This window comes from Narcine bancroftii (genome assembly GCF_036971445.1).
Source record: "Narcine bancroftii isolate sNarBan1 chromosome 5 unlocalized genomic scaffold, sNarBan1.hap1 SUPER_5_unloc_1, whole genome shotgun sequence".
NCBI lineage: Eukaryota > Metazoa > Chordata > Chondrichthyes > Torpediniformes > Narcinidae > Narcine > Narcine bancroftii.
The window spans coordinates 317,825-389,913 of NW_027211801.1; the positions used below are offsets into that span (position 1 = coordinate 317,825).

Below are 72,089 nucleotides of genomic sequence, written 5' to 3' on the forward strand. Positions count from 1 at the left end.
TGTGTGTGTGTGTGTGTGTGTGTGTGTGTGTGTGTGTGTGTGTGTGTGTGTGTGTTTGTGTGTGTGTGTGTGTGGGGGGGGGAGGTCAGTGTGGGAGGTGTCTGAGTGTGTGGATGTGTGTGTGGTGTGGTTCTGGATGGGTGTGTGTGAGGTGTGTGTTGGGTGTGTGTGTGTGTGTGTGGTGTGTGAGTGTGTGTTCGGTTGTTTGTGTGTGTAGGGTTTGTGTCTGGGGTTTGTGTGTGGGGATGTAAGAGTGGGGTTTGTGTGTGTAGGGTTAGTGTGTGTGGGGGGTTTGTGTGTGAGGTGTGGGTGTGTGGGGTGTAGGTTGTGGTGTGCTAGTGTGGGGTGTGTGTAAGTGTGTGTGTGGGAGTGAGTGTGTTTGTGGGAGGTTGTGTCAGGGCTTGTATGTGTGGAGTGTGTGTCTGGGGGTGTGTGGGTTTGGGGCATGTGTGTGTGGGAGGTGTGTTTGGGGTGTGGGATGTGTATGATTGTGGGGGGATTTGTTGGGGGATGTGTCTGGAGTGTGTATGTGTGTTGCAGTTTTTTGGGGTTAAGTCTTTTTTGTTTTTTTTGTTGGTTAAGGGTTTTTTACGTTCATTGTGAAAGACTGGGTGTCATTGTGTAAGTTGTAATGAATAGTTTACATTTTGCAACTTTGAATGTTAACCATCCAATAAAAAGGAAATGTGTTATCAATTATATTAAGAAGATAAATATTGTATTTTTGAAGTAACTCTTTTGACTGAAAAAGAACATTTGAAGTTGAAAAGAGATTGGGTTGGACATGTAATTTAATCTTCATTGAACTCTCAAGCTAGAGGGTTGACGATATGAGTTTCAAAAATACCTGTCGCTGTGAATTCTTTTTTTGCTAATGCTGGAAGAGTGCTGATTGTTAACTGGCAGATTTTTTCTGAAAGTTGGACTTTAATGAATGTTTATGCACCAAAGGAAGATGATCAGATATTTACTTCAGAGGCATTTTTCAATTTGTATCAGTCAAATGGGAATGTTTTGGTAGGAGGAAATTTTCACTCTTGTTTGGATCCCTTGTTGGACAAATCTCCAAGAATAGTTCAAAGAACTAAAATGGCAAAAAGATGTTGGAGATGATGAAGGATTTAAATTTATTGGAAAACTGGAGGAAACTAAACCCAACTGAGAAAGATTCTTCATTTTATTCAACTCGGCATAATTCCTCTCTCAAATAGATTTAGTTTTGATTTCTGCTCATTCACAAGGTCAATTTAATATTGCAGAATATAAAAGTAGATTCTTGTCATATCATTAGTTATTATTGGTTAAATGTGTAGGTACTGAATTAACTGAGACAACTTCTCCATGGAGATTTCATGAAATGTCATTGAAGAGACCAGATTTCATGAAGTATATGAGAGATCAAATTATTTTTTTTATTTACAAATGAATGAAAAATCAGTTCAAAGTAAATTTATTTTCTGGGATGCTTTAAAAGCAAATTTGAGGGGACAAATTATTAGCTTTACAATAATGATTAAAAAAAAACAGTATTTATTAGAAAGTTTAAATTTGGTAAAGGAAATTAAATGCTTGGAGAAAATAAATTACAAAAAAATTGTACAGAGGATAATAAGATAAAATTATCTAAAGTGAAATTATGTGATAATAATTTACAAACATAAATATGAGAAAATGATTTTGTGGTCTAAAGAATGTTATTATGAATTGGGAGAAAGAGTGCATAAGCTTTTGGCATGGCAACTTAAAACTGAGCAAGTATCAAGGACAATTAATGGAGAAATTACTTATAAATGAGAAGATATTAATGATGAATTTTTTACATTTTATGAAAATTTATATACACCAGAGGGTGATCAAGAAACAGATCAAATTAATTTATTTTTTATCTAGTTTCAATTTGCCAGTGTTGAATGAAGTTGAAGTAGAGATATTTTATTTACTGAATTAGAATTGAAAGACGCTTTGCAATTAATCCCTAATGGGAAATCTCCTAGATAGGATGGATTTATGGTGGAGTGTTATAAAGAATTTAATGATTTATTATTTCCATTATATAACAAGCAACTGAAATGGATGTATTTCCAAAATCTTTCTCAAAAGCATTGATTACAGTTACACCTAAATATTATAGGGACCCTTTAAAAGTGTTGCCTTACAGACCAATATCATTATTAAATGTTGATTATAAATTGGTGGTGAAAATTTTAGCTAATAGGTTAACAAATTATTTGCCAAAATTGGTATATATCAATCAGGTAGGTTTTGTTAAAGGTAGATATTCAGCAGGAAAGGGCTTTGGCAAATACTAGAGCGCATCGGATGTCCCCCAAAGTTCCTCAACATGATTATCCAACTGCACGAAAACCAACAAGGTCGGGTCAGATACAGCAATGAGCTCTCTGAACCCTTCTCCATTAACAATGGCGTGAAGCAAGGCTGTGTTCTCGCACCAACCCTCTTTTCAATCTTCTTCAGCATGATGCTGAACCAAGCCATGAAAGACCCCAACAATGAAGACGCTGTTTACATCCAGTACCGCACGGATGGCAGTCTCTTCAATCTGAGGCGCCTGCAAGCTCACACTAAGACACAAGAGAAACTTGTCCGTGAACTACTCTTTGCAGATGATGCCGCTTTAGTTGCCCATTCAGAGCCAGCTCTTCAGCGCTTGACGTCCTGCTTTGCGGAAACTGCCAAAATGTTTGGCCTGGAAGTCAGCCTGAAGAAAACTGAGGTCCTCCATCAGCCAGCTCCCCACCATGACTACCAGCCCCCCCACATCTCCATCGGGCACACAAAACTCAAAACGGTCAACCAGTTTACCTATCTCGGCTGCACCATTTCATCAGATGCAAGGATCAACAAAGAGATAGACAACAGACTCGCCAAGGCAAATAGCGCCTTTGGAAGACTACACAAAAGAGTCTGGAAAAACAACCAACTGAAAAACCTCACAAAGATAAGCGTATACAGAGCCGTTGTCATACCCACACTCCTGTTCGGCTCCGAATCATGGGTCCTCTACCGGCACCACCTACGGCTCCTAGAACGCTTCCACCAGCGTTGTCTCCGCTCCATCCTCAACATCCATTGGAGCGCTTACACCCCTAACGTCGAAGTACTCGAGATGGCAGAGGTCGACAGCATCGAATCCACGCTGCTGAAGATCCAGCTGCGCTGGATGGGTCACGTCTCCAGAATGGAGGACCATCGCCTTCCCAAGATCGTGTTATATGGCGAGCTCTCCACTGGCCACCGTGACAGAGGTGCACCAAAGAAAAGGTACAAGGACTGCCTAAAGAAATCTCTTGGTGCCTGCCACATTGACCACCGCCAGTGGGCTGATAACGCCTCAAACCGTGCATCTTGGCGCCTCACAGTTTGGCGGGCAGCAACCTCCTTTGAAGAAGACCGCAGAGCCCACCTCACTGACAAAAGGCAAAGGAGGAAAAACCCAACACCCAACCCCAACCAACCAATTTTCCCTTGCAACCGCTGCAATCGTGTCTGCCTGTCCTGCATCGGACTTGTCAGCCACAAACGAGCCTGCAGCTGACGTGGACTTTTTACCCCCTCCATAAATCTTCGTCCGCGAAGCCAAGCCAAAAAAAGAGATATTCAGCAGATGATATAGTTACATTGATTTCATTAATTAATGCTGCAAAACAACAAGATAATCAACCAATTGTTGTATCTTTTGGTGCTGAGAAGGCATTTGATCAAGTTGAGTGGAAGTTTTTGATTAAAGTATTGGAAAAAATTAATTTTGGTCCTTTTTTAGGCATTGGGTTAGGACTTTATATGCAGGACCTACGGCAAGGGTGGTGACAAGTGATCAGCTTTCAAAATTTTTTTAATTTATTTTGTTGTACAACAGGGTGGTCCTCTTTCACCTGCTTTGTTTGCTTTGGTGAAAGAGCCTTTAGTTTCGACAACATTATAGTATTAGGGGAAATCACTTGAGAGAAAATGAATATAAAATTAGCTTATTTGCGGATGTCATTTTGGTGTATTTAACTAATCCAAAAACTTCACTAAAATCATTACAGGAGTTGTTGAATAAGTATGGTAAATTATCAGGATTTAAAATTATTTGGGAAAAGAGTGAGATTTTATCAATAGCGGAAGAAAATTATATGGATTGTAGACAAATTACTAAATTTAGATGGTCAAATAAAATTAAATATTTAGGAGTAGTTGTAAATAAAAAAGATCACAAATTATTTAATTTGAATTATGTACCTTCATTAAATAAGGTTAAAATTGATTTAGATGAGTGGAAAGATTTACCATTGACATTAATGGGAAGAGTGAACTTGTAGAGCTCGTCGAAAGAACCAAAGACTTGTTGATCCAAACCAAGGCTTTTATTAGCAAAAGACCGGAGCTCTTCACAGGTGGCCGACCAGTCCGGAATGATCCGACCTGGCTAGGGACACAACCCTTTAAGGCCCAGACAATAGGTGTGGCTTAGCTCTCAGCCAATCGCTGTAAGCACAGTCTAGATACAGTAACTATATACACTATGTACATTGGTGATAGATCTGTACTATCACATTCACCCCTTCTTGGAGAATTGACCCTGGGAAAAAAAACAAAAACGAGGGAGAGAATGAAAGGAAGGGGTAGGTCAAGGACTGTAGCGGTCAGGGGGTCTGACCATCCGGCGTGACCGCTGTGGTGCCGGGATTGGGGTCGCTGGAGTGGTGTCGCCAGCGGGCTCGTCGGATGCGACTGCTCCGTCGCTCAATTCCCCAGTCGTTTTGTCAGCAGGGTGGCCCGGGTCATTGGGGTGCTGTTGGTCCTTCTGTTGCGGCACGGGGCCTGGAGAATAAGGAGTTGGGGGGTTTGCTGGGTCTACCGCATCCTGAGCTAGGTCCCGCACCGAAACAGTGTCCTCCCGCCCGTCTGGGAACTCCACGTATGCGTAATGTGGGTTCGCGTGGAGTAGAGTCAATCGGTCGACCAAGGGGTCGTTCTTTGAGTGCCGGACGTGGCGTCGCAAAAGGACGGGGCCAGGGACGGTGAGCCATGCCGGTACAGTGGTTTCCGATTCGGATTTCCTCGGGAAAAGGAACATCCTTTCGTGGGGGGTGGCATTTGTTACAGTACATAGGAGGGAGCAGATGGAGTGTAAGGCACTAGTGAGAACCTCCTGCCAGTGAGAGGTGGGGAGACCTTTAGACTGGAGAGCCAGTGTAACCGCTCTCCATATGGTGGCATTCTCCCTCTCGACCTGGCCATTACCGCGTGGGTTATAGCTCGTGGTCCTGCTTGAAGCAATATCACACTCCAGAAGGTACTGTTGCAGCTCTGCACTCATGAATGAGGACCCCCTATCACTGTGGATGGAATTGGGGTACCCGAAGATGGTGAAAATACTGTGAAGGGCCTGTATCACTGAGGTGGCAGTGGTGTCTGGGCAGGCCACAGCGAATGGGAAGCGGGAGTACTCGTCGATGGCCGTAAGGATGTAGGTATTACGGTTGGTCGACGGTAGGGGCCCCTTAAAGTCTACGCTAAGACGCTCGAAGGGGCGGGTGGCTTTGATAACGTGGGAGTTATCCGGACGGAAGAAGTGCGGCTTGCATTCAGCGCACACCGAACAGGCTCGGGTCATGGAGCAGATCTCCTCGACTGTGTAGGGTAAGTTGCGCGCCTTGACAAAGTGAGCAAACCTAGTGACCCCTGGATGACAGAGCGCCTCATGGAGTTTCCGTAGTCTGTCCATCTGTATGCTGGCGCACGTCCCCCTGGAGAGCGCATCAGGCGGGTCGTTGAGCTTACCAGGCCGGTACAGGATGTCATAATTAAAGATGGAGAGTTCGATTCTCCATCTGGCGATTTTGTCGTTTTTTATCTTACCACGCTGGGTGTTGCTCAACATGAAGGAGACCGCGCGTTGATCAGTCAACAGTGTAAAGCGCCTCCCAGCGAGGTAATGTCTCCAACGACGCACCGCTTCAACTATGGCCTGGACCTCCTTCTCGATCGAGGAGTGTCTACTCTCCGGACCCTGGAGGGTTCTGGAGAAGAAGGCTACAGGCCGACTGGCCTGGTTCAAGGTGGCTGCCAGGGCGAAGTCGGATGCATCGCTCTCGACTTGAAACGGGACAGACTCATCGATCGCGTGCAGCGTCGCAGCAGCGATGTCAGATTTGATTCGATCGAAAGCCGCTGTGGCTTCGGTCGAGAGGGGAAAAGAGGTGGTCTTGATAAGAGGACGCGCCTTGTCGGCGTAGTTTGGAACCCATTTGGCGTAATACGAGAAAAGGCCCAGGCAACGTTTGAGAGCTTTCTGGGTATGTGGGGGGGGGGGGTAAGTCCATTAGGGGACGCATGCGGTCAGGATCTGGCATGACTATCCCGTTCTCCACCACACAACCTAGAATAGCGAGTCGTGTGGTCCGGAAGACACACTTGTCCAAATTGTAAGTCAGGTTTAGCTGACGGGCAGTTTGAAGAAATTTGTCTAGGTTGGCGTCGTGGTCCTGCACGTCGTGGCCGCAGATGGTGATATTGTCCAGATACGGGAAGGTCGCGGTTAGCCCGTTCTGGTCCACCATCCTGTCCATTTCCAACTGGAAGACCGCGACACCATTCGTGACCCCGAATGGTACCCTGAGAAATTGATATAGCCGCCCATTCGCTTCAAAGGCCGTGAATGGTCGGTCCTCGCAGCGGATCGGGAGCTGGTGGTAGGCCGAACGTAGGTCAATAATGGAGAAAATGCGGTACTGGGCGATCTGGTTCACCACATCCGTGATGCGTGGCAGGGGGTACGCATCCAGGAGCGTGAAGCGGTTAATGGTCTGGCTATAGTCGACCGCCATCCGTAGTTTTTCCCCATTCTTGACAACCACCAACTGGGCTCTCCAGGGGCTTGAACTGGGTTCGATGATGCCCTCACCCAGCAATCTACGCACCTCACTCCTAATGAATTGCCTGTTTTCGTAACTATATTGCCGACTTTTGGTGGCCACAGGCTTCCAGCCAGGAGTGAGGTTTGCGAAGAGAGCTGGCGGGGCAATCCGGAGTGTGGAAAGGCCGCAGGATTGGTCCCGGGGCACGGGGGCGGGTTGCTCGGGTGCTTCAGGAGTGGGGCGATGGCAGACCGAGAGGGGGGTGTGGGGTCCCCCAAAGTGTAGGGACACCGTTTGGAACTGACACTGGAAGTCTAATCCCAGCAACACTGGGGCGCACAATTGGGGAAGGACGAATAATTTGAAGTGGGTGTCCGTCACGCCCTGTACTTCCAGCGTGGCGATGCAATACCCCTTTATCCCAGTCGAGTGCGACCTCGTCGCTAATGAGATCCTCTGGGTAGTGGGGATAATGTCAAGTCCCCAATGGAGGGCCAGATCTGGCTGGATAAAACTGTCAGTTGACCCAGAGTCAAATAAGCAATTGGTGTAGTGTCCATGCACTTTAATCAGTTCCATTGCTCTGGTGAGGGGATGAGAGCATTGCTGGTTTAATGTTATTGAAGCAGTTGACAGGGGAGTTTTGCGCGATGACGTCACGCAATGGGATGACGTCACGCAACGGGATGACGTAGTCAACGCTCGAGGAGCAGGTTGGAGGACCTCCCGGAAGTGCTGTTGTGGCGGCGTTGGCGGGTGAATGGTAAGTAGTGGGGTTTGTAGTTGCTCGTGATTGGCGGTGGGTAGGTCGTTGGTCGTGGAGGTCGGGCCCTGGCGGTCGTCAGCGATGGACGCTAGGGTGAGCACCTGGTTGGCCGCGGGGGTGGCTGTGGCGGCGGCAGCAGCGGCGGTAGCGTCGGCCCCTGGGGTGTCTGTGGCGGCGGCAGCAGCGGCGGTAATGTCGAGTGTTCCGCACGGGGGTGAGAGGCGGGCCATCACCATGGTTGCGAGGGTGGGTTGCCCCTTCCGGGTTCGGTGTCTCCGTGACGTCAGGCGTTGCCGTGCAGGGGAGCCCTCGCTCTCATTGGACGAGAGCTCTGGGGAAGAAGAGTTTGAATGGGATAGCAGCAATTGGGCTTCACACGAGGCACTGTGTTTGCTGGCGGCCATTTTAGACCTACAGACTGCAGCAAAGTGGTCCTTTTTAAGGCACTTCTGGCACCTGGCTTTTCTTGCTGGGCACTGGGACCTGCTGTGCTTGTCCCTCCCGCAGAAATAACATTTCGGGTTCGCACGGGGCAGTGTAGCAGCAGCCGACAGGCCATCAGTTTCTCTTGGGGTGGTAGGGTAGAAGGGCACTCTACTCACATCAGAACGAGGGGTCCAGTCCCTAGAGAGCTCGGTGGACTTTAAGGCTGCATCCTCCATTGTGATTGCAATCCGGGCCATGTCCTCTAGTTTTTCTACCCCTTGTTCGAGCAAGCGCAGCCTCACTTCATTTGATCTGAGCCCAGCCACATAGGCATCCCGGACGAGGTCATTTGTGATCTCGGCAGCAGTTTTGTCCACACAGTTACAGTCCTTGCCCAATGCCTTTAATACTTGTAAATATGCCCTGCTGGACTCACCGGGCTGTTGCTTCCTCGACGCAAGCACAAGCCGGGCATGAACTCTGTTCACCGGTTGATCATACAGTCCTTTCAGTACCTTTATGGCTGCGGTGTAAGTGGTCTCGTCCTGGATGTTCTCGTAGACTCTCAAGGACACCATAGACAGCAATGCTGTTAGACGCTGGTTATCCTCCTCCACCTCAATGAGTCTCAGGAAGTTTTCAAAGTTCAGCAGCCAGAAGTTAAAGGCTTTGAAGGCTGTAGCTGACTATGGGTCGATATCAAGTTTTTCTGGCCGAGTTAAACGCTCCATCCCTTTAAAAAAATTCTTTTTGCTAATAAAATTGTAGAGCTCGTCGAAAGAACCAAAGACTTGTTGATCCAATCCAAGGCTTTTATTAGCAAAAGACCGGAGCTCTTCACAGGTGGCCGACCAGTCCGGAATGATCCGACCTGGCTAGGGACACAACACTTTAAGGCCCAGACAATAGGTGTGGCTTAGCTCTCAGCCAATCGCTGTAAGCACAGTCTAGATACAGTAACTATATACACTATGTACATTGGTGATAGATCTGTACTATCACAGAACTGTATAAAGATGAACATTTATCCTCGAGTACAATTCCTTTTACAATATATTCCTTGCGTAGCTCCAAAATATTGGAAATAAATAAGATGTCAAGTTATTCTTATGGAAAGGTAAATTATCAACAGTTTCTTTACAAAAATTGACTTGGTGTTATGAATTGGGTGGTTTGCAATTTCCTTGTTTTTATAATTATTATGAGGTGCCACAGATGAAGTTTATTCATTGGTTATTTGATATTGAACTATCTCCTAGGTGGGCAAAGATAGCGATGGATCAAATTTTGGAAAACAATATTAATCATTTTATTTATAAATGGAATCGGTTAATGTTACAAGAATTTAAATTATATATTTTATGACATATAATGAACATTTGATGCAATCACAATTTAATTCCTGGTTCGAAAGGGATAGTTTTGATAAGATCTCCATTATATCAGAATAAATTAATTCCCTTTTCATTATATAATCCTTACTTAAAAGATTGGAAATTAAAGGAATACTTAATATTATAGATCGTTTTGAAGCATGAAGTTTTGTTCATTTAAAAGATTATAGGAAAGATATGAGGGATGGTATTTACAAATATTTGGAGGTACAGGGATTGATAGGGAGTAATCAGCATGGTTTTGTCACGGGTAGATCATGCTTGACAAACCTGATTGAGTTTTTTGAGGGGGGTTACAAAAAAGGTTGATGAAGGGAAAGCTGTGGATGTTGTCTATTTAGACTTTAGTAAAGCTTTTGACAAAGTTCCCCACAGGAGGTGAGGAAAAAAGGTGGAGGCACTAGGTTTAAATAAGGAGGTAGTGAAATGGATTTAGCAATGGTTGGATGGGAGGTGTCAGAGAGAAGTGGTAGAAAATTGTTTGTCCAATTGGAGGCCGGTGACTAGTGGAGTTCCTCATGGATCGGTCCTGGGTCCACTATTGTTTATTATATATATTAACGATCTGGAAGTAGGGGTGGAGAATTGGATAAGCAAGTTTGCGGATGATACCAAGATTGGTGGTGTTGTGGACAGTGAGGAAAATTACCGTAGATTAAAAGGTGATTTAGGAAGGCTGGAAGTGTGGGCTGAGAAATGGCTGATGGAATTTAATACAGATAAGTGTGAGGTGTTACATTTTGGAAAGGCAAATCTAAATAGGTCACATGCATTAAATGATAGGCTATTAAGATGTGCAGAGCAACAAAGGGATTTAGGAGTTGTGGTAAATAGTACCCTCAAGGCTGATTCTCAGGTAGATGGTGTGGTGAAGAAGGCATTTGGAATGTTGGCCTTCATAAATCGGAGTATTGAATTCAAGAGTAGGGAGGTTATGATGAAATTGTACAAGGCATTGGTGAGGCCAAATTTGGAGTACTGTGTACAGTTTTGGTCACCAAATTATAGGAAAGATATAAACAAAATAGAGAGAGTGCAAAGAAGGTTCACAAGAATGTTGACAGGATTTCAAGGTTTGAGTTGCAGGGAAAGGTTGTGCAGACTGGGGCTTTTTTCTCTGGAGCGTAGAAGATTGAGGGGGGAACTTGATAGAGGTGTTTAAGATTTTAAAAGGGACAGACAGAGTAAATGTGGATAGGCTTTTTCAATTAAGAGTGGGGGAGATTCAAACTAGACGGCATGGTTTAAGATTGAAGAGGGAAAATTATAAGGGGAACATGAGGGGAAATTTCTTTACACAAAGGGTGGTAAGGATGTGGAATGAGCTTCTGGCAGACGTGGTCGAGGCGGGATCATTGGTTACATTTAAGGAAAGACTGGATAGTGACATGGAGAGGAGAGGACTGGAGGGGTATGGACCGGGTGCTGGTCAGTGGGACTAGGAGGGTGGGGATTTGTTACAGCATGGACTAGTAGGGCCGAACAGGCCTGTTCTGTGTTGTAAGTGGTTATATGGTTTATGTGGTTATATGATGTCAACGCATTGTGGAGTGTTCAGAAGAGGTTACCAGGAAGTTGCCTTGATTGAAGAGGTTTGGATTGAATTTTTTTTGCTGAGGGAAGTATATTAGACTGCAAACAATATCTTTGGATGACTGTTGACTTGCATGCTCGAGAGGTGGCTTCAGATAGTGGTTTTATGGATGAAAGGATGGGAAATACTGTATTCCTCGAGGAATCAGTGTTGGACTCATTGATTTTTTTTTAAATCGAGATTTGAAAGTAGATGCAACAATGTCTAAATTTGCATTAAATAGTGTGGGTTTTGCCAAAATGGATGAGAGCCTGTTCGTGCTGGCAGAGGGTTCAGTAAGTCTTGAGTCACAAAGGGGAAAATGCCCATGTTGGATGGAAGGGGATTAGATTACTGTATATTACCCTGATGTTGGTGGCAGGTAGGTGATTGAGGTGTTAGAACATACATAGACCATAGAACACTACAGCACAGTTCAGAGCCCGACAGCCCTCGATGTTGTGCAGACCCAAACATTCCTTCCTAAAAAAAAGTACGAAACCCTCCCTACCCCATAACCCTCTGTTTAAATGTTCCCAATGTTTCAGCTTCCACCACCATCCCTGGCAAGTCATTCTCATAATCTTCTTGACCTCTATCACGTCTCCTCTCATCCTTCTGCACTGCAAAGAGAAAAGTCCCAGCTCTATGAACCTTGGCTCATAAGACTTGTTTCCCAATCCAGGCAGCATCCTGGTCAAACTCCTCCGCCCCCTCTCCATAGCTTCCACATCCTTCCTAGAATGAGGTGACAAGAACTGAACCTCATACTCCAAGTGAGTCATACCAAAGATATGTAGAGTTGCAACATGACCTGTCAACTCCAGAATTCAAACCCCCTAATAAGGAATCTCAGCACACCATAGGCCTTCTTAACTCTCCTATCAAACTGTGTGGAAACCTTGAGAGATGTGTAGATTTGCAAAATCAAGGTTTCTCTGTTCATCCACACTCTGAAGTAACCGACCATTAACTAGACTCACCATTCTGGTTTGTCCTTCCAAAATGTATCCACTGATCTGGATTGAAATCCACCTGCCACTTTTCTGCCTAACTCTGCATCCCATCTTCATCATTTTATAACTTTCAACAGCCTTCATCTCCATCCACAACTCCTCCAATCCAACCTCCGTATCATCCGCAAACTTACTGACCTATCCATCCACCTCTTCATGCAGGTCATTTATGAAAATCGCAAAGAGCAGAGGTCCCAGAACAGATCCCTGCAGCCCCTCCACTGGTCCCCAACCTCCAGGCAGAATCTTTTCCTTCCACTACTACTCTCTGCTTTCTTCCTACATGACAGCTTTTATATCATGAGGTAATTTTTCACCTATCCCATGACTCATGACTTTCTGCAGGCGTTTCTCATGGCCGACCTTCTCAAATGCCTTGCTAAATGCCACCACATCTAGCACCCTACCCTCATTAATTTATTTTCTAACCTCCTCAAAAGACTCCATTAGATTTGTGAGGCCCAAGCTTACCTTCACAAAGACATGCTGACTATCCTTGAGTAGACTGTATTTCTCCAGATGTTCATAGATCCCAACCTTAAGAATCCCTTCCATTAGTTTACACGCTAATAAGGTAAGACTCACCAGTCTAAAATTCTGAGGATTCTCCCTACTACCTTTTTTAAGAAAGGGGACTACATTTACCATTCTCCAATCTACCCGAGTCATGCTGCCATCTCCCCCCAGCCCATCCAAGTTATGCTGCCGTCTCTCTCTCTCTCCTCACCCACCCGTCACACTGACATCTCTCTCCCCCCTTCCCACACAAGTCACGCTGCCATCTCTTTCTCTCCCACTCTCTCCACTGTACCAGCACCAGAAAAAAATTGCCAGATTTTGGAGCTTTCTGGATTTTGGATGTCTGAAGAAAGGATTCTGTACCTGTATTCCCTCCTGTGGATCTCATCACTACTCCCATCGATGTCATTGGTCCCCATGTGGACCATAACATCCAGCTGCTTGCCCTCCCCCTTCAGAACACTATGAACTTGATCTGAATCATCCCTGACCATGGCACCTAGGAGATGACATTCCATCTAGGAGACTCCATCTTATTTACAGAACCTCCTATCCACTTCTCTAACCAACAAGTCCCCAATCACCATCTATCTCTTCCGCTCCCCACTCCTCCCTTCTGAGCCAATGGTGGGGGGGGGGGGACCCACTGTGCCAGCGTAATGGCCACCTCGATTTATACCTGGCAGTTTGTTACCACACTCCCCCCAGCACCCTCCCCCAGTATCTAAAACAGAATACTTGTTGAGGAATACAGCCACAGGGTGCTCTGAGAGAGTAGGGTTAAGGGGGCTAGTTGGGGAATGTGGCTGAAGGAAGTATTTTGACAGCAGGCATAGATTTGATGGGCCACTATGCCACAAACAGATTTCTCTGTTTCCCCTTTCCCCTCACCACCAGACGTCTGTCCGCCATTCATCATCACAAGATCAAAATAACCAACAGGGAGACAGAACAGGGCATGGGCCAACCAATAGAAAGTACAATCGTTCAGCACAGACACAGGGTCCCATGGGGACATTACAAAACCGACACAGGTGCATGATTTTACAGATGAAGTATTTTGTTAAAGAGTCAAACTTGATATGCAGTGGCCAATGAGCCATTAGGCTGAGTAGGCTTAATCCCAGGGGCCCAGAAGAAGGGGGGGGCTGGCAGGAACCGGGTCATCGAGCACCCAGGCAGGAGTGGAAACTTCAGGCTCCCGGCAGAAGCAGGGGCAGGGACCTCAAAATTCTTTCAAACCCAAAACTGAATACACACCTCAAAGTTTATTGATGCCTTTTTGACCCCCTAGGATTTTTCACCCCCTTGGATCATCCCATTGACCACCCCCCACCTCCACCAGGGGTCAATATCGACCAATTTGGAGACCCCTAATATTTTATTTAACATGACTTAATGTCACTTTATTCGATTCAGCAAAGAGTGGGGCAGGGAGGCAAGGTTAGGGGACTTTACTAAAACTCAGCCTGGGGTGGTCGTTAATCTACCACAGTTGACATGGCATTGCTGTCGTGCTCCAATCTTCGATTATGCCTGGATGCAGCAAACATGGATAATTGCCATTGATTTGGCACAACCCATTTTTTATACACTTGTGGATGCATAAAACTATGGAGCAGCTTTGATCTTTTTCAAACTTCTAACATGAGAGGAAGGAGCTTGAATAATAATAACCCATTTGCTTGTTTCAGATGGTGAAGAGAATCACCATCCACAAGATTCTGTGCTTTTCTAAATGGCACCTTGGGGAAGTAGTAAAATCAAATTGCATGAGTGGTTTGTTAAAGAACATACAAGATTCTATCGTACAATAAATTCTGTTCTTTACTGGGCCTCGGGCCGAGTCGGTTCAAGCAGCAAGTCGGAGGAGGCGGTGACCAGAGTTCGGGCAGTGTTCAGAGGAGGAGCGAGGTGAGAGTGATTGGTCAAGGGCCAATAAAAGGAGGGTAATGAAAAGGAGCAGCCAGCAAGGAGCGCGCGAGTGTCTTGGTGAAAGAGTGGGGCTTCAAGGCTTTGGCTCGAGAGGCTTCGGCGAGCAGAGGCCAAGGTCGAGCATCTCTGGATTAAGCTAAGACTGTATATTTGCCACATATTATCTTTTTGTTATTTTCTTTTTCTAAGGTGAGGGGGAGAGAGAAGGGATGTGTGTGAAAGCAGTTTGCTCTTCTCAGTGTCAGATGTGGGAGGTCCTGGAGTCTTCTAGCCTCCCGGACATCCACGTCTGCACTAAGTATACTGAGCTGCAGGGTCTAAGGGACCATGTTAGGGAACTGGAGCTGCAGCTCGATGACTTCACTCTGGTCAGCGAGCATGAGGCCGTTATAGATAGGAGCTATAGCCTGGTGGTCTCAGCAGGGCCACAGGAGGAGGATTAGTGGGTCACAGTTAGGAGAGGGAAAAGGGAAGAGACAGATACAGGAGGGGACACCTGTGACTGAAGCCCTCAACAATTGGTACTCCTCCTTGAGTACTGTTGGGGGGGGGGGGCATTCAGGCTGGGGAAGGAATCAGTGGCTGTATCTCTGACACAAGGTCAGCCTCTCTTGCCCAAAAGGGTAGGGAAAGGAAGAGGAGCGCGATAGCTATAGGGGATTCGATGGTCAGGAGGACAGATCGGGGATTCTGTGGATACGATTAAGGAAACAGGATGGTGGTTTGCCTCCCTGGTGCCAGAGTCCAGGATGTAACTTCTCGAGTCATTTAAGAACAAGTTGGATAGGTGCATGGATGTGAAGGGATTGGAGGGTTATGGACAGGGAGCGGGAAAGTGGGACTAGAGGAGCTCACTTAAATCGGTGTGGACTAGAGGGGCTGAGATGGACTTTATTCGGACTGTAATTGTCCCGGCCTATATTTATCTTGCAATCAACATCATCTGGTCATTCTTGCATTGTTATAAGGGACCTGTGATATGTGCAAAAGAGCCATGTTTCTCAACAACATCAATGACCCTGCTTCTTCAATCCAGAAATAAAACATTTCCAAAATCGCAGATGTGAGAAGTGCCAGGTAAAAGTAAACCTTCGAGGTCTTCCTCTTGGACATTTGTCCATTCCAACTTCCTCTTCTGCTCTGATGCTCCCTGACGCAAATGCTGGAATCTCTGTTCAATGGTAGCTAAAAGGAACACAAGGTTCTATTACACATACATTTAAAAGTGTCTAAAGATTTACCACAAGGTTCCGGTGTTTTCATCAAAACAAACACATTTTTTGTTTTGGAGAAAGGCGAACTGTGGGTTTAGTTATATTTAAAGCAAGGCAGAACAGAAGATGACGAGGGAAAAGTAGGAGAAAAAGGGTGAGCAAGGAATGAAAAAATTTGGAGGGAATCAACATGAAATAGCGGATGAGTGAAATGAGGAACAGTGGAAAGGAAGGGACATTTGCACAAGGAAATGGAGAGAGAAAGAGAGGGACAGTTGTGCAACTCTTTGTTGAAAACATGTTGACTTCAAGGCCTTTTCCTCATCGAGAGGAGCAGGTGAAGTGGGTGAGCTGGGGCCGGGGAGGAGCAGGCACAACAAAGAACAGAGAAGAGAGATGAACAGAGAGGTTCTCACCAGAACTGTCTCCAACCCTTCGGGTGCTCAGATGCATGGATCTTCAGTGCCCTCCCAGCACAGCATGAGAAATCCCCTCTCAATGGGAGACTTTGAGCCATCACAGGTCTAAACACTTCCTTGGCTGCATGTTTGCCCGATGTTCACACTTGGCAAATGCCTGATGCTTACCCTCTACCATTTCTACATACCCTCTATTTCTATTAATAACTGATCAACAGGACAAACGCACCCTTCAAAAGAAATAGAAATTCTGAAATTTAGGAAAGAAAACAGAAATGTAGAAACTAAATGAGCTGATAGAGCATCTGCATTATTAACATTTCGATGCAGCTCGTGACTTCACTGTACTGCTGGCATATTTTAACATTTGGTTCCCATTTCCAGTCTTGTTTCTATGATTGGAAGTTGTCTGGTTTCCAATCGATCTCCTCTTCATTTGATGAGCAATGGACAAGTCTGGCACGACTGGAGCCTGGCTGCTTGATTAAATTAATGGCAGTACATCACTTTCAAAGAATTCATTCCAAGAATTCCCATTTGCCGCCATTTTCATTTCCATCGCTCCAAATATGGTTCTTAATTCAGTGCCTCATGTGCAACAATTTTCTAAGGCCCAACACTTCTAAGATGCACCACTCTAGCAGACATTTCATTCAATAAACACACATTTTGCAAAACTATTGCGATTCTGGCATACAAGTCTGAATCACTCACCACAATTCAGTGGAGAAAGTTCTATTGAACTTTCTTAAATGCTGCATTTTTTTCAAACATTTATTTGAGTGTACACAGTTCTTTAGTCAATGATCATTCCATTTATTTTAGAGTTTTCAGAGCAGTTTATGAAATGATAGCCTATTTATGACGTGCTAGGTAAAGATGATTCAACATTTGAAATCCAATCAACTGCAAGAAATATTTTAGAATGGTTCAAAGAGGTTGGTGGATCCCCACTGGTAATTTGCATATATTGAAAATGTCTAATTTACCAGCAGGAAGCATCACTTTGATTTGTTGTAATTAGAGAAGCACCTTTCAATGTAAGCAGCAAATGTTGAAATGGTACCTGTGGTCTTCCGAAGCTGAAGTACATTTGGAACAAGGTCATTGCTCAAGGACAGCAGGCATTTTGCTGATTCTTGTAACTTTTTGACAGCATCTTCATGTTCAGAAATTTCTTCTTGAAGAACCTGTGATTTCAAAATGACACAATGACTCATCCACAATAAAATTAAGATTTATTTCTCTAGATCTTGGTTTCGCCAATGCCTTGGTTAATTTTGATATTGTCTTGGTGTCAAGGAGATAAACAGATTGTGAAGAAGATTCTCTAAAATTATCATAAATACCGACAACTCTCTGGCCTGCTTTGGGGAGAGGAGGCGAACATTTTCAAGCACCACAGGATATTGGGATTTTCTCAAACAACCAGATCAAACTTTATATTGATCATTACTCATTACGTATTTAATATGCCTGATCTTTGTACATTTTCTGATGCTGTTGAGCTCATCATCTTTATCTTGTCTACATCTCTTGGCCGGCCCTGAAGTCCCCTTGCAAACCATCAAGATCACAAGAATATGTTTAAAAATGTTATGATAGCTGGCATACTTGAAGCTTAGATTCACATCAGCATTGGTAAAATAATGCTGAAGAACTCATTTGGCTTTTCACCACTAATGGACATAGATTTGGATGCAGAAGGTTATTCTGCATTATCGTTTTTCTACCCATCTACTTTTACTCCAGGTGTCCCCTCTCTCCATCATTGATCGGTAAATATATATTCTCCCTCAGCAATCTTACCCATTCGCAACTCCTATTCCCACTTGAGCACTTAATGGCCCACAGCTTTTCTCCATGACCATCAATCCCAAGCCATTTACTGCAATAAATTGTCTGCCTTTTCTCTGACTGCATGAGCAGAAATGCTCTCCAAATATATAAAGCAAAACGGGAAAGAATGATTTGTCTTTCTAATGTAAATTTCAATTCCTAAAACATCAACTACAGTGATCATGATGCCATTTGTTTCGTTAATGATGGAGAAGGATAGGTCTGAGCCTCGGGTTGAGATTCTAAATTGGAGAAAGGCCAATTTTGAGGAAATGAGGAAGGATCGAGAAGGTGTGGACTGGGAAAAGTATGTGTGAGGTCAGTGGAAGAGCTACAAGGGTGAAATTGGAGAGTAGCGACTTTGCATTTTCCTTTCAAGATGAAAGCCAAGATTAGCAGGCTTAGGAATCTGGTTTGGAAGAAGAGGGGTGGGCAACAGGTACAGACATCAGAGAGCAAATGAGAAGTTTATGAAATGATAGCCTATTTATGACGTGCTAGGTAAAAATGATTCAACATTTGAAATCCAATCAACTGCAAGAAATATTTTAGAAGATGGAAAATGCAAGAAAAATCCTCAAGCAAGAAACCAGGAAGGCTATCTGGATGATAATGGGGTAAATTGGGTCAGCAAGTTTGCAGATGACACTAAGATGGGAGGTGTTGGGGACAGCAAAGAAGGTTTTCAAAGCTTGCAGAGGGATCTGGACCAGCTCGAAAAATGGGCTGAAAAATGGAAGATAGAATTTAATGCAGATAAGTGTGAGGTGTTGCATTTTGGAAGGACAAGCCAAGAAAGGACATACATGGTAAACAGTAGGACACTGAGGATTACAATAGAGCAGAGGGGATAAATTTAGGGGGAACATGAGGGAGAACTTCTTTACACAGAGAGTGGAGGGAATGTGGAACAAGCTGTCAGCTGAAGTGGTGACTGTGGGCTCAATTTTAAATTTGAAAAGAATTTGAACCGGTACATGGATGGGAGAGGTATGGAGGGCTATGGACTGGGTGCGTCAGTGGGGCTAGGCAGAAAAAGGGTTCAGAACAGACTAGAAGGGCCAAAGGGGCCTATTTCTGTTCTGTAATATTGTAAGGTTTTCGGGTTCGAATACTTCTTTGAATAAATCAATCTCTGCAACCTTGCAAACAAATCTTACCTCCAAATGAGCTCCAAATCCCAACTCCCTTCTCCTGTTCCTGAACCCTCCATCTATGGTGTTATCGTCTCTGAACCTGGTGATTCCATTAATCATTTCCTTGCTTTGATTTGATAATCCTGGAGGTAATCCAAAATTCTGCCACAATATCCTTCATCACCTGGTCCCCATTAAACGGATACAGGCAACATGAGAAAACCCAGACTGAAAATATACACCCAATGAGAACAGAACTGTTTGGCTTTTTGGCTGCAGTTTCCAATATTGCCCCCACCATCTGGAAGCAAATTGATTGTTGGTTCTTCATCAGGCTCCCATGAAAAGGTGATCAAGGTGGAATGAAGGGAGCTCAATTTCCGATTTCAGGTGTCAAACTTACAAACCTCTCATGTGCCCTTATCCACTGTTATTGGATGTGCACATTAACATTATTTCAAAGCCTTCATGCTTCTACTCGTAAATTAGAATGAGCAACATTACACAGTGATTTATGAAATAACAATTTTAATTTACTGTGATATTTTTAAGTTCTTGCTGCAAGATTTCTGGATTAGAGATGGCTTCCAGCTGAACCATTCTTCTCTCTTTTTCTACGCTCTCTAGCCACAAACACAGCTCATCGGCCTTCTCTTGCCATTTTTTTTTTAATTTTTTTTATTTTTCACACTATGAACCATTTTAACCAAAAAACACACAAACATTTCCCTCTCAAATATACACAGTGTCATTTTTCTCCCATTTTTCCACCCTCCCTTCCCTCCCTCCTTCTCAACCCCTTTCCAACCCACTAAACATTCAATAAATACAATACAATAAACCCATGAAACAATGTCATCACACCATAAAAATAGACAAGAAAATTGTGTCATCCACATTTACATGCTGGGTCAGTTAATTTTGTCTTCTTCTCATTCTATCATTTTAGTTCCATCGGGATTTTGTACCAGAATATAAGGACAACTCCAATCTGAGTGTGAAGGTCTAATAAAGTCATCCATCATCATATATTCCCCCTCCTGATCCATGATTTACTCTTCTGAATGTTTATTCTATATGGGGGCTGTTTGATGGGATTTGCTTCTCCTACATCTACATCATGGTGAATCACTGATGTCTTTTTTGAAACATTAGGGAACAAATTTGTGTCATACAAAAGTCATTCTTTCAACTGCATCTGCTCTTGGAACTTAAGATGGCCTAACTTGTCTTGCAAATTTTCCAAAATGGCTGAGTTAGACAGCTGCAGAGGAACCATGGTTTCTTTAAGGTCATCCCCACCAGATCCTGTTTCCATAATCTTATGATCTACCACTTCCTCCACTCTGTCAACAGCCAAGACCTCTGATACAGATTGTTCTCCACAACCCGTATTCTCGTAATAAGGTTTCAACATATTGATGTGACAAACCTGAGTTTTATTCCTTCTGCCTGGAGTGTTAACAACATTGTGAACATCATTCAGTTTTGATTTAATTTTGCCCTGAGCCATTTCTAAATTCTCTTGAGCCAAAGTCCACACTTTTGTTACCTATCCTTTAATTTAGAAACATAATCTCACAAATTCAACTGTACATCCTCATTAACCCACTGTCCTTCTATCAAGATTAAAGGACCAAACACAATTTCAAAAGGGCTGAATCCTAATGACTCCTGCACGGCCTCCCTTGCTGCAAACAACAATAAATGAATACCTCCATCCCAGTCTTTGCCATTCTCCGTACAGTAAACTCTCATCATATATTTAAATGAAATCTTTCCAAAGCTCCCTGAGTTTCAGGATGATCCACAGATGAAGTGATCTGTTTTATTACCAACTCATCAACTAACTGTTGAAACAACCCAGACATAAAGTCCTTGATCACTCTGGATCTCTTTCGGTCGTCCAAACACTGTGAAAAATCTTTCCAGAGCCTTTACCACCATTTTGCCTTTAATATTTCTCAGTGGTATAGCCTCTGGAAATCTCAACGCTACAAACATAATTGTTATTAAGTACTGATTTCAACAGAGAACCTACAAAATCCACAATAACATTGGTGAAAGGTTCTCCAACAACCGGAATAGGTTGTAATGGAGCCACTGGAGGACCCTGGTTAGGTTTCCCCACAACTTGACAAACATGACATGTCCAGCACCAATTTACAACATCCTTCCACAAACCAGGCCAGGAAAATTGTTTCAATTTTATTCATGTGTTTTTTACACCAAGATTACCACCCAAAGTTGTACTGTGGGCTAGATCTAATATTTCCTTCCGGTAATTTCTAGGAACAATCACCTGATGAATCACTCCCCACTCCTCATTAGCAGGAATATCAAGAGGTCTTCATTTTCTCATCAACGCTTCACCATTTAAGTAATATCCACAAGCCATTTCTTTAATCTCCTGTTCAGTTACTGCTTTCTCCCTTAAGCTAACAAGATCTGCAACTATTTTCTGTTTCTTGAATTAACTCTTTCCTTGACAGGGAGAAATCCTTACTCTCACAATGACCATGCTCTTTTAAAAATACTTCAGAAGCACTGGGCAAATCTCTATAACTGGATCTTCTTCAGCTGTCATCATTTTCTTAGTCACAGACCTGGTTACTGCACATGCAGGATATATCTCACCATCCTCTCTAACCACATCCTTTCTAGGTCAATTTGTCAATCTTAAAACTGACTCAACTTTCTCCTCTGCCAAATCACACCCCACCAAAACCAAACACCTTCCATGGGTAACTTGAGAATGACTCCAACTACCACACGTCCTTTGACTAATTCTGAATTTAGCACATCCTTGTGAAGTGATATTGGCTCTACCTCACCTCCAACTCATTTAATCAAAGTTGTCTCCCCTGTGACTGTCCTTTGATCCATAGTTAAAACACTTTCTAACAACAATGACTGAGCTGCCCCAGTCTCTCAAAGAATTTTAACTGGAACCTGTGGTTCTCCCTCCTTTATTGAGACAAAGCGCTCTGACACAAAAGGCTTGAAAACATCTATGACCTCCTTACCATATTTGGCACCTCAGTTCTCCTTAAATTCCACTGTTTGAATACATCCTTCTGCTAAAACCTGTTTTTCTGTTTTCTTTTTCAAGACTAGACAATTCGCAATCACATGACCACCTTTCTTTCAAAAATGGCATACAAATGCAGAAGTTCTGTCCTTTCCAACCTTTCCTACATCTTTTTTCTTAACATTTTCTCCAGACTTTATTCCAGGCCGACTATCCTGCTCCATACTAACCTTATGAACAGGTTTTTTTAATCTGTTCCACATTAGCTCTCTGAAAATGCCTATTATTCTGGAATGTATTTTTGTGAATCAGAGCAAATTCGCCTGCGAATCTAGCCACCTGTTGCCACGTACCCACCTCTCTCTCAACCAGGTGTAATTTTATCACCTCTGGGACACACATTTTAATTTCCTCTATTAATATTAATTCTCCCAATCTGGCAAAATCATTGTTTATTTCTTTTGAGGTGCACCAACGGTCAAAACATACAGATTTCTTCAGAGCAAATTCCAGATAAAGTTGATTCCATGTTTTCATCAAACTCCTAAACTTTTGTCCATAAGCTTCCGGGACCAACTCATAAGCTTTCAGAACTGCTTGTTTAACAGTATCATAATCTGCCACTTGCTCTGCAGTCCAGCTACAGGATGCCATTTGTGCTTTTCCCTTCAATTCACCTTGACGCATTAGAGGCCACTTTTCTTTCAGCCATCTTCAGCTCTCAGCGACCTTTTCCAAAAGCTGAAAATATGTATCTATATCTCCCTCATCTAAAGGAGGCACTAGATTTACCTCTCTACTCGCCAAAACCCTCTCCCCAGGAGTTACAGCCTCAATCCCCTTACTTCCCTCCATCCCCATTTTTAACTTCTCTAATTGAAACTGTCGGTCCCTTTCAATTTCCTCATATTTCCTCTGTTTTTCAGCCTCTTCTCTTTGCTTTTTAGCCTCTTCTCTTTGTTTTTCAGCTTGGACTGCCTCATATTGTTGTCTCTGCAGCTCAAAATTAGGGTTCTCCCATTTATAAAACTGCAATGTTCAAATCCTCAAGGATGAGCCCCCATAAAATGTTACAAAGTCCAGAGGACCCCAAAAACCAGCTGCAATAGATATGCACCTCAGTACAGGGTTATTTCAACATAAGTAGTTTAGAATTATATTTGAACAAGCAAACAGAATTAGACTTTAACTTATTATTTCACCTACCTAACCCACTTAATCCCCCCTCTATTGTCTATTGTCTATTATTATTGTCTATTACTATGAGCAGGTGTGTGTAATGTGTATTTAAGATGAGAAAAGTTCTTTGGATCACAATCCAATCCCACTGGTTGCAGGCAATTCTGTGCGCAGAAGTTAGCATTAACAAAGTTCACCAGGCTTTGGAGTTTAACAGGCAAATGGTTACCACTCAGGAGGGTTCTTGCTGGTTTTCAGAGAGAGATTCCTTTTCCAGGACATTCACAACTGATTCCTTCTCAATCAGTCTTGCTGACAAAACTTTCCCCCTTCAGGGTTCTCCAAGTGATCCTCTTTCATTCAGGACACCTTTCAGACTGCCAATCTTCTCCTTTAATCAGGCAGCCTTCCAAAGTTTGGCAGCTTGTCCCGCTGGAACTCATTTCTATGATTCCTTCTCTCTCACTCCCTCCCTTTCTGAGAGGAAAGCTGTTCTGACTCTGCCTGCAAAAGTCACATGATCTCCTGGGCAAGCTGGATATCGCTCCTCTGCAAAAAGCACGATGCAAAAGTCCTGCTAAAATTCTGGGTTTTAAAATATGTGTGTGCAAGCTGCTGTAGTAATTCCTCCCAAGCCACCTTGAAAACTCTGTAAACACTGCACATTTATATATCTGAGAACAACCCTTGGCCAAGCCTACTTTCAAATATCTGCTTGAAAGTAAACAACAATCACAAGCATTTTGTGGTCATCTCAGCCTTAAGACTCCACCTTATGAATTGGTGCATTGGATCAGGTTGTGCCAGAAATATACAGAGAAGCCGCTGCGTGGAGATTTCACAGAAATACATTTTTGAAGCAGGAAAGAATCAGTTATTATTGAACGACAATGACAACAACTATTAGCACATGATCTACAAAGTAACCTTTGTTTTTATACTTTATTTAAAATCCAAATACACAATAAAATACATGATATAAACATACAAAATTTTTGCCCGAAAATATCCCCTCCCTTAGCTCCCTTCCATCCCCTACCACCCCAAACAAAAAAAAAACAAACCACCATGGCCGTATTCGATGTCACCAATCAACCATTGCATATTTAGACCCATACATTTCATATAGGGTCCCTGCACATTAACATAAAATTTATACCGATGATGTAAATTGTAAGTTACCTTTTCCAATGGAATACATGATTGCATTTCCATGTGCTATGTCTGAATACTTAGTTCAATTTCGTCCTTCCAGGTTATAGCTATACATTTTATCGCGACTGCCGATGCCAACCGAATAAATGCAATTTGAAATTTATTTTCAAACTCCATTTTTTTAATATGTCCCAATAAAATACTAACAGGTCTAATGAAAGCTTAAATTTAAACAACTGCTGCAAAAAATCCCTAGTCCCATTCCAAAAGTGTTTCACCTTCTCACATAACCATACTGAATGTATAACAGACCCTATCTCTTTCCCACATTGAAAAGACATATCCAAAGAGATAAATCCATATCTCCTCAACTTCTCAGGAGATAAGTAAAGTTGAATAATAAAATTATAATCAATGAATCTATATCTTATGTTTACTAGTTTAGTCACACTGTCCTCACATATTGTCATCCAACCATCCTGAGGAATTGAAACAGACAAATCCTCCTCCCTCTTACTTCTCGCTTTATAAATATCTGATTGAGGCATCTTATTTTGTAATAAAGCATACATTTCTGTAATCAATCCCTTTTCCCCTCCTTCAATAATTAAACATTCATATCTAGTCCTTCTAGGTAGTCTCAAACTGTGTCCAAAATTATCCAGTAACAAAGCATGGACCTGATAGTAAGTAAACAATATATTTGAAGGAATTCCATATTTGTCCTTCAGTCTTTGAAATGAAACAAAATATAACAACTCACCATAACAACCTCTGACCAATATAATTCCTTTCTTTTCCCAAATTTTCAGGAATACATTATTTATTGAAAAAGAAAGAGAGCTTATTATAATTTAGCCGAAATTCAACCTTCAGTACCAACAGCAACATTTGTCCTTTACCATAATTCCATCAAATGTTTTAACACCAGTAAATTATAATTTTGGAAAAGTTGAGGATTCTATTGATAAATAAACTGATTCATTCTGTGTTCATGAATCTAAGCCCTTTGAATTTTAGCCCAACTTCAAGATTGTTGGGATTCAACCATTCAATTAATAAACTTTAATTGTGCCGCCTCATTATAATTCTGAAAATGTGGGAATTATAAAACTCCAAGTCAATTTTTGTGGAGACACTCTCGCCAATTTACCTTTCCATAAAAAAGATCTTACCAGCGCATGTAAATCCTTAAATAACTTTCTAAAATTCCTACATGGAATCGATTGAATAAAATACTGAATACGGGGGGGAAACATTCATTTTAAAACACTGTTGTGCTGGATACAACTAAGAAAGACAAAGGACACCCCTGTCTAGCTGATCTAGATAAGATAAACGAAGAAGATACTTGTACATTCGTCCCAACTCTAGCCAATGGATTTTTATATAAGGCCTTCACCCAACCAATAAAGAGTGGCCCAAATTTAAATTTTTCCAAAAACTTAAACAAAAATCCCCATCCTACTCTGTCTCCAAGGTAACCTTGATTAGAGAGAAGGGTTAGATTAGATGTCTTTTTTAGATTTAATTTTTCGAGTTTTGTGCTTTTTCTCTTTTTTTATGTTTTGTACAATTTATTTCAATAAATGGGTTTACTATATAGATTATTTCTTATTACAATACAACTCTGATTATCTGAAAGGGCTGTGACCGGCTGCTGCCGAGAGGCCGCTTTCCTGGATGACGGCAGTTTGATGGGACAATTGGAGAGAAAAGTTAATAGGGGAAGGTAAAGAAGAAATGTAAAAAGGGAGGGGAGGGATTTACCTGAAACGAGAACAAATGATGTTCTAATTTCATATGGAATTAATTTTTTTTTCAACCTGTGAGGTCAGTTTGGCTCTGAAAAATATTTCAGATAAATGAAGATTCATGATTTGCTTCAGTTATCCTCATTTATCTGAATTTTCTTTAAATTTTGGATAAATGAGGATTTCAGAGAATCTATTTTGGATGATTGGAGTTGGAGTGTAATTGTTTTGGAGATTAACAAGTCATCTTCAATGTAGTTTCATTTACTTTGTTTTCTTTTCACGTGTCCTTACTCGTAAGTGAATGAATTGTTACGTGGTTTTCAGATTTCTGTATGCATGCTTATATATTTAACTCAATAAAAATATTTTACAAAGAACGAGCATGTGGTCTTGCAGGTAAAAATCACAGTTAACACTTAATGACTAATTTCAAATCCACTGCAAAGCATTATCTTCATCATGTGAACCACGGCAGTTAACAGAACAAAAGTATCTGGAAAAAGCAAGGCACAACACCTTACAGGATTGGCCCAATGAACATTGGTTTGAGGGTTGCTGATGGCATTGCAACTGAACACAAGGAACAGGGTCAATCCCCAGAGACATTCAGATCTCACACCTATAGACAATACACTCAAGGCTGAGGCTTTTGACTTGTATTTGATGAAAGGCAAACCACAGATTCTTGGTGCATCTTTACGAAGAACACTATTGATTTGGATTCAGCCACAAAACCAGGACTCCCATCTTTCATCTCATGTTGATGAGAAAGATCCCAGGGCATTAACCAAAGTAAAGGGCACGTTCTTCTGGGGGTCCTTGGTTAATATTTACTCTTAAATCACAGCAGAAACATAGAACACTCCACCAAAGTACAGGCCCTTCAGCCCTCAATGTTGTGCCAACCCTTAAATTCCTTCTGAAAAAAAGCATTAAACTCTTCCTATCCCGAAACAATAAAGAGAATTTAATTCCTGCTTTTGACAAACAATTGTTCGCAGAACAAATATTAAAAATAATAACAACAGAAAATGTTGGAAATAGTCAGCAGGTTGGACACATACTGACTTGTTGGGAGTTTACAGACTTTCCTGTTTTTATTGAAATATCCAGTAATTCCAGTTTTATCATTTACACTTTAAACCTTGGGGTTTTTCATTTTAACTTACAATAATAAGAGTATCTGGATCCATTTATCAAGTAGGAATGTATAATTTCTGAAGTGTCAGTTAATGAAGTAGACAAAGACGATGTGGTCAAACATTAATCATGGCTTTTATAAGCAGAAAGTCATGGTACAATAATGAAAGACAATACATGCATTTTCAGTAATATCCAAGGGGAGTGTCCTTAACAGTAGAGATAATGCACAGCCAATGTTAGTACAGCAAGGCTCGCCAGAGAGGAGACAGGTAGCTTGGCAGACATTCATCACAGACTACCTCCAGCAGAAGAAGGGTTAAAATCAAAATGACAGCTGCTAGGAAAGACTGAAGCAAGCGATACATGGATACCAGGTTTGGTATTTAGATACCCTAAGAGCCAAAATACACCAGTATCTAGCAAGCAATCAAAATATAATGGGATGTTTTATGAATATGTCAGCCTATCAGGTTGTTTACGAATTCTGTTGCTTCGTCTCAAAACAGGTGGCTCCTTTGCAACGTTGGGAACCGATACAGGTCCTGGGTCTGTCGTGTGGGATGGACTGGCTTCTGGACCCGCTCCAGAATCGACAACGTGAGGAAGTGGAGCCTCAGCATGGCCATCTGAAAGCTTACTAGGGGTCACAGGCTGGGGTGGGGGGGGGGGACGGGTTGAGTCCAAATTCTCAGGCTCCCTCTGAGTAGCGGTGCGAGGAAGGGGAAAACCAGCTGAGGCCAGATCTCTTAGGGTTACAGTGCCAGTACTCCCATCTGGGAATTTAACATGAGTGTAGTTGGGGTTAGTATGCAGTAGCTGAACTGGTTGGACTAGGGGGTCTGCTTTACGCGCCCGAACATGGCTCTTCAGCAGCACGGTTCCAGGCTCAGATTAACAGGCTGGCCAGTCCATCACAGTTCCTGATTTCCTAGGAAAGGCAAACATACGTTCATGAGGTGTTTGATTTGTTGCAGTACACAATAAAGACCGAATTGAATGTAGCGCCTCAGGCAGCTCCTCCTGCCACCAGGTTACAGGATAACTACGTGTGTTTAAAGTAAGATTAACAGTCTTCCGGACTGGAGCACTAGCCCTTTCAACCTACCCATTACCCTGTGGGTTGTAGCTCATGGTACGGCTGGTGGCAATCCCCTTTTGTAGCAGGGCTCGCCACAGTTCAGCGCTCATGAATGCAGAGCCCCTATCGGTATGAATGTAATTGGGAAAACCAAAAATGCTAAAAATTCTGTCAAGTGACTTAATGACAGATGCTGAAGAGACGTCAGGGCAGGATATTGCAAAGGGAAACTTGGAATATTGGTAAATTACATTCAGAAAATATACATTTTTGTTGTTGGAAGGTAACGGTCCTTTAAAATCTAAGCTAATCCTCTCAAAAGGTTGGGTTGCCTTGATGAGAGATGCCTCTGGAGCTTTGAAGTATTGTGGTTTGCATTCTGCGCAAACAGGACAGCTTTTAGTCAGTTTCCTGACTTGTTCCAGAGAGTAAGGAAGGTTGTTAGCCTTTATGTAGTGGAAGAATCTCATGACTCCTGGGTGGCACAGACTGCTATGGATCTCTTTTACCCCCTCCAGCTGAGCACCAGCAGCAGATCATGACAATGTTTCAGAGGGATCACTTAACCTGCCCGGTCTGTACTGGATCTCATACTTAAAAGTAGAGAGTTCTATTCGCCAGCGTGACATCTTATTGCTCTTGTCTATACTTTTGTGTTTAGTACTGAACATGTAGGCTACAGATTTCTGATCAGTAACAAGAGTAAATTTTCTGCCGGCTAGAAAGTGTCTGCAGTAGCAAACAGCTTCAATAATAGTCTGGGCTTCTTTCTCAATGGCAGGATGTTCAAGTTCAGGTCCGCGTAAAGTGCGGGAGAAACACGCCACAGGTCTGCCCTTTTAAGGGTTCCTGTCAAGGCACAATCTGAGGCATGAGTTTCCACCTGGAAGGGACATCCTCGTCAATGGATGAGAGGGCAGCTTTGGCAATATCAGATTTAATTCTCTCGAAAGCCTTCAAGGCCATTGGAGTGGGAAGAAATGATTTTTAAGGACTTTTGCTGAGTTTGGGGGTGGTAACTTCTTAAGGGGGCCATTCTTACCAGGTTGGGGCAGATTACGCCCTTGCGGACAATGTAGCCCAGAATGGGTAGTTCTGTCGCGTTCACACACATTTGCCCTCGATAAATGTAAGGTTGAGTTCTTTAGCTGTTGCTAAAAATTTCTTTTCCTTGTTGTCATTCTCAACTTGTGTTTTCCCACAGATCATGACATTATCCAGATAGGGAAACGTACCCTGTAACTCATACGTCCTAATAATGTTTTCTATTCCCTCTGAAACATGGAAACACCATTAGAGAACCTAAAATGTACCCTTTTAAACTGGCATAACCACCCCACCACCCCCCCTCCCCCCATCATCAGCTTCAAAAGCCATTTAAGGCTGTTTCCTTTTCCTAATGGGGATTTGGTTATAAGCTGCCTTGAGGTCGATAATGGAGTACACTTTGTATTGTGCTATCTGACTAATCGTTTCATTGATGCGTGGCAGTGGGTAGGCATCCAAGTTAGTGTAATGGTTGATTGTCTGGCTGTTGTCAATAGCCAATCGTCTCTTAGTGTGATTTTTCACGACGACCACTTGGGCCTCTTACTAGGTTCAATTACTCCCTCTTTAAGTAGTCCCTGGGTCTCAGCTTTGATAAACTCACAATCCTCTTTGCTGTAAAAACGGCTCTTTGTGGCAATCAGCTGGCACTCAGGGGATAAATCACTGAAAAGGGAAGAAGATTTGATCTTTAATGCAGACAGACCGCAGTTACTAGCACGGGTAAGTGGTAAGTGTAAGTAGTGGCCCACCAACATTTAACACTACACTGTTCATCTGAGATTGAATATCTAACCCCAGCAACACAGGGGCGCAGAGCTCTGGCATAATAAAGAGCCACCCATCAGCCAGGCAATCTCACTGTAAATTTAAAGTAACTTTACACTTGTCCCGTACAGTTTTTGTAAGTTCACTGCAAACCATCGATATCTTTTGGTTTGCTGGATGTCTCCACAAACTTAAGGCTCTGGCAACTCTCTCATAGATGGAGCTGTCAGTACTCCCTGAGTCTATTAGACAATCAAGTGTCTCACCATTCACCTCCCACTTCATAGTTGACTTCCAGTTCATAACATCCCCCAAGCTTTGTAGTCAATTGAGCTACCACAGGGGGCCTCTCCTTGCCATCACTTGAAGTCGATTTAGCCTGCTGCTCTGAAGATTCCCCCTTTTCACAGTTGTCTTCTATTCCTGCAGCTCCAGGACACATTATCTTCTTCTTCTTATCAGTGAGAGTACTTTTTGACTTACACGCTTTAGCAAAGTGGTTGTCTTTTCCACAATAGCTGCAGATAGCAAATCAAGCCGGGCATTTCTGACTGGGGTGCCAGCTCCTATCACAGAAGCAGCATTTTTCAGGAGTTCATCCTTTTCATTCCTTCGGGTTTCCTGCACTCCTGGATGTTTCCTTTTCGGTTTCTAGCATTTCACTGGAGCGCATGACACTTCTCAGTGTTTTGGTTACATTGACTGCCTAGTCGTAGGTTAAGGGCTCCGTATCCAGAAACCTCTGTCAGATGTAACTGGAGTCAATCCCGTTGACAAAAGCATCCATCTTCAAGGCATTGCGGTGTTGACTGCCCTGACATCACATTCATTTGCCAGTGAGCCGAGGGCCAGTGAATAGGTAGCATCACTTTCCCCGGGTTTCAAGTCAGCAACTGGTGTCCAGCAAGCACCACATTCCGTGGCGCTGCATAGGAAGCAGTTAGACGTTCCCGGGCTATAGCCAGAGTGGTAGCTCCTTGTGTTAGGGTGAAAGGGACTTCACCCAGCAAAGAGTTCAGGTGCCCCCACTGAATCGCCTCATCGATCATGTTGTATCGAGCCATGTAGTAATCGAAACAAGCAATCCCGTGGTTGAAAGTTTCTCTGGCCCTCGGGGCAGACTGGTCGATTATCAGCCACTCTGGCTTGAGTGCTGCCTCCATTTCTGCTCATAATTTTGAAGTGCCATTTGATGAAGTAGACAAAGACGATGTGGTCAAACAATAATCATGGCTTTTATTAGCAGAAACTCATGGTACAATAATGAAAGACAATGGGTGCATATACAGTTATATCCAAGGGGAGTGTACTTAACAGTAGAGATAATGCACAGTCAATGTTAGTACAGCAAGGCTTGCCGTGGGGGGATGGGAGTGACAGGCAGCTTGGCAGACATTCACCACACTGGCCTTCTTTGAAACAGTCCTGAACTATCTTAATACCCTTAGAATTCCATCTCTTCAAATAATTATTAAACATTGATAATTATATAAGCTGATTATTATATAACATGGTTTGGATTGGTAATTTACCCTTTGATCCTAAAACCCTATTTCTTTTAACCCAAATACTTAACAAATGTTTTAATTACATTGCATAATTGCATATTACATTCCTGCAATAAATCCACATTCCTTTTAAATATAAACTGATGTATCTCAACTTCAGATATACAAGCTATTTCCACCTTTGCCCAACTCAGAGGTTGATCCACATCCATCAATCTACTAACAAATTTCAACTGAGCTGTATCATAATAATTTTGAAAGTGAGATAACTGCAATAAACCTAAAGCATATTTCCATGCAAGTTTATCTAAAGCTACTTGGGCTAATTTTCCTTTCCATAAAAACTCCCACACTACCTTATTCAAGTCCTGAAAAAAATCCTTTGAAAGTAAACATGGTATAGTCTGAAACAAATATTGAATTTGAGGAAAAATATACATTTTAACACAATTTACTTGACCAATAAATGTTAACACCAAATCTTTCCATTTAATCAAATCCTTTTTAATCCTTTTTTAATAAAGGGACATAATTCAATTTATATAAAGATTGGTAGTCTGCACTTACTACCACTCCCAGATATTTAATTCAATCTGACCACTTCAATTTTATAATACTTTTATATTCTGAATACTCTCCATCCCCAACTGGCAATATTTCACTCTTAACCCAATTTATTTTATATCCAGGTAACTCCCCTAATTTTAACAATCTTTTAAATATTTCAAAAACTGTTCCGGTTCTGTCAAATAATTAAGCACATCATCTGTAAATAAATGAATCTTATATTCATCCTCCACAACTTTCATTCCTTTAATCTTATCATTCTGTCATATTGTCTGAGCCAATGGTTCAATAGCCAATGCAAATAAGGCTGGTAACAATGGAAAACCTTGTTGAGTCAAACGCGTTAATTAAATGGTAAGGAAATTTGACCATTTGTCACCACCCTAGCAGTTGAGTTTGTATATAAAGTCTTAACCCAGCCTATAAAATAAGGGCCAAAATGAAGCTTCTCTAACACCTTAAACAAAAAATTCCACTCGACCCTATCAAAAGCTTTTCTGCATCCAGTGCAATCATGGTTTGGTTGCTGTCTAAACACTTTGACTAATGTTATCAATCTACAAACATTATCAGATGCATTTCTATTTTTAATAAAACCTGTTTGATCTATATATATCAACTGAGGTAAATATTTGGCAAGTCTATTCGCTAAAATCTGTGCTATCATTTTATAATCTATATTTAATAAAGATATAGGTCTATACAAAGATACCTTCAATGGATCCCTATCTTTCTTAGGAATCACAGTAATTATAGCACTTAAACAAGATTCTGGAAACAACTGCTCCTCTGTTACTTGTTGCAGCACATCTCCAAATATAAAATATAAATCTTCATAAAATACTTTATAAAATTCAACAGAAAATCCATCATCTCCTGGCAACTTTACATTTGGCATTTCTTGTAGAGCCTCTTTAATCTCAAAGTCCATAAATGGCACATCCATTTCTTTAAACTCATCCTCCCCTAAAACATGTAAATTTAATTTATATAAAAAGAATTTGATAGAACCAGCATCCTGCTTTCCCTCAGAATATATAATTTTTGATATTTTTGCCCCGGTCCGGGCAGGGAGTGGGAGGCGGCGGCCCCAGTCCAGGCGCAGGGAGAGCAGCAGCGGCCCCGGCCCCGGTCCGGGCGAAGGGTAGACGGCGGCGGCCCCGATACGGGCAGGAGCAAGGGGGAGACGGCGGCCCCGGCCTTGGTCGTGTGAGGCAGGCGGAGGCCCCGGTCCGGGCAGGGAGTGGGAGGCGGCGGCCCCGATACGGGCAGGAGCAAGGGGGAGACGGCGGCCCCGGCCTCGGTCGAGTGAGGCAGGCGGAGGCCCCGGTACGGACAGGGAGTGGGAGGCGGCGGCCCCAGTCCGGGCACAGGGAGAGCAGCAGCGGCCCCGGCCCCGGTCCGGGCGAAGGGTAGACGGCGGCGGCCCCGATCCGGGCAGGAGCAAGGGGGAGACGGCGGCCCCGGCCTCGGTCGAGTTGGGCAGGCGAAGGCCCCGATCCGGGCAGAGAGTGGGAGGCGGCGGCCCCAATCCAGGCACAGGGTGAACTGCAGCGGCCTCGGCCCCGGTCCAGGCAGTATGGACCGACCTAGGAGGGGAGGCAGGCCCCTCCAGCCCGGGTAAGAAACCTGCATAGGAGAAGGCCACTCCGATATAAAACCTACGACCCAAGGACCTCGCTGCCACGTCCCAGCTTGCTTGGCCACGGCACACGAACCATGGGTGTAAAGGGTGGGGCCAGTACTGCGCGCACTGCACTCCACCTAAAAGCTCCTTTGCGCAGGCCCGAGGACAGGTCCACGTCCTCCCCCTCCACGTCCTCCCCCTCCACATCCTCCCCCTCCACGTCCTCCCCCTCAAAAGATGCTCACAAACTCAAGCTAGCATGCTGGAACATCAGAACCATGCTAGACAAGGCTGACAGCCACCGACCTGAACGTCGGTCTGCCCTCATTGCACATGAACTCCTCAGACTTGACATCGACATAGCCGCTCTCAGTGAAGTCTGCCTGGCAGATGTAGGCAGCCTCCAAGAACGCGGCGCGGGCTACACACTCTACTGGTCTGGCAAGCCTTCGGATGAACGACGCCTATCTGGTGTAGGCTTCATGGTCAAGAGCTTCATTGCCTCCAAACTCGAAAACCTTCCGACAGGCCTCTCGGACCGAATCATGTCCATGCGACTCCCACTTCAAAACAAGCGTCACATCACCCTCATCAGTGTCTATGCTCCAACCCTCCAGGCGGAACCAGCAGAAAAGAACAAGTTCTACACCGACCTGCGCAACCTCATCCAACGTACCCCTACAGCCGACAAGGTTGTCATCCTGGGCGACTTCAACGCTCGTGTTGGCAAAGACTCAGAAACCTGGCCAGGAATCCTGGGCAAGCATGGCGTCGGCAAGTGCAACGACAATGGGCGCCTCCTGTTGGAGCTCTGCGCAGAACAGCGGCTTGTCATTACAAACACCCTTTTTCAGCAGAGGGACAGCCTTAAGACCACCTGGATGCATCCCCGATCCAAACACTGGCAGCTCCTGGACTACATCCTGGTGCGAGAAAGTGACAAACAAGATGTGCTCCACACCAGGGTCATGCCTAGCGCGGAATGCCACACTGACCACCGGCTGGTTCGCTGCAAGCTCAACCTTCACTTCAAGCCAAAGCCCAGGAATAATAAAGCCCTCAGAAAGAGGTTCAATGTTGGAAACCTGCAGTCAGACGAAGCGAGAGGAAACTTCCAGGCAAACCTCAAAGCAAAGCTCGACGTTGCAACCCGCCTCACGGACCCGTCCCCTGAAACCCTCTGGGATCAGTTGAAGACTACCATACTGCAATCCACTGAAGAGGTACTGGGCTTCTCCTCCAGGAAAAACAAGGACTGGTTTGACGAAAACAGCCAGGAAATCCAGGAGCTGCTGGCAAAGAAGCGAGCTGCCCACCAGGCTCACCTTACAAAGCCGTCCTGTCCAGAGAAGAAACAAGCCTTCCGTCGCGCATGCAGCCATCTTCAGCGCAAACTCCGGGAGATCCAAAATGAGTGGTGGACTAGCCTCGCCAAACGAACCCAGCTCAGCGCGGACATTGGCGACTTCAGGGGTTTTTACGAGGCTCTAAAGGCTGTGTACGGCCCCTCACCCCAAGTCCAAAGCCCGCTGCGCAGCTCAGACGGCAAAGTCCTCCTCAGCGACAAGATATCCATCCTCAACCGATGGTCAGAACACTTCCAATCTCTTTTCAGTGCCAACCGCTCAGTCCAAGATTCCGCCCTGCTCCAGCTCCCTCAACAGCCCCTAAGGCTAGAGCTGGATGAGGTTCCCACCCTGGATGAGACATATAAGGCAATCGAACAACTGAAAAGTGGCAAAGCAGCAGGTATGGATGGAATCCCCCCAGAAGTCTGGAAGGCTGGCGGCAAAACTCTGCATGCCAAACTGCATGAGTTTTTCAAGCTTTGTTGGGACCAAGGTAAACTGCCTCAGGATCTTCGTGATGCCACCATCATCACCCTGTACAAAAACAAAGGCGAGAAATCAGACTGCTCAAACTACAGGGGAATCACACTGCTCTCCATTGCAGGCAAAATCTTCGCTAGGATTCTACTAAATAGAATAATACCTAGTGTCGCCGAGAATATTCTCCCAGAATCACAGTGCGGCTTTCGCGCAAACAGAGGAACCACTGACATGGTCTTTGCCCTCAGACAGCTCCAAGAAAAGTGCAGAGAACAAAACAAAGGACTCTACATCACCTTTGTTGACCTCACCAAAGCCTTCGACACCGTGAGCAGGAAAGGGCTTTGGCAAATACTAGAGCGCATCGGATGTCCCCCAAAGTTCCTCAACATGATTATCCAACTGCACGAAAACCAACAAGGTCGGGTCAGATACAGCAATGAGCTCTCTGAACCCTTCTCCATTAACAATGGCGTGAAGCAAGGCTGTGTTCTTGCACCAACCCTCCTTTCAATCTTCTTCAGCATGATGCTGAACCAAGCCATGAAAGACCCCAACAATGAAGACGCTGTTTACATCCGGTACCGCACGGATGGCAGTCTCTTCAATCTGAGGCGCCTGCAAGCTCACACCAAGACACAAGAGAAACTTGTCCGTGAACTACTCTTTGCAGACGATGCCGCTTTAGTTGCCCATTCAGAGCCAGCTCTTCAGCGCTTGACGTCCTGCTTTGCGGAAACTGCCAAAATGTTTGGCCTGGAAGTCAGCCTGAAGAAAACTGAGGTCCTCCATCAGCCAGCTCCCCACCATGACTACCAGCCCCCCCACATCTCCATCGGGCACACAAAACTCAAAACGGTCAACCAGTTTACCTATCTCGGCTGCACCATTTCATCAGATGCAAGGATCGACAATGAGATAGACAACAGACTCGCCAAGGCAAATAGCGCCTTTGGAAGACTACACAAAAGAGTCTGGAAAAACAACCAACTGAAAAACCTCACAAAGATAAGCGTATACAGAGCCGTTGTCATACCCACACTCCTGTTCGGCTCCGAATCATGGGTCCTCTACCAGCACCACCTACGGCTCCTAGAACGCTTCCACCAGCGTTGTCTCCGCTCCATCCTCAACATCCATTGGAGCGCTTACACCCCTAACGTCGAAGTACTCGAGATGGCAGAGGTCGACAGCATCGAGTCCACGCTGCTGAAGATCCAGCTGCGCTGGATGGGTCACGTCTCCAGAATGGAGGACCATCGCCTTCCCAAGATCGTGTTATATGGCAAGCTCTCCACTGGCCACCGTGACAGAGGTGCACCAAAGAAAAGGTACAAGGACTGCCTAAAGAAATCTCTTGGTGCCTGCCACATTGACCACCGCCAGTGGGCTGATAACGCCTCAAACCGTGCATCTTGGCGCCTCACAGTTTGGCGGGCAGCAACCTCCTTTGAAGAAGACCGCAGAGCCCACCTCACTGACAAAAGGCAAAGGAGGAAAAACCCAACACCCAACCCCAACCAACCAATTTTCCTTTGCAACCGCTGCAATCGTGTCTGCCTGTCCCACATCGGACTTGTCAGCCACAAACGAGCCTGCAGCTGACGTGGACTTTTTACCCCCTCCATAAATCTTCGTCCGCGAAGCCAAGCCAAAGATAATTTTTGATAAAATGAATAAAACTGATCATTAATTTCCTGAGGTTCATAGGTAAGTGTTGAGTTATTTTCACAGCATAGTTTGTGATGTCTGCTCTTTATTGAATTGCAATGTTAATTCCTTATGAGCTCGCTCACCAATGCATAATAACGTTGCTTAGACTGATAAGTCTGTAAAGTATTAAATGTAATTTCAACTTCATTAAAGCAGCTGTTTTTTTTAATCTTTTATAGCATCTTTCTGGAATTCCTTTTGCAATTCAACAATTTTTTTCTCTAATGACGAGCTTTCCGTCATATATTGCTTTTCAACTTTCATAGTGTAACTAATAATTTGCCCTCGTAAATATGCTTTCAAAGGATCCCACAATACAAAATTACTACAGACTGAATTGATATCCTCAGCCAAAAACAAAGTAATTTGCTCCTTAACAAAGTAATAAAGTCCGGTTTCTTCAATAGCATTGTATTGAATCTCCATCTATAAGACGATTGTACGACTTCTGAAACTACACAGGAAAAAAATAACATAGAATGATCTGATATAATCCGACTTTTAGACTATAGCTTTAATACTCTGCCTTGCAGTTGTGCCGAAACCAGAAAAAAATCTATTCTCGAAAAGAAATCATGTCCAGAAGAATAAAAAGAAAAGTCTTTTTCTGTAGGATTTAATCTCCTCCACACAGCAACCAATTCCAAATCCTTCATCAGAGCTCCTATTTGAATGACAACCTTTGACTTCCTTATACTTTTCAGAGATCTGTCCAACAAAGGATCCAAAACTCAATTAAAATCTCCCCCGACCATAAGATTATTATGAGCCTGATTAAGCAATAAAAAAAGCCTCTGACATAAACCATTCATCAACTACATTAGGTGCATAAATATTTAATAAAGTCCATGATTCTGCCAAAAATTTGCAATTAACCATTAAAACCATCCCAGCATTTCATTCAAATGATTCTATTTCAAACAGTAATTTCTTATGAATTAAAATCACTACACCCTTCACTTTAGAATTAAAGGAAGAAGAAAATACATGGCCAACCCACTCTCTCTTTAGTTTAAAATGTTCTTTTTTACTCAAGTGTGTTTCTTGAAAAAAGCAATATCAACTCGTTTAAGCTTAATTGGATTATTCAAAGCCTGAACATTAAAAGTTGCAAAATTCAAATTAGATATTTCTTAATCTAATAATATATATGCTCCTCTTCTAATTCCCTTAATATTCTAACTCCCTATATAAAAATTCCAAAAAAAGAAAAAAAAACAATCCCCAAACAAACTACTAAAAAAGAAGTAGCCCCCTAAAAATCTGGGTGTGGTGAAACCTACTAGTGGCAGATGACTAAAGGTCTCAGTGTCATCCACAACCACCCCCCCCCACCCAGTCAGACTTTCACAAATTCCTGAAACAAAAATAATCAACCCAATGATTCCAGTCCCAATGGTTTTTCTGGAGCTTCGATATCAAGTCGACTTTGTGCCAATTCAATTTTCTTTCCATTCTTTCCATGTTTCCCATTCTTCCCATTTTTACCCTCCTCTTAGGTGAAAATGATGACGATCGTCCATTTCCTCATAAATCTGGCAATGAATTGGCAAAAAGTAATGCATCATGATCATTTTCAAAGAATTGAGATCGAACGTTCCCATAAAAAACTTTCAGCACGGATGGATAACGAAAGGCAAATTTATATCCCTCTCACCACAATACTTCTTTAGCTGAGTTATATTCTCGATGCCTTCTAATAATTTCTGAACTCAAATCTCCATTAAAAAAACATCCTATTGTTCTGGACCATTATTCCAACCTGATTCTGCCGTGCTTTCTACACCGCCATTCGCAACATCATTTCTCTGTCCTGATATTTCAAACAACGAATCAAAATTGCATGTGGTGGTTGGCCTGGAAATGGTTTCTTCCTTAGTGCTCTATGTGCTCGATCTAACTCCAGACCATCGAGAAAAAATTCCTTGCCCATCACCTCAGGAATCCTTATCTTAAAAACTTTATCGGATCAGAACCTTCTTTATCTTCTGGAAGACCTACTATTTTACATCATTTCTTCGACTCTGATTTTCTAATACACTGCCTGGCAGTTCGGGAGCACGCAGTGTAGCGTCGGAAGATGCACGTGTACAGTCAGTGACTTTGCTGGGCATGCGCGGTGGGTCACGGGTCTGGGAATTACTGAACAATGCGTGGGCTGTGTGGGAGCCCAAACAGCAGTGCCTGATGCATTCAGCATGCTGTAAACGGGCTTCCAAACCCGCAGCTGTACTGGAAGATGACCTATGATGTTAGAGAAGGAAGAAAGATCAACGTTACAGGAAGAAGTGGGGACTGACACCAGAGAAAGTAGGCCTCGAAGGGAGGTGATGGAACCTGGACTGGATTCTGTGTTCACAATTTCGGAAGGGATTGCTCATCAAATGGAAAATTTGTCAATACAGATGTCTACACAGATGACTGAAGGATTTATGGAAGTGGAAAGTAAAATGAATACTATATGTGAAGAAATGACTTGTATGAAGCAAGATATTAATGTAGTTAAAGGTGATGCTAGTCGATGAATAAAATCAGTGGACACTGTACAAGATAACTTTAAAAAGATTTTATTAGACCATCTTAATTTTATAAATGCGTTTACATGCTTTATAATTCCCCTCCAATACTGGTAGACAATAGACAATAGACAATAGACATTAGGAGCTGGAGTAGGCCATTTGGCCCGTCAGGCCAGCACCGCCATTTTAGATCATGGCTGATCATTACCATCAGTACCCCTTTCCAGCCTTATCCCCATAACCCTTAACTCCGTTACCCACAAGAGTCTTATCTAACTCTCTTTTGAACATAGTCAGCGAATCCACCTCTACCACCCTCTGTGGCAGAGCATTCCACAGATTCACACTTCTCTGGGTAAAAAAATGCTTTTTCATCTCTGTCCTAAAGGGCCTACCCTGTATTCTTAAACTATGCCCTCTAGTCCTCGTCTCCCCCATCATTGGGAACAAGTAATCAGACTTCACCTTGTCTATCCCCCTGATGATTTTGTATACCTCAATCATGTCCCCCCTCATCCTTCTAAACTCCAATGAATACAAGTCCAGTTTTTCTAGCCTTGCTGCATATGACAACCCTACCATCCCTGGAACTAACCTTGTAAATCTGTGCTGCACACCCTCTATAGCTAGTATGTCCTTCCTCAAGTTTGGAGACCAGAACTGGACGCAATACTCCAGGTGGGGTCTCACCAGGGCCCTGTATAACTGCAGAAGGGTGTCTCTGTTCCTATACTCCAATCCCCTCTTTATGAAAGCCAACATTCCATTTACCTTCTTCACAGCTTTCTGAACCTGCATCTGAACCTTCAGTGACCGGTGAACAAGTACACCCAGATCCATTTGCACTTCCCCACTCCCTAGCTTGTCTCCATTTACATAATACTCAGCTTTCCTATTACTTCCCCCAAAATGAATAACCTCACATTTGTTCACATTGAAATTCATCTTCCATTTAGCCGCCCACTCCTCCAGCCTGTCCAAGTCCCTCTGCATTTTCCTTACATCCTCCTCACACCCCACACCGCCACCCAGTTTAGTGTCATCTGCAAATTTGCTCATGTTATTGATAATCCCCTCACCCAAATCATTAACATAAATTACAAACAACTGAGGACCCAACACCGATCCCTGAGGCACTCCACTCGTCACATCCTGCCATTCTGAAAAAGACCCATTTACTCCAACCCTTTGTTTCCTATTTCTTAACCAATTTCCTATCCATGTCAGCACCTTACCTCCAATACCATGCTCCCTGATCTTGCCCACTAGACTCCCGTGCGGTACCTTATCAAAGGTCTTCTGGAAGTCCAAATACACCACATCCACTGGCTCTCCCGAGTCCACCCTCTTTGTCACATCCTCAAAAAATTCTAGAAGGTTAGTCAAGCATGACTTACCCTTGAGGAATCCATGCTGACTAGCCCTTATACTATTATTACTGACTAAGTGTTCTGCTATTTCTCCTTTTATGATAGACTCCAATATCTTCCCCACCACTGATGTCAGGCTAACCGGTCTATAATTTCCCATTTTCTCCCTCCCTCCTTTCTTAAAAAGCGGCACCACATCAGCCACTCTCCAATCCTCAGGGACCTCCCCGGAATCTATGGAACTTTGGAAAATGTCGACCAGTGCCTCCACAATTTCCATAGCCACCTCTTGAAGCACCCTAGGATGCAGCCCATCAGGCCCTGGGGATTTATCAGCCCTCAGTCCCAACAATTTACTCATAACCTCCTGCTTCTGGATCTGGATATCCATTAGATCCCCTACCTCCCCAGTAAAGTTCCCCAAGTCTCTTGGTACCGCATGATCACTACCCCCTAACTGACTATAACCTATATCCTCCTTGGTGAAGACAGTTGCAAAGTATTTGTTAAATTCCTCTGCCATCTCCTTGTTTCCGGTAATAATTTCACCCTTGCCCATTTTCAAAGGGCCAATTTTAGACCGAACCAATTTCTTCCTCTTCACATACTTAAAAAAGCTTTTGCTATCCTCCGCAATATTATCTGCTAATTTCCTCTCGTACTTCATTTTCCCATCTCTTATGGCTTTCTTAGTTACCCTCTGATGTTCTTTGAAGGTTTCCCAATCCTCTAATTTCCCACTCTGCTTCACTATCTTATAATTATTCCCGTTGGACTTGATAATGCACTTGATTTCCTTAGTTAGCCAGGGCTGCCATTTGCATCTCCTAGAGCCTTTCCTCCACTTTGGAATAAATTTGTCCTGAATCCTGTGAAAAATGTCCATAAAAACCTGCCATTTTTCCCCAGTTGTCCTCCCAGCTAGTGTATCTTCCCATTTTATTTTGGATAGCTCCTCCCTCATAGCTGCAAAATTCCCTTTATTTAACTGAAGTACAGATGCTTCCGACTTCCTTTCCATTTCCCTTTCTAATTGCAGCTTAAAAGTAACCATACCATGGTCACTATTCCCTAATGGCTCTCCTACATCAAGGTCACTTATTAAGTCTGCGTCGCTGCACAGCACCCAGTCCAGAATCGACTTCCCCCTGGTAGGTTCCTCCACTAGCTGTTCCAAGAAAGTATCTCGTAGACATTCTATAAACTCGCTCTCTTGTGTTCCTGCCCCCGTCTGATTATCCCAGTCCACCTTCATGTTGAAGTCCCCCATAACTACCGTATTGCTACCACTTTGACATGCCACTCTTAATTCCTGATTTATACTACTACCGATATCTGAGCTACTTTTCGGAGGCCTGAAAATGACCCCCATTATATTCCTCTTGCCCTTGCAATTTCTTAATTCAATCCAAACAGACTCTACCTCACCTGTTTCAATGTCCTTCCTTTCAAACGCCTGAATCTCATTTCTTACCAACAGAGCTACCCCACCTCCTCTTCTTAACTTTCTGTCCTTTCTAAAGGACGTGTACCCTGGAACATTTATTTCCCAATCCTGCCCTTCCTGCAGCCATGTCTCCGTTATTCCGACAATGTCATAACCTCCCATCGCCATTTGCGCCTCAAGCTCATCCATTTTATTCCTTACACTCCTTGCATTCATACACAATACCTTGATGCCATACCTCCTTTCTCCCTCCACCTTGGTTCTTGGTGCATTCGTTCTTATTCTCCTATCACTTTTAGCTCCCTTATTCCTTATTGTTTCACCGTCTATCGGAACCACCCCTATATTCTCTCTCCTATCTACTTCCCTATCAGTCCTGTTCCCTTCCCCCTGCCAAATTAGTTTAAATCAGCTCCGACAGCTTTATTAAACCTAACTGCCAGTATATTGGCCCCCTTCGCATTCAGGTGTAAACCATCCCTCATGTATAGGTCCCGTCTTCCCCAGAAGAGATCCCAATGGTCAATGAACCTGAATCCCTGCACTCTGCACCATTCCCTCAGCCACACATTTAACCTCTTGATTTTATTATTCTTGCCCCCACCCTCGCACAGTACAGGAAGCAGCCCCGAGATTACAATCCTGGAGGTCCTGCTTCTCAACCTCCTTCCGAGCTCACGGTAGTCTCTCTTCAGGATCTCCTCCTTCAATCTATCTACGTCATTTGTGCCCACGTGTATCAGGACCTCTGGCCGGTCTCCTTCCCCCCCCAGGATACTCTGAACCCTATCCGAGACGTCACGTACCCTGGCTCCTGGGAGGCAACACACCATACGGGAACACTTGTCAGGTTCGCAGAATCTTCTGTCCGTTCCCCTAACGATGGAGTCCCCAATGACCACCTTGTTCCCCTTCTTCTCCTTCCGTACCACTGTCTCCTTTGACGCTACCTCTGGCAGGTTATCTTCCCCTACTTCATCCAATACTGTATATTCGTTGCTAAGATCTGTAGCCACTGGGGTGCTCTCCACAGAGCTAGCAACTTTTGCCCCACTCCTGACAGTAGTCCACTTTCCTGACCCCCCCAATCCAGGGGTAAGCACTTCCCTGAGTGTTGAATTAATAAATTCCTCGCTCTCTCTGATTAGCCTCAGATCATCTAGCTGCATCTCCGTTTCTTTAATTTTTTTCCTAAATGCTTGTGTCTCATTACATCCCCTGCAGGTATATCCTATGGAAATGTTTATAGTCTTGTCACCAACCTCCTCACACTCTCTGGTGAGCCTAAGGTCATCTAGTTGGAGCTCCAGTACCTCAACTCGGCCCCGAAGGAACCCCACCTCCTTGCACCTGGCACAGATATGGTCTTTTGGGAGGGTGGAGGTCACCCATGGCTCCCACACATGGCAACTTGAGCATAGCACCAACCCCATGGACATGGCTCAGCCTTTTAATGGTAGGGTACTCACAATGCACTTTACCTAGGAAGGTCTTTCTCTACGCCTGCTTTCGCCGAAGCCTGATGAGCCAAAGCCTGGAAGTCCCACTCCTTCGCTGGGCCACTCACGCGCTGGGCCTCTTATTTATCTGCCTTTTACCCAATTAACCCCGACATGCTCACCTGCACAGCCTCCCGACCAATGGCCGCCTCCAACGCCGACTCCTCCCCTCAGGCCCTGGTAAGAGACATTTTAAAAAAAGTTTTCCTACCTGCCCCCGACTCTTTTCTTTTCTGTCTTCTGTCTTCTGTCCTCTCCTCTCCTGACTGCTAGGCCCTGTCCCCGGTAAAAGCCTTTTTAAAACGCCTTACCTTCCCGACACGCTCACCTGCACGGCCTCCCGAGCAATGGCCGCCTCCAACGCCGACTCTTCCCCTCAGGCCCTGGTAAGAGACTTTTTTTTAAAGTTTTCCTACCTGCCCCCGACTCTTTTCTTTTCTGTCTTCTGTCTTCTGTCCTCTCCTCTCCCGACTGCTAGGCCCTGTCCCCAGTAAAACCCTTTTTAAAACTCCTTACCTTCCCGACACGCTCACCTGCACGGCCTCCCGAACAAAGAGTATTTCACTCTTATCCCAGTTTACCTTGTACCCAGATAACACACTAAATTGAACTAAACATTCTTGTAAATACTTCAAAGATTGTTCTGGACGTGTCAAATAAATCAATACATCAGCAGCAAATAAATTAATCTTATATTTATCATCCCAATAACAGCTCAGCCAACATACAGCCAGCTGACCAGACGTCTGCAAGAGAGGGAAGGCCTGGTGTCAATGTCACAGGGTGCCAAGGGACGTGACAGACGGTGGAGTCGAAGTGTGGGGACTGTCCCATCGAACAACCTGGGGTCAGTCACAGGGTGAATCTCCCTCTGCACCATCACATCACACACTCTCAGGGTCCAAAAGTAAAGCTTTCTCCGCACCGTCCCATCACACACTCCCAGTGTCAGACACAGAGTAATGCTCCCACCACATCATTCCATCACACACTCCCAGCATCAGACACAGTGAAGCTCACTCCATGGCAACATATGACACACTCTCCGGATCAGACTGAAGGGAACATGGGGGAAGTTGCAAAAATAGTCTGGAACATGAGGTGAAGTGTGCAATCTGTCAGGGACACCAGGGAAGGTGCATAAATAGTGGGGAACAGAGGTGAAGGTGTATAAATAGTCAGGAACATGGGGGATGGTATGTAAATATTTGGGAACATGCGGCATCTGGCACGACACCCTCCCTGGCAGTTCTCACCTTCCTTAATCCTTGCACCTCACCCTCCCTTGGCCTGGTACCTCTCATTCCCTCTCCCTGGTACTTCATACCCACCCTTTCTCTGGCACCACTCCCCTCATCCTCTGGCACATCTCTCACCCCTCTCTATGTCACATCTCTCCCTCGGATAACTGCCTCAATCTATCTCTTCCCACCTTGGATGAAGCTTTCTCACTTTTACATGAGAATACTCAACCCCCCCCCCCCCCCCCTACCACCCCACCATTTGGGACATCGCCATCTCAGTCATCGTGGGACACTCTCTCCATCTCAATCTCTACGCATCTCAATCTCAGCCACCCCAACCCGTGATATCAACCCTCCCTCTCTGTGCTGGACAGTTCTGCCTTTTTGCCTGAAGTGACAGGGAACCTTCCTACAGTCGACTTATTATTCACCGATATTTGAGATGTAGTCTATAGCTCTAAAGATGAGCTCTGGTGCTCGATAATACTGGGGCCAAGCAAACCTTTGAGGTGGAAAGCAGGGGTGGATCAACCGAAAATAGCACTCATGGCAGTGGTGGACAACTTCTTGCAAGAGCAGGACTTGGTGGCGGCCATGATTTCTGTAGAGAACGAGAGGATAGACTGAGCGTATGTGTTCTTCGTACCTTTGATAATGCTCCCCCCCACCCATCCAGTGCCAGCACATTCACACCCCCAGCCCCCACAGTCAAACCATTGGGATTCCATGCCTGGGGGTCGATGAGGGATGAAACGTTCCATGAAGGGATCAATTGTCTTAAGAATTTGGGGACGTCCTTGAGACACGCCAAGAGTCATAGCCTCCAGTCAGAGAGCCAGTCATCCACAACTACCCTCTGGTTTCTCCCACAAATCCAATGCTGAAACCAGTGTAGGCATCACCATAAATACTGAGCAACTGAACCTTCCTCCCATGTGGGAACCTCTTAAATCCTTTACTAAAGTCCATGTGGACAACAGTCTTTTTTTCATCAATGTTCCTAGTAACCTCCTCGATAAGATTTGTAAAAATACGACCTACTGGTACAAAGCTGTGTTGGCTGGCCCTTATTTGTCCCTAACTCTCAAAATACTTCTATATCCAATCTCTTAGAGCACCTTCTAATGACTTGTCTACTCCTGATATTAGGCTCACCGGCCTATCATTTCCTAGGTTATTTTTGGAGCCTTTTTTAAACAATGGGACAAGATGAGCTCCCCTTCAATCCTCCGACACCTCACCTGTGGCTAAGGATGTTATCATATATATCTGACAGGGCGCTTGCAATTTCTCCACTAGCCTCCCTCAAATTCCAAGGGAAATGGGGATTTATCTACCTTTATTCACTTTAAGACAACAAGCACCTCCTCCTCTTTATCTCGGTTCCCTGACCTCACTGCTTATATGCCTCGCTCCCCTAGACTCTGTGCCAGTTTCCTGAGTAAAACGAGCTTTAAGAAAAAGTTATAAGATCTCCCCCATCTCTTGTAGCTTCATGCATAAATGATCACTCTGATCTACAAGAGGACCAATTTTGTCCCTCCAGATTTCCCTATTAATTTGGTCCTGCATTTTCTAATCCTCCTCAAGATCCTTATTTGCTCTTTGTTGCCTGTACCTGCTGTACACCACTCTCTTCTTTGGGAAATCGAGGTTCCCTCTGCCTGCTAACTTTGCCTTTAATCCTCACATGCAAACCTTGTGTTTCCACTTTGAAAGCCTCCCACTTACTGAACATGTTTGCCTGAGAACAACCTGTTCCAATCAATGCTTTCTAGATCCTTTCTCAATTCCTCAAAATTGCCCTTTCTCCAATTTAGAATTTCAGCCCGAAGACCAGACCAATCCTTCTCCATAATAAACTTGAAACAAATGGCATTATCATAACTGGACCCAAAATATTCCCCTCCATATACTTCTTTCCCCTGTCTTGTCTTGTTTGACAATAGGTGATCCACTACAGCACTCTCTATGGTTGGTACCTCTATATGTCAATTTAAAAAACTTTCCTGGACACAGTTGACAGACTCCAAGCCATCAGTCCCAGTCAATATGTGGAAAGTTAAAATCTACTATTCCAACCTGATGTTTCCTGCAGCTGTCTGCTATTTTCTCCAGATTTGCTCCTCTAATTCTCATTTACTGAAGGGCAGTCTATAATACAAGCCCATGAGTGTGATTATCCCTTTCCCGTTCAACAGCTCCACCCATAGACCCTCAATAGACAAGCCCGAGGGTCTGTCCTGTCTGAGCACTGCTATAATATTTTACCTGATGAGCAACGCCACTCCTCCCCCTTTCATTCCTCTCCCTCCATCACATTGGAAACCACTGAAACGTCGTGCTGCCAGTACTGGGCTTCCTCCCACCAAGGGCTACAGTTTCAAAATTCCACGTGCCAATCCATGCTCTAAACATCTGCCTTTCTGACAATACCCCTTTCATTGAAATAGATACACCCGAGAACATTTACACCAGATACAACACAGTCCAGACATCACCTTTTCCCTCCTCCACTCCCCTATCTGCTCTGTCACTCTGGTTCCAATCTCCTTGCAAATCGAGATTAAACACCACCCATCCCCCACCCCACCAGAGCAACACTAGCAAACATTCCTGCAAGAATAATTATCTCCCTCTTGTTCAGATTAACCGTCCATCAGAACAGGTTCCAACCTCCCTGGAAGACACCGTCAAATTTGAAACTGGGTTTAGTGGCACCATTAATAGCCCCGGGAGGGCTAACTAGGCCAGTCCGGTCACACTGTGTCTTGGTGCAGGATTGCCCACCAAGAGGTGGCACGGTTAGTGTTGCGGTTAATGCAATGGAGTGACAGTGCCAGCGACCGGGGTTTGAATCTGGCACTGTCTCAACTGCTCCACTTTCCTCCCACCCTTCAAAACACATCAGGGGTGTAGGTCAATTGGGTGTAATTGGGTCACAGTGGTTTATTTGATGAAAGGACCTGTGTCCATGCTGCATGTCTAAATTTAAATTTCAGGCTGTCCCATTTCTGAAAAACTGCTCTTCCCCATCACCTTGAATCTTTTGCCCTGCAAGATCTTCTTGATGGAAATCAGCTCTCCACCGTCCACCATCCTGGCCTGGTACACCACACTAAAAGACCCATTGCTGATAATTTTAACACCTACGTAGGGCACCTCCTTGGGGCCATCGGGTCCACGATCCAGTGTGGCCACCACTGTTGTGGCCTTATTGCTATCTCCTGTGGGGCAGAAGAAGCAGCATTTACACCTCCAGAGAGTACAGAACAGGCCCTTTGTCCAAGGTGGTCTCTGTCCTTCCCTCTAACTCCCTTCCAAACATCACCTAAATGTCAGAATTCATCCTCTGGTGGTTTGTTCCAGTCTCTTTATTTTCCAAAATTTTATTGAAGAATTTTACAAAAACAAAAAAAATCTAAAACTAACCCCTACGACGGCCTTTCTCATCCGTCCCCTCTACACCCACCCCCTTCAACCCTCCCCACTTCGGATCTTATTTGTTTTAAAAACACAGTAATACTGATTAAGACAGGTTACTGTATGGTGTGCCATGTTTTACATCTTCCATCACTAATCAAACTTTTCTTTCTTTGGCTTGACTTCGCAGACGAAGATTTATGGAGGAGTAAAATGTCCACGTCAGTTGCAGGCTCATTTGTGGCTGAAAAGTCCGATGCGGGACAGGCAGACACGGTTGCAGCGGTTGCAGGGGAAAATTGGTTGGTTGGGGTTGGGTGTTGGGTTTTTCCTCCTTTGTCTTTTGTCAGTGAGGTGGGCTCTGCGGTCTTCTTCAAAGGAGGTTGCTGCCCGCCGAACTGTGAGGCGCCAAGATCCACGGTTTGAGGCGAGATCAGCCCACTGGCAGTGGTCAATGTGGCAGGCACCAAGAGATTTCTTTAGGCAGTCCTTGTACCTCTTCTTTGGTGCACCTCTGTCACGGTAGCCAGTGGAGAGCTCACCATATAACACGATATTGGGAAGGCGATGGTCCTCCATTCTGGAGATGTGACCTACCCAGCGCAGTTGGATCTTCAGCAGCGTGGATTCGATGCTGTCGGACTCTGCCATCTCGAGTACTTCAATGTTAGGGATGAAGTCGCTCCAATGAATGTTGAGGATGGAGCGGAGACAACGCTGGTGGAAGCGTTCTAGGAGCCGTAGGTGATGCCGGTAGAGGACCCATGATTCGGAGCCGAACAGGAGTGTAGGTATAACAACGGCTCTGTATACGCTAATCTTTGTGAGGTTTTTCAGTTCGTTGTTTTTACAGACTCTTTTGTGTAGTTTTCCAAAGGCGCAATTTGCCTTGGCAAGTCTGTTGTCTATCTCCTTGTCGATCCTTGCATCTGATGAAATGGTGCAGCCGAGATAGGTAAACTGGTTGACTGTTTTGAGTTCTGTGTGCCCGATGGAGATTTGGGGAGGCTGGTCGTTATGGTGGGGAGCTGGCTGATGGAGGACCTCAGTTTTCTTCAGGCTGACTTCCAGGAGAAACATTTTGGCAGTTACCGCAAAACAGGACGTCAAGCGTTGAAGAGCTGGCTATGAATGGGCAACTAAAGTGGCATCGTCTGCAAAGAGTAGTTCACGGACAAGTTGCTCTTGTGTCTTGTTGTGAGCTTGCAGGTGCCTCAGATTGAAGAGACTGCCATCCATGCGGTACCGGATGTTAACAGTGTCTTCATTTTTGAGATCTTTCATGGCTTGGTTCAGCATCATGCTGAAGAAGATTGAAAAGAGGGTTGGTGCGAGAACGCAGCCTTGCTTCACGCCATTGTTAATGGAGAAGGGTTCACAGAGTTCACTGCTGTATCTGACCTGACCTTGTTGGTTTTCGTGCAGTTGGATAACCATGTTGAGGAACTTTGGGGGCATCTGAGGCCAAAGCCCCTTCCTGCTCACGGTGTCAAAGGCTTTGGTGAGGTCAACAAAGGTGATGTAGAGTCCTTTGTTTTGTTCTCTGCACTTTTCTTGGAGCTGTCTAAGGGCAAAGACCATGTCAGTAGTTCCTCTGTTTGCGCGAAAGCCGCACTGTGATTCTGGGAGAACATTCTCGGCAACACTATTCAGGAGACACTAGGTATTATCCTAGCGAAGATTTTGCCTGCAATGGAGAGCAGCGTGATTCCCCTGTAGTTTGAGCAGTCTAATTTGTTGCCTTTGTTTTTGTACAGGCATCACGAAGGTCCTGAGGCAGCTTTCCTTGGTCCCAGCAGAGCTTGAAAAACTCATGCAGTTTGGCATGCAGAGTTTTGCCGCCAGCCTTCCAGACCTCTGGGGGGATTCCATCCATACCTGCTGCTTTGCCACTTTTCAGTTTTTCAATTGCCTTATATGTCTTTTCCCGGGTGAGGTCCTCATCCAGCTCTAGCCTTTGGGGCTGTTGAGGGAGCTGGAGCAGGGCGGATTCTTGAACTGAACGGGTGGCACTGAAAAGAGATTGGAAGTGTTCTGACCATCGGTTGAGGATGGAGATCTTGTCACTGAGGAGGACTTTGCCGTCTGAGCTGCGCAGAGGGCTTTGAACTTGGGGTGAGGGGCCGTACACAGCCTTTAGAGCCTCGTAATAACCCCTGAAGTCGCCAATGTCCACGCTGAGCTGGGTTCGTTTGGCGAGGCTAGTTCACCACTCATTTTGGATCTCCTGGAGTTTGCACTGAAGATGGCTGCATGAGCGACGGAAGGCTTGTTTCTTCTCTGGCCAGGATGGCTTTGTAAGGTGAGCCTGGTGAGCAGCTCGCTTCTTTGCCAGCAGCTCCTGGATTTCCTGGTTGTTTTTGTCGAACCAGTCCTTGTTTTTCCTGGAGGAGAAGCCCAGTACCTCTTCAGTGGATTGCAGTATGGTAGTCTTCAGCTGATCCCAGAGGGTTTCAGGGGACGAGTCCATGAGGTGGATTGCATCGTCGAGTTTTGCTTTGAGGTTTGCCTGGAAGTTTCCTCTCACTTCGTCTGACTGCAGGTTTCCAACATTGAACCTCTTTCTGGGGGCTTTACTGTTCCTGGACTTTGGCTTTAAGTGAAGGTTGAACTTGTAGCGAACCAGCCGGTGGTCAGTGTGGCATTCCGCGCTGGGCATGACCCTGGTGTGGAGCACATCTCTCTTTCTCGCACCAGGATGTAGTCCAGGAGCTGCCAGTATTTGGATCGGGGATGCATCCAGGTAGTCTTCAGGCTGTCCCTCTACTGAAAAAGGGTGTTTGTAATGACAAGCCACTGTTCTGCGCAGAGCTCCAACAGGAGGTGCCCATTGTTGTTGCACTTGCCGACACCATGCTTGCCCAGGATTTCTGGCCAGGTTTCTGAGTCTTTGCCGACGCGAGCGTTGAAGTCGCCAAGGATGACAACCTTGTCGGCTGAAGGGGTGCGTTGAACGAAGTTGCGCAGATCAGTGTAGAACTTGTCCTTTTCTGCTTGTTCCGCCTGGAGGGTTGGAGCATAGACAGTGATGAGGGTGATGCGATGCTTGTTTTGAAGTGGGAGTTGCATGGACATGATCCAGTCTGAGTGGCCTTCGGGAGGTTTTCGAGTTTGGAGGCAGTGGAGTTCTTGACCATGAACCCTACACCAGATAGGCTTCGTTCATCCATAGGCTTGCCAGACCAGTAGAGTTTGTAGCCCACGCCGCGTTCTTGGAGGCTGCCTACATCTGCAAGGTCGACTTCACCTAGAGCGGCTATGTCGATGTCAAGTCTGAGGAGTTCATGTGCAATGAGGGCAGACCGACGTTCAGGTTGGTGGCTGTCAGCCTTGTCTAGCATGGATCTGATGTTCCAGCATGCTAGCTTGAGTTTGTGTGCATCTTTTGAGGGGGAGGACGTGGAGGGGAAGGACGTGGAGGGGGAGGACGTGGAGGGGGAGGACGTGGACATGTCCTTGGACCTGCGCAAAGGAGCTTTTAGTTGGAGTGCAGTGTGCACAGTACTGGCCCCACCCTTTACACCCATGGTTCGTGTGCCGTGGCCAAGCAAGCTGGGACGTGGCAGCGAGGTCCTTGGGTCATAGGCTTTATATCAGAGTGGCCTTCTCCTGTGTCGGTTGCTTACCCGGGCTGGAGGAGCCTGCCTCCCCACCTAGGTCGGACCATACTGCCCGGACCAGGGCTGGGGCTGACACTGCTTTCCCTGTGCCCGGACCGGGGCCGCCAACTGCCTCACTCAACCGAGGCCAGGGCCACCGCCTCCCCCTCTCTTCTGCCTGGACAAAGGCCTCCGCCTGCCTCACTCGATCGAGGCTGGGGCCACCGCCTCCCCTTCGCTCTTGCCCGGATCGGGGCTGCCGCTGCCTACCCTCTGCCCGGACCAGGGCCGGGGCCGCCGCCTCCCCCTCACTTCTGCCCAGACCGGGGCCTCCGCCTGCCTCATTCGACTGAGGCCAGGGCCGCCGCCATCCCTTCGCTCTTGCCCGGATTGGGGCCGCCACTGCGTACCTTCTGTCCAGACCAGGGCCGGGGCCGCCGCCTCGGTCGAGTGAATCAAACTTTTATTTAACATCTAAACACATACATTCCAAATACACTGTTGGATAAGTCTCCAAAAATTGTGAAGAGAACCAAATTAGCAAAAAGAATAATTGAGTTGATGGGTGATCCAAATTTGGTTGAAACATGGCGACGGATGAATCCGACTGAGAAGGATTATTCTTTTTATTCAGCACATCATGGGTCATTCTCAAAAATAGATTTTTTTGGGTATCAGCTCATTTGCAGGGTAGGATTGAACAAGCTGAATATAAGAGTAGGATTTTGTCAGACCATTCATTGTTCTTAATTTCCTGTAAGTTGCTGAGATTGCAGGAATTAACTATCATTGGAGATGTAATGAGATGTCGTTACAAAGACCTGAATTTATTTTGCATGTAAAAGATTAGATTAAGTTTTTTTTAGAAACAAATGAGGCATCAGTTCACAGTCAATTTACATTATGGGATTCTTCAAAAGCATACTTACAGGGTCAAATTATTAGTTACATAGCAAAAGTGAAGAAGCAATATAAAGCAGAACTTCAAGATTTAGAAAAAGAAATTACTGTATTGGAGAAGATATTTCAGAAAGATGAAACAGAAGAGAACAATTATCTACATTGAAGCTTCAATTATAATACAAAACAAACCTATAATTATGTAGAACGACCTTATCGTTTCCAAATGAATACATGATTGAATTTTGTTATGCCATCTTTGTATACGCCGTTCAACATCATTTTTCCAAGTGACAGCTAGACATTTTCTAGCTACTGCCAACCGTGGACGTATAAATGCAATTTGAGGTTTCTCCAATCGTAAACCTGTCATTATCATATTCATATATCCCAATAAACATACCCATGGGTCAACATATAGATCTATTTTGAATAAACTTCACAAAAAGTTAATTATTTCATCCCAAAAGGGCCTAAGTTTTGTACATTCCCATATTGAATGTAGGAAAGTACCTGCCTTTTCACCAAACCAAAAACACAAATCTCACACACTAAACCATTCTTTTTTCAATTTTTCAGGAGTTTAATTTAACTGATGCAAAAAGTTATCGTAAACCAGACTATATTGAACATTAATTATCCTCATAACTCTATCAAGGCACATATCAGACCACTCCTCCACAGATATAGACATATATAAGCAGATATATTTTAAATATATCCACCTTCATCATCTTTTCTTGTAGTAACATACATTTCTGAAACAAATCCCTTTTTGCCCTTATCAACAATAAATTTCTCATAATTCATTTGAGCAGGTAATACTAATTCTCTACCAAAATATTCCAACAAATAAATCTCGTACTTTATAATAAGCAAATAAAGTGTTTGTGATACACCAAACTTCTCTCTAAGTAGAAGCATCTACCTGGGGGATAGGGTCCACAGCCATTCCCTTTGTCCACAACCCTCCTTCCTCAAGAGGGTCAGGTCACCCCTCAGCCTCCAGCATTCTCCAAGGGAGATAGAGCACTCCTCCCCAATCCCATAACCTCAGCAGTACTGTTACCTTCCACAATGCAAATGAGACCTCGTCCCACAAGACAGCTTGTGGAGTGGAGGGAGCCCCTCCCTTCATCACTCAACCCTGTTGAGCTGCCACACCAGCAATGCTTTCCAGCACCTTGATCTGGGTTCGTGGGGGGGGGGGTGGTGGGAAAAGATGGAACAGCTCCTATAATCTGGGGGTGGGGGGGTTGGAGAGAGATCCCATTCTGATGGGTGAGGAGAGCTCTTTAATATTCATGTTGGAAGGGCTACCTTCCTTCCTACTCCCGACATCTGCTCTCCCCAAGATACCTCACCTGCACTCACACCAATTCCTCTACCCCTTTCTCATCTCCCATCCTATACCACACTCCCGGTTCCCCCAGTCCTTCCATCCCCTCCCACCCCAGCCCTCCAGCTCAACACTATCTCTGATCCAATCTCCTCTGCCTGTGGTGCACCCCTATATTTTAATTCTTCCCTCCACTTAACCTCCACTCCCACAGACTCCATAGCTGTATCCCTGCCCATGCCGTGAATGCAGCTGCCGTGAAAGCGCCTTGCATTCAGGAAGGGGAGAAGAGGTTAAATGTGACCTACATTCTCTCTACCCATGCTGGGTGAAGGATGGTGATGGAGGAGGCTCTGTCCCAGTAGGGGGGTCTCTGACAGGTATTTTATCTCACCCATGGGTGCTGGACGCATCCAAATATAACGCCGTTGATCAGAGAGTGTCCCTGGGATGAGACAACCCCTATTTCCACATGTGGGCCTCGTTGCCCTTCCATGAGAGGCATCCTACTCATGCTGCTCTGCCCTGGTGCAGCTCAGCTATGGCAATACAGCAGCAGTTGCCCCACTCTGTGACATCATCTCCCCATCTGTGTCACCTCCCCTCTTTGTGACACCACTAGTGTCATGGCCAGGGACATCCAGCTGCAATCTCCCTTCATAAGTGACATGACTTTGTATTTATCCTAATTGATCTTATACCCAAAGATCTCCCCACTGTCCTCCAGAGTGGAGCGCAGCTTGGGCAAAGAGTGTGTTGGGTCTGTTAGATTTATCAGGACATTATCAGCAAATAAATTGATTTTATGCTCTTCCTGACCGGTTCTGAAACTTTTAATGAGTGGATCCTGGCAAATGTCCTCGCCTGATGACCCCATGGCTCATACAAACTGAGCTGGAGATATCGGGCCCCCTGACTACTTGATCTTATCAGGGGGAAGGCTGGGGTAATTTGTCCATTGGTCACAAATTTTAGCCGTTTGTGCATGGTAAAACACCCTTATCCAATGTATAAAAGTTGGCCCAGCCCCAATTTTCCCATCACTTAAATAAGTGTGTGAGAAACACAGCTCACTGATTAAATAATTTCGCAGTCAAAAGGTGAAGCAATATAACCTTTTTATTCAATGTTCTTGCAAGAGCGGGTATCCTTCAGACAGGCACACACAATGCTATTCAACCACCTTTTATTCTACATTTCTTTGTGTTAATAACCACTCCTCCGTTAGTTTAATTGTATCTTGTGCTATTCTGTTTTCCCAAGCCACGTGACTGGTGACATCCAATTGCTCAGTGATCCGCTTTACAGCATCCTGGGTATAATTTATAAACCATTGTTGTTTGTAGTAAATATAGTTTATCCAATCCACACTTTTATTAATACTTTCCCACCAAAAGATAGTCAACTCAAACCCTGCTGCTATCTGATTGCGTGCATTAAATTCATTAGGTATTCACCTTGGCACCCCAATTGAATCAATATAAATTTGGTTATTTAAAGACGTTCCCTGGAACTCCTTCTTACTTCTCTTTATCCCTATTACCTTCTCTCATTCAAATTCCAAGGTGAAGGGTGTGGCCAATTGAATGATTGCACAGGTACCTTTCCAGTTGGGAGGAAGAATCAGTCTAAGGATCCTGCCTCCACTGAACTACCATAGATCCATTCGAGGTATATTCAAGGCTGAGTGCTTCCCTCCCCTCTCCTCAATCACATCTCGTACCTTTATACATAGTTGTAGCTTTCCTACATTCCTCGTGAACTGTCTTCCTTGTCTCGAAATGTAGGCTGTGTGATTTCCTGACACAGCCGAGAATGCCAGCGGAATCCGGACATCCTTCTTCAGAGGAGGAGAGAACATCAGGGACAGAGATTTACAGGACTGGTTACCCCAGGCCATTTTATCCTGATACAAGGCCATCGTTCACCTCATTCCTTGTCCATCTTTATCCCAACCCAACGGAAATGGAACCACCTGTGCTATCAGACATCCAGAAACGCATGCATAGCAATGGCTCTTTTTTAAACTCTTCACTGTATATTTTACCTATTCTACCCAGACATTTGTTTTTTTTAAAACTTTATTTAAGATTTTATAACATAAATAACAGATAGGATTACATTAAAAAAATTAAGAATAAAATAATAAAATTACAATACAGTATCAGTAATCTAAATAAACTATACCCTCCCCAATAATTATTACACATTAATAACTCAACTCAAATTAGTCCAACCCACCCTTTCCCCCCAAAATAAAGAGTGAAGGATTAATAAAGTTAATAATATATGTGAGAAACAAAAAACCCACTTATAAAAAAAAACAAAAACATAACCGATTAAAATACTAACAAAAAGAAAAGTAATTAATACTAAGATATCAGACTTAAAAAACATATTTAAATCAAACTTACATGCATATATTTAACAAACAGTTAAGATGAAACATATATTTAACTCAAACTTAAAATAAAAAATTAGTAAAGTTAGTAACATTATCTATCAAAAATTCTTAAACAATAATCAATTCTTAAAAAAATTGTAGCATGAAAAAAAATGAAAAAAAAATCTTTCTCTATAGAGATAAACCTTCACCAAATATCAACTAACTTCACATCTATCATCATATTAATCACATAAACCACCATCTTAAAACAAAATTCAAACCCCATTAAGCATTGTACAATTCAATTTTAATACTCTTCAATCATTTTTCCCTTTTACTCTTGAATAGTTATCCAATAAAAGCTCCAATACCACATTTAAATATCTCCAATCATTACGTTAAAATTCAGATATCCAAATAATAAAAACACACCTACAACAAAATCTATATCTTCAACAAATGGAGCATAAATCACAAACAAAATTCAAGCCTCATTAAGAATTGTACAATTCAATTTATAACTTTCACCATTATTCCCTTTGTTCTATAACTAAAATAGCAAAATAATATACACCAGAATTACCACTCCTTCACCTTAAAGTTAAAGAAAAAATATTAAAAAAAACTTATCCATCCCATTCACATTTAAATTTCAGATATTTGTTATCTACTGAATAAACTTTACAAAAAAAACCACATCAATTTTTAGTTTTTTAAACAATCAAATACTTTCTTATGTTTTTTTTAATATTTAAACAAAAAAAAACCTTCACTCTTTAATCTAATAATACAAAAAAAAAGGAAAAAAAATGGGTAAGAGGTTAAAAATACCCCCTCTCGTCCAAACCGCGCAATGCGGTAACTCCCAAAAAAAAAATGGGTGTGAGATAACTCACACGTAGCAGATGACTTTCAGGAAATAGTGCCTATCCAGTTCTCTCCCCCAACTCTCACTTCATTTTAAACTAACATCATCATTATTTAATATCCCTTTTTTAAAAAAAAAACATAAAAAAAAAGGACAACTCTTCTTTTAATCAGCTCCAACTGCCGAATCACCATTACAACCATTCCTTCTTGGAGCACGGCTCTTTTCTTCCATCTCTTGTCTCCTTAGAGATCGCGGCGGACTACGTCTCTGTTGAAACTGTGTAATTGGCAGCTCTTGAGCAAATGCTATAGCTTCCTTTGGAGAATCAAAGAACTTTGGTTGGCAACCATCTTGGAAAATCTTCAAAACAGCTGGATATCTAAAGGTTGCCTTGTAACCTTTCTTCCACAACAACTCTTTAGAAGAATTGAATTCCCGTCATTGGAACATAACTTCTTGACTCAAATCCCCATAGAAGAAAACTCGATTATTTTCAATCATCAAGGGTGATTTTCTCTGTTGTGCATTTCTAATAGCCACTTGTAAAATTATTTCTCTGTCGTAATAATTCAACCAACGAACCAAAACAGGTCTTGGACTTTGACCTGAAAGAGGTCTTCTACGCAAGGCTCTGTGAGCACATTCCAGTATTATACCTTCCGGGAAATGTTCTTGACCCAGCACCTGCGGAATCCATTCAGTAAAAAATTTTCTTGGGTCTGGTCCCTCCATACCTTCCGGCAAACCAATAATCTTTATATTGTTCTGTCTGGATTGGTTTTCCAAATAATCAATCTTTTTCACCAAATTTTTATTTTGAGTTTGTAAGTCTTCGACCATTTTGGTCACATCAAAAACTTGATCCTGTATTTCGTCTATATCTTCTTCACATGAATTAAATTTATCTCTCACTTCAAGCTTAAAAGCTCCAAACTCAGCCATCTGTTGAGAATGTATTTTCACCAGAGTATTAAACCTAGTACCAAGTTCAGTCATAATCTTGGTTAATCCCTGCATTGTATAAGATAATTTAGATTCAAGATTCACAAAAATCTTTTCAATTGGAAGAGATTTTGGCTCAACAGATTCCTGCTTCTTCTGCATAACCAAAGGATCTTCTGTTCCTTCCTTCATTCTGGTTGCCTTCCTTGTAATATGACTGCATGTGGAAACCCCAGCCACAGCCTCTCCAGCAATGACTGGAGGACGCTGGCCGGGGTTTTCCCCAGTCCATAATGTATTAAGTTCTCCCACTACATCAAGTTGTATAGGTTTTTCTATCTCAAGAGATGCAGTTTGCAGCGCCACCTCTACAGTTGACAAATGCCTTTGAGTAACTCTTTGTTCTAAAGGCTGTTTGGCGCCCTCTTTAGGGGGCTCTACCGATGTAACATAGAGCTCTACATCCGAACACTGTACCTCTCTCCTCGGATCCGTTTCACGCTGAGTCCCGGTGTCTTTCCTGTAGGTAGGCTCCAAAATTTGAACTTTTGGAAAATGTAGTTTTTTGATGATCTGTTGTCAGATTTTTTTTGCTCTTTTCCACCAATTGTACCATCATAAGTTAAATTAACAGCACTGAAATTATCTAAACTTTTAAAGAATTTTAACGGGCATTTCTAGACAAAACAATAAGATAGAGTCAGGAGAGGACTGGAAGGCACGTCTGATCCTTACACCATCTTGCCACGCCCCCCTCTACCCAGACATTTGTATCGCCAAAACTCATCTCAATCGTCTGTCTAAGGTCCTCTACCTCGACTATCTTTACTACTTTTGGATCATTGGATGGAGTATAGAGTTTCTCACTGGACATTATTCTGAAGGTACTATCATTTGGATTCGTCTTGGATCCTTCTACAATTATTCTGAAACAACACACCAACGGGACCTTTCCCCCGATGTTTATCACCATTCCAAATTTTTTTACTCAACTACCCCTTTTGAGTAGATTTTTCCATTCATTTCTTTAATCCCTGAGCTTCGTTTAATGATAATATAGATAGGATTACACTCTTTCTTGCTGCAGTTTATGGCAAAGGGTCCTCTCCAGATTGATATCAGAGTTTTTAATACCAGATCTTGTACTAGGCGTCCAGTCCCGGGTCTGGATGGTCCACCATACATCACACCAATAGGGGTAGTATCTATTAAGACATATAAGTTTCTCATGAACACTATATCATCTCTGACTCTCAACCCCTCCACATGCTATTAAACTACAAGCATCAAACTGTATCACCTGCAGTTTAGAACTCTCGGGGATGGACATGGTGAACTTTTCTGCCCTGAGGGCTTGACAGTGGATTTTAATCCTCTCTCTATTGGGGTATGAATCTCATTGACTACACTCTGGTTTCCAATGACCAACACTGTCCACCATATCCACCACCATCTCATGTTCCTTTCTACCGAAGGAGGAGGGTTCTACATCACTATTTAAATTATCATTCACAAACAAGTCCAAGCCCTGCTCTAATAACCATCAATGTCTTTTCAGCTGGTTCTTGAGCAGGTCTTTGGTGGGATGTATGTGCCAAGTTGGCGGCTCAGCAGGGGTGGCCACCAGTCCTTTCATACTGGTGTGATGTGTTCACCATTTTTCAGCAGTTCTTATTGCTGGCTCAGTGGTCAGGAGGGTTAGAAATGGTCCTTCCCAACTTGGCTGAAGCTTGGAGTCCCTTCACATCTTCACCAGAACCCAATCACCTGGTTGTATTTGGTGGACAGCAAATTCAAGTGGAGGTGTCTGGGCCAACAGACCCTTCTTCCTAAGAACTGATAAAGAAGAAGCAAGAGCAGAGACATCATTCTTTAGAAATTGGTCAATGAATTCTACAGTTGGCAATTGCCCTTCTCTTCCCAAAAATGGCAGTCTGAACAGCATCTCATAGGGGTCAATCCGACATCCCTTTGAGGTGCCCTTCGGATTCGCAGTAAGGCTAAAGGCATTTTGTCCAGGGTAACTTTGTTTCTCGCACCAATTTGGACGATTGTTTCTTCAATGTCTGATTCATTCATTCTCGCTGCCCTGAAGAAGGGGGATACTGTGGGATATGAAAATCCCATCTTATTTCTAACTTTTGTATTATTTCTTGAAATATCTTAGAGGTGAAGTGACTTCCTTGGTCAGAGTCTATGTTTTCCACCAGCCCATAGCATGGTATAACGTGCTCTAAAATAATCTATGATACTCCCCCTGAAGTGGCCGAGGCCATTGGGAATGTCTCTACCCATCCTGTCAGGTGATCTACTGGTACTAAAAGGTATTTTTGTCTGCCTACCTGAGATCGTTCAGTAAAGTCTACCTGTATACTCTGGAAGGGCCTTATGCCAGGTCCCCTTCCTCCCCTCTGGGATTCCCTTAGTATCTTTGCGCTAACTTTTTGACAAGTTAGTGACCCTGCACATATCTGTTTTGCCATGGTGTCTACTCCCTTGCATCCCGATTTCCTCAATACTATATCGCATGTCGCTTGTCCTCCCCAGTGACTCCCTTGGTGCAGGGTGGTTTCTCATGATGGGTTTATTTACTAACTCTCTTCCATCTGGAAGAATCCACTTCCCTTCTTCAGTGTTTACTGCCCCATTCCACAGAATTCGTCCTCTTCCTCTTCATTAAATATTGGTTTGAATAAATATCAGGATAGAAACAGGCCAATTTGGCCCTTCTAGTCTGCACTGATCCAAGTACCCTCCTCTAATCCCACTTACCAACACTCTGCCCATATCCCTCCATCTCCCTCCCATCCTAATACTTATCCAACTCTTTCTCAAATGACAAAATTGACCCTGACTCCACCACCTTTACCGGAAGCCCATTCCACACAATAACCACTCTCTGAGTAAAGAAGATCCCCTTCATGTTACTTCTAAACCTTTCCCGTCAACTCTAAATCCATGACCTCTTGTATCCTTCAATCCTACTCTCAATGGGAAAAGCCTTTCCACATCAACTCTATCTATCTCTCTCATTATCTTAAACAACTCTATCAAATCCCCTCTCAGCCTTCTACGTTCCAAGGAATAAAGACATAACTTGCTCAATCTTTCCCTGTATTCCAGATGCTGAAACCCACGCAACATTTTTGTAAATCTTCTCTGCATTCTCTCTATCTTGCTAATATCCTTCCTATAAATCGGTGACCAGAACTGCACACAGTACTCTAAATCTGGCCTCACCAATGCTTTGTACAGTATCATCATTACTTCCCAACTCCTATATTCTATGCACTGATTTATATAGGCAAACATACTAAAGGTCTTCTTCACCACCCTATCCACATGTGCTCATACCTTCAGGGAACAATGGACCATTATTCCTCGATCTTTCTGCTCCATTGCATCCTTCAACACCCTCCTATTTACCACATATATGTCTTGCTTTGATTATTCTTTCCAAAACGAAGCACCTCACACTTATCACCATTAAACTCCATCTGCCATTTTCCTGCCCACTCCTCTATGCAGTTTAAATCCCTCTACAATCTTTGAAAACCCTCTTCATCATCCACAATTCCCCGTATTTTAGTATCATCTCCATATTTACTAATCCAATTTACCGCCCCATCCTCCAGATCATTAATATATATGACAAACAGCAACGATCCCAATACCGAACCCTGAGGTACACCACTTGTCACTGACCTCCATTCTGACAAACAATTTTCTACTACTACTCTCTGGCACATACCTTCCAGCCACTGTTGAATCCTTTTGACCTTCTCCAAATTAATAGCCAAGGACTTAGCCTTCCTAACTAACCTCCCATGTGGAACCTTATCGAAGGCCTTACTGAAATCCAGATAGACAACATCCACTGCTCTACCCTCATCAACATTCCTAGTCACCTCTTCAATAAATTCAACAAGATTGGTCAAACACGACCTTCCATGCACAAATCCGTGTTGAGTGTCCCTGATCAGACCCTGTCCCTCCATATACTTATATATACTTTACATATACTATCTCTATGAACACTTTCCATTAATTTACATATCACACACTTCAAACTTACATGCTGAAAATTGCTAGGCTTGCTCCTCGAATCCTTTTTAAACAAAGGAACCACATGCGCAACACGCCAATCCTCTGGCACTATATCCGACTCTACTAGAGCGCATCGGATGCCCCCCAAAGTTCCTCAACATGGTTATCCAACTGCACGAAAACCAACAAGGTCAGGTCAGATACAGCAATGAGCTCTCTGAACCCTTCTCCATTAACAATGGCGTGAAGCAAGGCTGTGTTCTCGCACCAACCCTCTTTTCAATCTTCTTCAGCATGATGCTGAACCAAGCCATGAAAGACCTCAACAATGAAGACGCTGTTTACATCCGGTACCGCACGGATGGCAGTCTCTTCAATCTGAGGCGCCTGCAAGCTCACACCAAGACACAAGAGAAACTTGTCCATGAACTACTCTTTGCAGACGATGCCGCTTTAGTTGCCCATTCAGAGCCAGCTCTTCAGCGCTTGATGTCCTGTTTTGCGGAAACTTCCAAAATGTTTGGCCTGGAAGTCAGCCTGAAGAAAACTGAGGTCCTCCATCAGCCAGCTCCCCACCATGACTACGAGCCCTCCCACATCTCCATCGGGCACACAAAACTCAAAACGGTCAACCAGTTTACCTATCTCGGCTGCACCATTTCATCAGATGCAAGGATCGACAACGAGATAGACAACAGACTTGCCAAGGCAAACAGAACCTTTGGAAGACTACACAAAAGAGTCTGGAAAAACAACCAACTGAAAAACCTCACGAAGATAAGTGTATACAGAGCCGTTGTCATATCCACACTCCTGTTCGGCTCCGAATCGTGGGTCCTCTACCGGAATCACCTACGGCTCCTAGAACGCTTCCACCAGCGTTGTCTCCACTCCATCCTCAACATTCATTGGAGCGCCTTCATCGCTATCGTCGAAGTACTCGAGATGGCAGAGGCCGACAGCATCGAGTCCACGCTGTTGAAGAACCAGCTGCGCTGGGTGGGTCACGTCTCCAGAATGGAGGACCATCGCCTTCCCAAGATCGTGTTATATGGCGAGCTCTCCACTGGCCACCGTGACAGAGGTGCACCAAAGAAGAGGTACAAGGACTGCCTAAAGAAATCTCTTGGTGCCTGCCACATTGACCACCGCCAGTGGGCTGATATCGCCTCAAACCGTGCATCTTGGCGCCTCACAGTTCGGCGGGCAGCAACCTCCTTTGAAGAAGACTGCAGAGCCCACCTCACTGACAAAAGACAAAGGAGGAAAAACCCAACACCCAACCCCAACCAACCAATGTTCCCCTGCAACCGCTGCAACCGTGTCTGCCTGTCCCGCATCGGACTTGTCAGCCACAAACGAGCCTGCAGCTGACGTAAATCTTCGTCTGCGAAGCCAAGCCAAAGATATCCGACTCTAATGACATTTGAAAAATCACTGCCAGAGCCTCCGCTATTTCCTCACTAACTTCTCTCAAGATCCTGGGGAAAATCCTGTCAGGACCTGGAGACATATCTACCTTTATATGTTTCAAAAGCTCCAGTACTACCTATTTCTTAATCACTATAGTCTCCACATTTACCCCCGTTGCTTCTTTTACCCTGCACAGTTCAATATCCTTCTCCTCAGTAAATACTGAGGAAAAGAAATTGTTCAAGTCCTCCCCCATCTCTTCTGGCTCCACGCACATTTGTCCTTTCTGATTCTCTATTGGACCAATTTTATCTCTTCCTTTCCTTTTGCTATTTACATATTTGTAGAAACCCTTTGGATTTATTTTCACGCTGCTTGCTATGGCCACCTCATACCTTCTTTTAGCTTTTCTAATTTCTTTCTTAAGATTCTTTTTACATTCAATATAGTACCCAAACATCTCCTTTTTCCCCGTTTCTTATATTTATTGAAGTACTCCCTCTTTTTTTGAACCAAGTTTCCAATATTCCTTGAGAACCATGGCTCTCTCAAACTTTTGACCTTGCCTTTCAACCTAACAGGTAGATAAAGATTTTGAACTCTTAAAATCTCTCCTTTAAAAAACCCTCCATTTCTCTATTACGTCCTTCCCAGAAAAAAATTCTCCCAATCCACCCCTTGTAAATCCTTTCGCATCTCCTCAAACCTCGCTTTTCCCCACTCAAAAACCTCAACTCTGGGCCCAGACCTATCCTGCAAGTTTGCCTCTAGTACAGAGAGGTGGTTAGAGAATCAGGGAGAGGAGTTCGGGATTATCCCAGAGAGAGAGAGAGAATCGGTTGAAAGAAAGTAAGTAGTAAAATGGCTCTTTGATGGTTATGCTCTGAGAGGTGGCAGAATGGCCCTCCACTCTATCATATGGAAATATGAGAAATATAAATTGAAGGAACGGCTGCTTTGGTGCAAGATGAGCCAATAATAACATCAAATAATTGTTAAAAGGAAAGAAAAGCAAAATATTTAATTATCATTTTAAACATTTTGCACACCGCAAATATTCATTTAGATTAAGGTCTCACCTAAAGAATGACTTTTACACATGCTTGGGGAGTCTAAATCAGGCAGGCACTGATTTATGGTGAGAAAGTATGGACTAGATGGGGTGAAGGGCCTGTTTTTGTGCTGAAATTTTCTTTGGTTCTATTATTTATCTGGCTTTTACATTTATTATCTTTTTAATTTAATTTAGTGCATACTATGAGTTTTTTTCATGCAGCACCTGTTCGCCCGAAGCAAGTTTGAATTTTGTTGCATATTTATATTGTACAATGGATATGACAATAAAATCAGGATCATTTATCAACATCATTATCACAAGATCAGAAGAAGCTGCAGAAGGTAGTGAAGCTCTGAACTTCCCTCACCTCCATGGATTTCCTCAACATTTCCTGCCTCCCAGGAAATGTAGCCAACATACCAAAGGACACATCACCTCGACATACTCTATTCTCCCTCCACAATCAAGGAGTTAAAATGGCGCAGCAAAAGGCTGAAAGACTATTTTTTTTTCCCTGAAGCCATCAATGAACCACATACGTTGCTATCATGCGGCCCTTGCTTTCTGCTCATTGATCTATATTTCATTGTAATGCTGTGGTTTTGTTCTACGTAATATTAGAGTAAACCTATTCGACGGCTGAGTGAAGGTCCCATCTCACTAAGGTACCATGCACAAAATATAGCTACCTCAACTCCTTATAGATAGAATCTCTTGATGTGAGAGGTCCCAAATAACTTCAGGGCACAGGCTCATAATCCAAGCAGAGATCACAACATTGACTGTGTGCTGCATGCTTTGGAAGGTCTGTACTGAGCACTTGGAGACGTGAGCGAGTGTGCACAATTGCGTTGACAATATGTAATGAGGACCCCTTGGCTGACCTACAATCCTCTGTGCCACAGGATTCTTTTCTGAAGAAAGACGAGAAATTCTTGAAACGTCAGCCTTGCGAGGGTGTGATAGGGAGGAAGCCACTGCAAGATTCAGAACTTATCACCTCGTAATAGCAACGTGGTTTCCCTATGAAAGATTTTACCATAAAGCCCTCAACACTCTCCCACCATCCAATATGATCATTGTTCAAGAATCAAGATTTTATTGCCATGTAATCAAACAGAAAATGTGATATTAAACAAAATTTCCTTTTGTCTACCGTAAGGAATTTCATTTTTTTCTTTCTAATTTTATTTATTTTTCTATTATTAGATTTTGTAAATATTATTTGGATAATGATTTATGGAAAACTTTTATAATTAATGTTTATCCACATCATTTTCTTGGATGGTATTAGTTTTATTAGGTCTATTAAACTTAATAAAGATATTTTAAAAAGAAAAGTCTACCACAAGGCAGGAAAAGATTCGCTATAGGCAAAAATTGTCCAGTGCCCCTTTAAAACAAGAGAAAGAAAATCCAAAGAGATTCCCCGCAGGGTCATTGAATGACTTCACCTCCTGCGCTTCTGCAGCCCCTTCAGCCAAACAGCCTTCAGTCCAAATCATCTGCAACCTGAGCTCCAGATGCACACCTCTGTCACGATCAGGAAGCCTCCAGCACCCTCTCGCATCCTGGTTCTGATACATGGCACCCCTTCAGCCAGTCACCAGCAGACCAGCATGCGAGTCCCTTAACTGCAGTTGCCCACAGTCTATGTGGGTTCCCCACCTTGAGTTGATCTACCCAATGCCTCAACTCCTTCTCTGTCCCAGTTTCACATAATCCCACGCTCCCTGATTTCTCGAAGGTTCATCCACCTTCACTTTGAATACCCCCAATGAGCTAACGTGCACATCCTTCCAGGATGTTGAATCCCAGAGATGCACAACACTCTAGCCCCTTTTTCACTGGCACCTTGTCCCAAGAATTGACGGCTAATTTACTGGTTAAGGGTCCAGTGAGAAAGCAAATCAATCAGCATGCCAGCGTCAAATCACACTGGGGATTGATGGCTTCGACCCTTCCTCACATCCCCGGCATCAGCTGATGCCAGTGCGCCGATTAACCCAGTGAATAAAGGACATGTTGCATCCTGGGACTATTAATGAAGGTAGACTCTCCTATCCCCAGTGCGTTGTGGTCAATGCGAAAGCAGGTAATGGCCCGGTTAAAAGTGGCCCAGAGGAAACTGCAAAAACAGTTTCTTTAACAGGGACAATGAATGGCCAATTAACTAGTATGCCAAAGGAAAAAAGGGCTTCGGTGGGAAGAAATTCCTGTGCACTTTGATTTAAATGGCTGACCACTTATCTTGGAATGATGTCCCCTTGTTGGAGACTTTCCTACTCCTGAAACCATCACAATGTCGACCCTGTTGTGTTGCCTTTGTGTCATGTTTCAACAAGAGCCTCCAAATTCTTTAAACTCCAGGAAGCATGGATCTAATTTTGTTAATCAATTATGACAGGAATCACCTAGTTCCAGGAATGAATTAGGTGAATTTCACTGATCATATCTCCTTTCTTAAATAAATGAGTCAAAACTGTTTCCCACTCCAAGTGTAGTCACAGCAGTACACTTTACAAATGCAACAACAATCCTCTAATTCTGAACTCCTTGAAATACAGGGCTACGTGTTCTTTGCTTTACCTAAGAAATACAAGCAGCATATTTCATCTGGCCCATTTAGCCTGTCCTGTCATTCAATAAACTGTAGCTGATCTGGCAATTAACTCAGCTTCATTTACCTGTCTGTTCCCATTGTGACAGAGAAAATAGATATGTTTTTGGGAGATGAATTGGGAAAGGTTTATTAGAGTAGATTACATACAAAAACTTTAAAACAGATCTTATTTAAAATACTGGAGCTCTGCCATGGTAGACGTATCAGCTCCAAAGCTTTTGCAAGAGATTTTAAATAGGGCTCCAGAGAATTCACTAATGGATTGTTGTTTGCAAAAGAGCATGCCAGAGGCACTGCTGTCTGAAAGAGAACTTGATGTTCTGAGAGTGTCATGTGGTTATGCAAGCAGAGAGAGTCAAACAGACTGTCTCTCAGGGGGCGAGAGAGAAAGAGATGACTTGTACAGTGTTACAGCCAGCAGACAGCAGCTGGGACTGGAACAGATCAAGCTTTCAACCGTATGCCCAGTTGCAAGACGACCTGGTCAAAGCTCTTGTAGTTCATGCAAGAGGAGAGGAATGACTGTCTAATGTTTCACTTGGAATAAGTGAATTTATTAATAATAACTTATTAATAACTTGGAAAAAGGAACTCTGTGGTGACCTGAAAGAAAGAGGGTATCATCTGGAGAACCCTGAAGGTGCAAGTTTCATCAACAGGACAGTGAAGTGGCTGATTAAAAAGGAACAACAAATCTCTCTCTGAAAACTGACAAAAACCTTCCTGAGCAGTAACCATTTACTTTTCAAGCACCAAAGCCTGGTGAACTTTATAAATGCTAAATTCTGTGCACAGTATAAGAATTGCCTGCAACCAGTGAACATGGAGGAATGAGAAGTGAGATTGGACTGTGAACCAAACAACTTTTCTGAACTAACACATACACATTACATACACGTGCACTTAACATTAGAAAGGGCTTAAGTTAGGTTAAGTAAATCAATAGAGATAAGTTAAAGTTTGATTCTATTTTCATCTTTAAAGGTAATTAAAAGCAACTTTTGTTTCAGTAACCATTTGTCGTGGTGAATATTTATTGCTGCTGCTGGACGGTAACTTAATTCTATTGTTAAAAAATCTGTGTATTAAATCTGTTCAATGAGGCAGCCTCCCCTGCTTTGTTTGCAAATAATGGTCCAGATTTTGGGAGAAGCACTCCCTTCTTATCTCTGTCTTAAATCCACTCCTCCAATTCGATAGTTGTAATCTCATCTGCCCATTGAATTAACCTCCATGCATCTATTTTATCTCTTCCTTTCATAAGATCCCCTTATCCTTCTAAACTCCAGTGAGTATAGTCCCAGGTGACTTAATCCCTCACCATAAGATAACCCCCTCATTTCAGGAATCTATCTGGTGTGTCTCCTCTGTACCAACTCCAAAGCCACCATATCCTTTCTCAAGTACAACCAGAACTAAAATAGCATCTCTATCTAAGCTGCTGTAACGGGAGCGACCAGGACAGCGGAGACATAGAGCTACTCCAAAGGGTTCACCGACATGGTCCTAATGCTGGCGGCTCCATACAGGCTTTAAATAGTCTGTTAAAGGAACTGAAGGTGCTTTTAAACTAAAATCCTGCAACCATGGGTGTCCTGTGCCCAAGATGCTCGGCAGCAGCCCCGAAGGGGTTGCAGACTCTGGGGAGCAGCAGACTGACGCAGGGTACCAGAAATGGGGAGCAGAAGGAGAAGCAGAGGAGATGGTGACCACAACAATGGCTAAGCCATCCACAAAGGCTTCAGTCGACTGTGGACAGGAGATCTGCTTGGGCTGCAGGCTGCTGGAGACTTGCTCATGGGAATCAGTGTTGGAGCTGGGATTCAAGAGGGTGCTGAGGACAAGAAGGGCACCCAAAGGACCTCAGGTGGTAAGGCTCCTGATCATGTCAGGGTTTTGGATCTGGCGGTTGGGTTGCTGAGGGATTGAACAGGATTCTGTGTGGCTACAGAGATTGTGAGAACACTGGAGGTGAATCCACAGGCATTTGGTGAATCTGAAGGGACTCTCTTTTGCTTCTATTTGTCTCTCACTCTAAGGAGTGTAAAGGTTAAAATCGTGCTTTTTTGATTCTTAGTTAATTATGTGCCTGTCTCTTTAAGAGAGCTATTGTTTGTAGTGTTACCAGAGTGACTATAATGTAATATCCACCCAGTCACTAAAGGCTTGCTCATTATTTTACGAGATGTGAATGAAGTGTGAGCACGAGAATTTTTTCTTTGAAATTTTGTCTCTTTAAATATTGTTATTTCTCTTTAAAGTTTTTGTATTTCTTTAACCTTCTTCTTCTTTGGCTTGGCTTCGCGGACGAAGATTTATGGAGGGGGTAAAAAGTCCACGTCAGCTGCAGGCTCGTTTGTGGCTGACAAGTCCGATGCAGGACAGGCAGACACGATTGCAGCGGTTGCAGGGGAAAATTGGTTGGTTGGGGTTGGGTGTTGGGTTTTTCCTCCTTTGCCTTTTGTCAGTGAGGTGGGCTCTGCGGTCTGCTTCAAAGGAGGTTGCTGCCCGCCAAACTGTGAGGCGCCAAGATGCACGGTTTGAGGCGTTATCAGCCCACTGGCGGTGGTCAATGTGGCAGGCACCAAGAGATTTCTTTAGGCAGTCCTTGTACCTTTTCTTTGGTGCACCTCTGTCACGGTGGCCAGTGGAGAGCTCGCCATATAACACGATCTTGGGAAGGCGATGGTCCTCCATTCTGGAGACGTGACCCATCCAGCGCAGCTGGATCTTCAGCAGCGTGGACTCGATGCTGTCGACCTCTGCCATCTCGAGTACTTCGACGTTAGGGATGTAAGCGCTCCAATGGATGTTGAGGATGGAGCGGAGACAACGCTGGTGGAAGCGTTCTAGGAGCCGTAGGTGGTGCCGGTAGAGGACCCATGATTCGGAGCCGAACAGGAGTGTGGGTATGACAATGGCTCTGTATACGCTTATCTTTGTGAGGTTTTTCAGTTGGTTGTTTTTCCAGACTCTTTTGTGTAGTCTTCCAAAGGCGCTATTTGCCTTGGCGAGTCTGTTGTCTATCTCATTGTCGATCCTTGCATCTGATGAAATGGTGCAGCCGAGATAGGTAAACTGGTTGACCGTTTTGAGTTTTGTGTGCCCGATGGAGATGTGGGGGGGCTGGTAATCATGGTGGGGAGCTGGCTGATGGAGGACCTCAGTTTTCTTCAGGCTGACTTCCAGGCCAAACATTTTGGCAATTTCCGCAAAGCAGGACGTCAAGCGCTGAAGAGCTGGCTCTGAATGGGCAACTAAAGCGGCATCGTCTGCAAAGAGTAGTTCACGGACAAGTTTCTCTTGTGTCTTGGTGTGAGCTTGCAGGCGCCTCAGATTGAAGAGACTGCCATCCGTGCGGTACCGGATGTAAACAGCGTCTTCATTGTTGGGGTCTTTCATGGCTTGTTTCAGCATCATGCTGGAGAAGATTGAAAAGAGGGTTGGTGCGAGAACACAGCCTTGCTTCACGCCATTGTTAATGGAGAAGGGTTCAGAGAGCTCATTGCTGTATCTGACCCGACCTTGTTGGTTTTCGTGCAGTTGGATAATCATGTTGAGGAACTTTGGGGGACATCCGATGAGCTCTAGTATTTGCCAAAGCCCTTTCCTGCTCACGGTGTCGAAGGCTTTGGTGAGGTCAACAAAGGTGATGTAGAGTCCTTTGTTTTGTTCTCTGCACTTTTCTTGGAGCTGTCTGAGGGCAAAGACCATGTCAGTAGTTCCTCTGTTTGCGCGAAAGCCGCACTGTGATTCTGGGAGAATATTCTCGGCGACACTAGGTATTATTCTATTTAGTAGAATCCTAGCGAAGATTTTGCCTGCAATGGAGAGCAACGTGATTCCCCTGTAGTTTGAGCAGTCTGATTTCTCGCCTTTGTTTTTGTACAGGGTGATGATGGTGGCAT

At 44.0% G+C, this 72,089-nt stretch overlaps 1 protein-coding gene across 2 annotated transcripts; it reads right to left on the reverse strand.

The window, feature by feature from the left end:
• Window positions 1-14,433: 14,433 nt before the first annotated feature.
• On the reverse strand, window positions 14,434-55,362 carry LOC138750091 (glycogen synthase kinase-3 beta-like). 2 transcript variants are annotated; one of them, XM_069912221.1, is made up of 3 exons: window positions 55,237-55,362; window positions 17,192-17,315; window positions 14,434-15,677 (listed from the first exon to the last, which is right to left on the reverse strand). In XM_069912221.1, the coding sequence occupies exons 1-3, from the start codon at window positions 55,354-55,356 to the stop codon at window positions 15,520-15,522; spliced, it is 402 nt and encodes a 133-aa protein (XP_069768322.1). In that variant the 5' UTR covers window positions 55,357-55,362; the 3' UTR covers window positions 14,434-15,519. The 2 variants fall into 2 exon arrangements, with proteins under 2 accessions (XP_069768322.1, XP_069768323.1); XM_069912222.1 differs by lacking the exons at window positions 14,434-15,677; window positions 17,192-17,315 and adding an exon at window positions 48,296-48,808.
• Window positions 55,363-72,089: the final 16,727 nt, after the last annotated feature.

Excerpts from the sequence above, each read along its gene's own strand:
- LOC138750091 (XM_069912221.1), bottom strand. The coding sequence starts at position 55,356 with ATGAGTAGGATGCCTCTCATGGAAGGGCAACGAGGCCCACATGTGGAA. Across the intron at positions 17,316-55,236 it reads GATGCGTCCAGCACCCATGG|GTTCTTCAAGAAGAAATTTC; the intron begins GTGAGATAAAAT and ends TTGAAATCACAG. Across the intron at positions 15,678-17,191 it reads TCAGCTTCGGAAGACCACAG|CTACCATTGAACAGAGATTC; the intron begins GTACCATTTCAA and ends TGTTCCTTTTAG.